This window comes from Camellia sinensis, chromosome 10, assembly GCF_055761805.1.
Source record: "Camellia sinensis isolate YWXY chromosome 10, ASM5576180v1, whole genome shotgun sequence".
Classification (NCBI taxonomy): Eukaryota; Viridiplantae; Streptophyta; class Magnoliopsida; order Ericales; family Theaceae; genus Camellia; species Camellia sinensis.
The window spans coordinates 105,503,390-105,575,478 of record NC_138970.1 but is presented as its reverse complement, the minus strand read 5'-3'; positions in this window follow the sequence as shown (position 1 = coordinate 105,575,478).

The following is a 72,089-nucleotide window of genomic DNA, read 5'->3' as shown; positions in this document are numbered from 1 at the left end:
CTTTGAGTCCTAAAGAGCATAGGATTTCCCCTTAGAAGGATGTTAGGACTGCATCATATAACTTGCTATGTGGACAAGGTGTCCATCATCTCGGCATGCTTAATTGTTACTTGCCTGCATGTTTATTTGTTTATTTTGTTTTAAAGTCGCAATTTGCATACTCATAGCATCATGAGGAGAGGTAGACCTCCAGTTGGCCGAGATCAGTCCAAGGACAGATTAGACAGACTAGAGAGGTTAGTTGAAGGTTTGGCCCGCGAGTTAAGGCAGACCAGACAGCAGTACGTTAGTGCTACTTCGACTCAGGCCGAGCAGACAAACGGCCGAAATGCAGTTCCGCCTCCAACTCCACCTCCTCCGGTACCACAAGTGCCCCCACAGCCAGCTTTATATGGGGACGGCACGATAGCCTTGATCAGGGAGTTCAAGAAAATGAAGCCACCAAGATTCCAAGGGCGTATAGAGCCGATGAAAGCCGAAGAGTGGGTTTTGGAAATGTAGAAGCTGTTCAAAATCTTTCCCAGCACCGACACCCCGAAGGTGACATTAGTAGCTTTTACAGTAGATGACGATGGCCGCAGATGGTGGATGATGGTTCGAGAAAGCAATCCAAACTTGACCTGGACCCAATTTTTGGAATTGTTTTACACCAAGCATTTTCCCTTAAGTGTTCGAAATCGCAAGGCTACCGAGTTTCAGACTTTGACGCAAGGCAGTAGAACAGTAGCTGAGTATGACCGTGCCTTTATCGAGTTGGCGAGGTATGCGCCCCACATGGTCAATGATGAATACATGAAGGCTAGGAAGTTTGAAAGTGGGCTGCGGGGACCGATACAAGACCGAGTTAACATGCACAACATGCCGACTTACGCCGGAGTACTGGACAAAGCTATTCTGGCCGAAGCTAACTTGAACAGATACCAGAGTTCGGGAGAGAGCCAGAGGAAGAGGCAGAGTTATGACAATTGCCGAGCACAGTTTGGTACCAAGAAGAAAGCGAATGTTGGCAGTTCAAGCAACCCAAGGCAGTAAAGTGGAACTAAGTAGACATGTTCAAGTTGTGGGAAGTCACATTTCGGGGTCTGTCGTCGGGCGTCTGGAGCCTGTTACGAATGTGGTGAAATAGGTCATTTTGTGAGGGACTGTCCTAAAACAAGGACTGACGACGGTAAGAAAGACGAGAATACCTCGGGTTCCGTACAGAAGGGTAACGTTGGGAAAGGACCGATGAGGCAAGGCAGAGTTTTTGCACTGGTACCAGGAGACACTCAGAATGCTGAGACAGTGGTGTCAGGTATAATCCCAATTTGTTCTCAAAATGCATATGTATTGATTAATTCGGGTTCTACGCATTCATTCATTTCTGCTAAGTTTGCCGAGAAGATTAATAGGAAACTAGAACCCCTTGATTATGTGTTATCTGTATCTACTCCATCTGGGAGATCTATGAATGTTGCATCCATCTATCGAGCATGTATTGTCGTGATTGAGAATGTTGAATTGTTAGCTGATTTAATGCCATTGGGCATAAGCCATTTTGATGTTATATTGGGGATGGATTGGTTAGTAGCAAATCACGCATCCATAAATTGTGTTTCTAAAAGTGTTATGTTAAAACCCTCAAACCTGGCCGAGGTCACGTTTCAGGGTAAAGGAGTAGTATCCCCACCTTACTTAATTTCATCCATGAAAGCCTATAGGTTGATCCAAAAAGGGTGTCAAGGTTATTTGTGTAGCATAATAAGTAATTTGAATGGAAGTGTTGAGTTAGCCGACGTCCCAGTTGTTAATGAATTCCCCGACGTCTTTCCAAATGATTTCCCTGGACACTTAGTTGATAGAGAGGTAGAGTTTACTGTTGACATCGTGCCGGGAACCCAGCCCATCTCTAAAACACCCTATAGGATGGCCCCCGCCGAGCTTAAGGAATTGAAACTTCAACGACAAGAGTTGCTAGATAAAGGTTTTATTAGGCCGAGCACTTCACCCTGGGGAGCACCCATCTTGTTTGTTAAGAACAAGGATGGTACACTTCATCTTTTTATTGATTACCGAGAACTGAATAAGGTAACCATCAAGAATAAGTACCCGTTGCCGAGGATAGACGATTTGTTTGATCAATTGCAAGGAGCGCGAGTCTTTTCCAAAATTGACCTTAGGTCGGGTTATCATCAACTTAAGGTTAAAGCCGAGGATGTTGAGAAGACCACTTTTCGGACGAGGTATGGCCACTACGAGTTTTTAGTGATGCCTTTTGAAGTGACCAATGCCCCTGCAGCATTTATGGATTTGATGAACAGAGTCTTTAAGCCGTATCTAGATGAGTTTGTGGTTGTCTTCATCGATGATATATTGATCTACTCCAAGAGTAAAGCCGAACACGAGGAGCATTTGAGACTTACCTTATAGACTTTGAGGGATCAGAAATTGTATGCTAAATTTAACAAGTGTGAGTTTTGGCTTACCACTATTTCATTCTTGGGTCATGTAATTGATGAAGAGGGTATTTCGGTCAATCCTAGTAAAATTGAAGTCATTGTGAATTGGCCGAGGCCAGTTAATGTGTCCGAGGTTCGTAGCTTTCTGGGATTGGCTGGTTATTACAGAAAGTTCGTAAAGGATTTCTCAAGGATTGCAATTCCGTTGACACAACTGACTAAGAAGGGAGTGGCTTACGAATGGACTAAGGATAGAGAAGCAGCCTTCCAGGAGTTAAAGACGAGGTTAGTCGCAGCACCAATTCTTGTACTACCATCAGGTAATGAAGAGTTTCATGTTTATAGTGATGCTTCACATAAGGGTCTAGGTTGTGTATTAATGCAAAACGGTAGGGTTATAGCATATGCATCTCGTCAGTTGAAGCCACATGAAAAGAACTACCCCACCCATGATTTAGAATTAGCAACCGTGGTATTTGGTTTGAAGGTTTGGCGCCACTACTTGTATGGAGCTTCTTGTCAGGTTTTTTACGGATCATAAGAGCTTAAAGTACTTGTTCACTCAGAAGGAATTGAATATGAGGCAGCGAAGATGGCTTGAGTTGTTGAAAGACTACGATATGCAGATTCAATATCATCCAGGTAAAGCTAACATCGTAGCCGACGCTTTGAGCAGAAAGGTGGTTGGAAATTTGGCATGTCTAACCACGATCTCAGTGGAGTCGACTATTGTTGAGGAAGTAAAAACAAGACAAATAGAAGATGAATTCTTCAAGAAGGTAGCCGATGAGATTGTCACAAAGCCGAGATCAGGGTACACCATAGAAAATCAAGTGCTCAAGTTTGAAGGAAGGTTGTGTGTGGCCGACATCCCAGAGTTGAAAAGGAAAATTTTACAGGAAGCTCATGGTTCCAAGTTTGCTGTTCACCCAGGGAACACCAAGATGTATCAGGATGTGAAGCAGACGTTTTGATGGTCGAATATGAAAGGAGAAATAGCCGAATTCGTGTCGCAGTGTTTGTATTGTCAACAAGTGAAAGCAGAACATCAAAGGCCAGCAGGACTTCTTCAACCTTTACCGATTCCTAAGTGGAAATGGGAGCACATCTCCATGGACTTTGTGGTTGGTTTGCCGAAGACACAAAAGCGTATGGATTCGATTTGGGTTATTGGGGATAGAGTAACTAAGTCAGCACACTTCTTGCCTGTTAAGACCACCTTCAACGCTGATAAACTCGCTTTGTTGTATGTGAACGAGATTGTTAGACTTCATGGAGTGCCGATGTCAATTGTGTCCGACTGAGACCCGAAGTTGGTTTCCAGATTTTGGCAGAGCCAACAAAGAGCTTTCGGAGCCGAGTTGAGGTTTAGCACAGCTTTTCACCCCCAGACTGATGGGCAAACAGAGAGAATGATTCAGACACTTGAAGATATGCTTAGACTTTGTGTATTGGACCTCCAAGGAAGTTAGGGAGTACATTTGCCTTTGGTGGAATTTACCTATAACAACAGTTATCAAGCTAGCATTGGCATTGCGCCGTATGAAGCGTTGTATGGAAGGAAGTGCAAGTCGCCGATATGTTGGACCGAGGTAGGAGACAAAGCCCTGCTTGGTCCCGAACTAATTCAAGTAACAACCGAGAAGATTAAGCTCGTTCAGCAAAGAATCAAAACCGCACAGAGTCGACAGAAGAGTTATGCTGATCAGAGTAGAAGAGAGTTGGAATTCGAAGTCGGGGACCATGTGTTCCTGAAGATTTCGCCGATGAAAGGGGTTACAAGATTTGGGAAAAAGGGGAAATTAGCACCCGGTTACATCGGACCTTTCGAAATTCTTGGGAAGGTTAACCTCGCTGACTACTGACTTGCTTTGCCGCCAGGATTGAGCCAAGTCCATAATGTATTTCATGTTTCGATGTTGAGGAAGTATATTCGAGATCCGCTACATGCGATCGACTATTTCGGAATTGTAATTAATGAAGATTTAGGCTACGAAGAGAAGACGATACGGATTGTCGATAGGCAGGTGAAACAGTTGAGAAGTAAGTTGATACCAATGGTGAAAGTTGAATGGAAGAAGCATTACGGTGAGGATGCTACATGGGAAATGGAAGAGGAAATGAAAGTCCGACATCCAGAATTGTTTTTGGAACAAGGTAACTCAAGTTTGGGGACCAAACTTCTTTAAGGGTGGTAGGATGTGACAAGCCTCATTTCAACTTAGTCATACTTGCATACATTTATGTATGATCTTGTTTTGATATGTGCATTTGCAAATCTTGTCTTATTTTGCTCGAATGTTGCTTGCATGCTTTGTTATTGCCTGGTGTGTTACCGAGGTTATCTTAAGCCTAGACACCTTCGAAACCTTTTCCACTTAGAACTGTCGTGGAATCCCTTCGGTTGACCTCCATCTCCACCTAGGCATATTGGCCGAGATGTCACCACCTAGGCCGAGGCGCGCGTCGCCTAGGCCGAGATGTGCATCATCTAGGCCGAGATGTTAATATCTAGGCATTCTAGATCTTTGATCCTTGCACTAGTGATTTTGTTCCTGGAATGGTATGACCTAGACCGAGGTGTGGCACATCTAGGCCAAGGTGTGGCACAGCTTATTCAAGTGTTTTCCTTCCAAGCCGATGTCCTTGCCACTTGCTTGCTAGAGTCTTGTTGTTAGCCGATGTCGTTACTTGCCGGAGTGCTCTTGCTGTTTCGCTTGTTGAATACACTTTGTCATGCTCCTGTCTAATCAGTCAGTCACCTTTCTGAGTAGAGCCAATCAGCCGATGCCACGTGTCCCAGCAGAGGGTTAAGTCAGTGGCTGTCGAGAGAAACATATCTTTTCGTATCAAATCTTGCTTTTAGAGAGAGAAACTCTAGGAAGAAGGAAGAGAAGTTTGAGCAAGAGAGAGTGAACTTCCAAGCTTGATCGTTGGAGCTTGAACCGTTAGATTCGAGTTTTGAGGTTAGAATCCTAGCCTACTCTTGTTGTTCTTATTAATCATCTAGCTGCGTTGCACGATCAAACCTGTTCTGCACATCGTACATTGATTTAAAGTTGGTTTTAGAAAGAGAAAATGGTTTTCATGTGTTCTTGAAGAAAAGCCTCGTTTGATCCGAAATTTTGCATTAAGGCTCATGTTTTTGTGTTTGTTTTGATAAGATCTTTGAATATGGGTACCCAGGTCCATGTTTTTGAATTCATAGCATGAAATCTCAGCTTTCGTAATAACAAGTTTTGATCTTTGCTTTCATCTTCCTCATGTTCATGTTCTTCATGTTCTTCATGCTCATGTTCTTCACGTTTATCAAGAGGGAAACCCAGATTTCCCCGATTTCACTTTTGAATGTGGCCGTCGGGCCACACCTCGGCAAGGAGGTGTGGGACCTCAGCCTAGACCTGGTAGTTGCCCAGAACGTCTTCCGGAAATAAGAAACGGTGTTTTCATTTGATTTGACTTAGTTTTTGAAGAATGCCGAGGTCAATTGCATGCATACTAGACTTGTTTTGAGTAATGCCTTCAATAAACTTTGCCATGTGTTTGTAGGACTTGGACTTGCCTTGACCCCGACGTTTGAAGAACCATGTGAGTGGTATTTTTAATAAAGCTATGTTATATGTTTTGATAAAGACTTTGCTTTGCTTTGTTCTGAAAGTATTTGTTAAGCACGAATAATTGTCCCTATTTTGTATATCAAGCATTATCTTGTTTTGATGATCTTCTCGGAAAGTCCCTTGTGCCGGAGGACTCTAAACTTTAGCAGCACATCTCGTCTTGAAAGTCCCTTGTGCTGGAGGACTCTAAACTTTCGCAGCACATCTCGTTTTGAAAGTCCCTTGTGCTGGAGGACTCTAAACTATCGCAGCACATCTTGTCTTGAAAGTCCCTTGTGCTGGAGGACTCTAAACTTTTGTAGCACCCTTGTTTGAGATGTCTCCCTTGTTTTGTCTTGTTTTGCCACTGACGGTTTACCGCGTGGATATGTTTGCCGGAATGTTATCATTTGTAATATGTCGATGCTAGTAAGTATTCCTTGAAGCTTTGAAGATTTGTTAGATGGACGAGGTCCATCCCCTGTTATCTAAAGTTTTGGCTTGTATTGTTTTGAAAGGACTTCGCCTATTATTCATGCGAACCCCTTTATTATTTATACCATTCACTGAGTATCCAAGCTCACCCTCTCTATATATATGTAGGTGATGAGCAAGAAGGCGATGACGCCTAGATGTGATTCGCGAGCTTGTTTTGGGATTTTTGTCATGCCGGTTTGACTTGTAATTATGTCGGCAGTCTTGAAAATCATGCTTCTCGACTTGTAATATTTGTATTTCGTACACGTCGGCTTGAGAAGCCTTTTGACAAAGATGTGTGTTTTGTATGTATGTTATGTCGGCAACGAGGATGTCGGCAATCTGGCAGACTATGTTCCTTGACCTGTAGTTCATACATTTTGTTTGTGTCGGCTTGTGAAGCCCTTTGTTAAAATGTAAGATGTAATTTGTATTTTGCTTCATTTGTGATTAAGTTGTAACCCATATGAAGATGGTTGCTATTTCATTTGACTTATGTACAGCTCTTATGGACTAATCTGATTTGTATGTATCGCTTCCGTACTTGTGAGCCCCATATATTTATACTCTGTGGTGTGTGAATTTTGAAAGCCGGCCTTCGGTAATCTCGGATTTCTGGCCATCACGGCACCAAACTACTAGGGGCGGCTTGGGGTCATGACAGAATGAGAGCAAAGCATGCCCCGCTGTGAAGTCCACTAACTCATCGATATGCAGCAGAGGAAAGTCGTCCTTCGGACTGGCTTTATTCAAATCCCTGAAATCCACGCATACTTGAATTCTACGATCCTTCTTCGGTACTGGAACTATGTTGGCCAGCCAAGTTGGGTACTCAGATACTAGTAGGAACCCTGCGTCAATTTGCTTGGTGACCTCTTCTTTGATCTTGATGGCCCAGCTGGGGCGGATCCTTCTGAGCTTCTGTTTGACAGGTCGGGCCTCGGGGTCAAGAAGGATCCGGTGCTGTACAATCTCAAGTTCGATTCCAGGTATGTCTTCGTAAGACCACGTGAAAACATCGTTGAAATCTTTTAATAAAGCGACTAAGCGCTCGCGCTCCTCCGAAGACAATGTGGACCTAATCTGGACCAGCCGCGAGTCCTTCTCAGTACCAACATTAACTGTAGTGATTTCTTCAACCAAGGGTTTAACAAATCTCTCCTGCTCTTGATCAATTAATCGTTGTAAAACCGGAGGAATTTCTTCCTCGTCGTTTTCATCAAAATTTTGAAAGTCCTGATTAATACAATAAATCAAAGGCACAGAAAAATACTCAAAAGCTACAGCCACTTCATTCTCACTAACCACTTCCAAGTCACCTGATTCCTCTGTTACAACAGACTCAAAGGAAAAAGAAAAAGACGATCCAAACAGGACTGTGGTATCCGAGTTGTCACCCCCAGGAATACTGGACTCAGACTCAGACGAGCTGGAACATGATTCCAACCCTACAGACTCGGTGGAATCAGATTCCAGCTCAATACCTAACCCGGTGCTGCTCGATAAGAAGCCTTCCTCGTACTGCCAGACGAGGGAAGGTGCAATGGATGCATCCAAAATGTTTGCAGATGGGCTCGCAGCCGTTACATTCCCGATCATGGATACCAAGAAGTTATCCCCTAAGCACTTCTGTACGATCGGAGGATCTGAAAGTAGACAAGCTAGTGCTACCCCCATTTCAATCTCGATGTTCTCAGAATCCACTTTCCCACATTGCTCAACTTCAGCTGATGGGTCTGTCTGCTCCCCGGCAACATCATCCCCGGATGACTGCAGGTCAAAGAAGATCTCAAACCGTGGCAAACGACGCTTCTCTGCGTTCAACCATGGCTCTGGGAAGCTGCAGAATGAAAAGTCTTCCCCCTCCCAAACGAAGCGTCCGTTCAGGGTACCCTGAATAGGTCGGTGCATCAACTCAAAATGCTTCCCCGCCTGCGTAGCTCTGGCTCTCCCAGCCATCTCCTTGCCTTTCCTCACCAGTCCTCTTTGGTGGGCACATAACCCAAACCAAAGGTATGTGGGTTGTGCAGCACTTCGGCCGATACTACAATGCCCTTCCAGCCACTTCGTCCTAGTCCCATCCCAGGGATGTGTTGGAGTTTGTTCATGAGGTATACTGACTGAGCGCTGACATACACCCTTCATCAACAACTAAGATGTTCTGTACGACCCGGGCCTCGGCTAGGGTGAATCCCGATAGGAACACATCCTCCGTGCCATGCTCAATTTCCAAAACCGGTGTAGGCACTTTTGGCGGCGGATGGATTGACGAATTCCCAAAAACTATAGCCACCCCCTTCTTGTGATGGTATTTCACCATCTGATGCAGTGTGGAAGAGACTGTCTTTGCCTGGTGTAGCCACGGTCGCCCTAGGAGTAGATTAAAGGTCGTGGGAACGTCGAAGACATGAAAGTCAATCTCGTGATGTCCTGGACCAACCTTGGTCTGAATCTACACAGTCCCCATCACTTCTCTGCTAGTATTGTCATAAGCCCTTATCACCTGGGCAGTTGGCACAAAGTCCACGGGCTTCAACCAGATTGCATATGCTGTCCTTGACGGGCATACGCTAATAGCGGATCTTGTATCGACGAGAACCACCGGTACCCACTTGTCTCTACACTCCACAGAGATGTAGAGCAGTTTGTTATGGTTTGCGCCCTCAGGCGGCAGTTCCTTGTCAGAAAAGGTCAACATCGGGGAAGCTCCTCCCGGAAAAACCAATCCTACCAGCTGCTCAGGCGTGGTATCTATTGAAAGTTTGGCCTTGTCCATAGCAGAAAGAACAGCTTGTCTATGGACTCGTGAAGCCATAAGTAGTCCCCAAATGGAGATGTCTACCGGTATCTTCTTCAGCTGTTTCAGCACAGCCTCCTCTTCGAGCAATTTATCCTTCTGCTTGTCTGCCTGCTTGTCCTTTCCGGACGCTTCTGGTTGATCTAAGTGTGGGGGCTTGAAATACCGCCCGCTCTTAGTCATGTGATCAACTTCGCCAATGTACCAAGTATCATCCGGCTGGTTACTCCCCCAGTCCTTATCTGTGTGGGCAAGACATAGATCATCATCTTCCTACCACATGCCATCGGCAGCCGACAGACACATGTCTGGCTCTGTCACAACCATTCCGGTGCCCACAACACCCTATGTTCCCTTGTCCGTAGCATGCTCTCCTCCTGTGCGCACAACATGTTCTTTCCCCACAGGGGCTTTGGCTTTCCTGACTCTCTTAGAATCCTTTATCCTTTCCCGCTCAGATTGCTTCAGTGCAGCTTGATGTTCAACATCTCCTATATTCAAATTGCCCGGATCCCGAGCGAAATTCTTAACATCGGCGCTCTCCAGCAATGCATCCAGATTCCCGGCGCCTTCCGGCCACAGTTGGTGTCCCCGTCCCTGATGGACCCTGTTCTAGCTGAGGTTGTTCAAAAACATCTGGCTGGTCGTCAAGTCACCCAGTAAACTCCGCTGCCCTATCCGAATCAAACCAGTTGACTGTCACGTCTCCCGAGTCTTGTTCGTTGAAGAATTGAAGGTTTGTGATGTCCTCCTCCAGATCTGCTAAGTCATCTAGGCCCTGATTGAGTCCATCCTCCTCGACTACACAAATCCCTGCCTCTACTGGTAATTCCACATTCGGCCTAGCCTGGCCTACTGATGTAATGTAACCGCTCGGGTTGTACATGAAGCTCGCAGACCTCTCAAGCTCTGTATTTGCACTCTCGTCTGCCTCCGCAATCGACCCACTTTTATCTTCGACAGCTACCACCACTGTTTCAGGTTGGGTTTGGGAGATGTCCAACACGCACAAGTCAGTGCTGTCAGGAATGAACACCTCCGGCTTGGGTAGGTGAGAAGGGGTGATATATATACTAGGGTCGTATGGCACAACCCCAGTTTGGATCATATTGATGTGTTTGGGAGGTGGAGCTTGGTTATGTGGTGGGAGAGGGTTGGTTGTGACATTCGGTTTCTCCGGAGGCACGATCACCCTGTTGTCGACGAGATCATGAATCTCGTGACGCAATCTATATCACTAGTCAGTGTCATGACCATGCTGTTGGTGGAACGCACAGTACTTCGCCGGGTTATGGGAGGGGGGAAGTTTTTCTGGCAATGGCCGCGACTCTAGGGGCTTCAAGTGCCCTTTTCTGATTAAAACCCCCAAAGCTTTGGACAGGGGCGTATATAAGTGGAGTGAAGGTTCTTTGGCCTTTGGGTGCGTATCTGGCTGTTTCTGAGCTACTACCGGACGCACCGGTGAATGGCGTAACTGCAAGGGCTCTTGGGGTATTGGTGGTGGTAACCGTACTCATATCTGAGGCTCTGGCAGCTGCGGCACTGCTTGTGCCTGCATTCGCACTGCGGTTGAAAGTTCTCTTGGGCTGTTCTCTCTCATTATCAATGAGGCCCTGCTTCATAGCGTCTTCGATCTACATCCCTATCTCATGTAAATCTGCAAAGGTGGGAAGGGGGAGAACGATCATCTTCTGCATCAGCTTGGGCTGGAGATTGCGCACAACCATCCGAATCTGATCTTTGTCAACAGGCCTGATGGTCATCATCGAGGCCTTGGCCCTCCATTGGGTTGCAAAATCGGAGAAGCTCTCCTTTGGTTCTTGCCTGGTGGTCTCGAGATCACGAGTTGTGACCTCGATCTGTGTATTGTAGTACCATTGAGCTATGAAGGCCTCGGCCATCTCCTCCCAGTTTCTCTTGACGGAATCTTCCAATTTTCCATACCAGATGGCCGCTACACCTGACAAGGTCTGGCTAAACAAAGAAAGCTTCTGCAATCTAGATAGGCCCATCGACCTCAGCATGTCCGAAAACGGCCGCAAAGGCACAATGGGATCCCCAGATCCGTCAAAGCGGTCAATATGTGGCATCTTAAACCGGTCTGGCAGCGTCACAGCCGCATCGGTATACCCATCCTCAATGTTCGGAATGGACTTCACACCTTGAGATTTCTTGAACAGCTTTTCAAGCTTGCTCACTTTTAATGTCGTGGGGTCTACCTCAAACTCAAAGGGGGAATCAGGTAGATTGATAGGCATGGGTGCCTTGGATAGTTGAGGTAGAATAGGGGGCGGAGGTGGCCCCATTGGGATGTTTGTATCCTCCTAGACATTTTGGACATTCGCCGTCTCCCCGGGTATTGGGACTCTTGGTGGGGGAGGAGCTTGGTGTAAAGCAGATGCTCCGGTTTGCTGTTGTAGCTTAGCAATTAACTCTGCCTGTTGAGCCATGACCTCAGCCTGTTGTTTGGCAAATTATGCTTGACGAACAGCATCCCACTGCATAGCTTTCACACTTTCTTGGAGTTGACGCATCATTTCCTCCGTTCCTGCCATACTGCCCTGATCTAACTGAACTGCCGGTATATCTGCCTCTGCAGTAGAATCGGAAATCTCAACCTGACTGCTCAAGGACCACTGACCTGGGAACCGCGGTACCGATACACTGTGCCTCACTGAGCTCCGTTTAGCAACCGGGGGTAAAGAGTAGAACACTGGTTGTCCGTCTATCAGATCCTCAGATCGATGGAGTCTGCGACCTCTAGTCCAGAGTGCTTGGGGAATATCTGCTCGGTCGGAAGCAATTGGGCTAAACTACCTAGCAAAAAGATAAGTAAAGCAATAATAAGGAAACAAACAACCAGAAAAACGGACAGTATAACGGCTTAAATAAACACTACACACAGTCGTTATGACAACACACAGTTGGCCTTTGTAAGCTGAATATACTATTCTCAACTACTGATTATTGTTTCCAAACCACTGCCCCAAATCTGAATTTGATACCCGCGGATATAACTGATTCTCAAAATACTGATGCCTGCAGGCCTGATACCCAGACTTGCAAACTGATACGTGCATTCCTGTAGAGGTACACTCTAAAAGCACATAGCAAGCAAATGAGAGCCAAAACACCACTATGTTGGGGTAGGGTTTCCCTATCCTATTTTGTCAGGAGCTAGGGTTTCACTACGCACGCAGCGGTTTCAAACAACCTGTAATCGGGTAAGCAACCTGTCCTAGCTTGGAATAGTCACTATGGATTCCGATATGCACTAGGTCGAATGGTCAAAGAGGGTGCCCCGATTAAAATCGAGGTTTGTGTTCCCATCGTGGCAGAGCTCATAACCGGTCATCTTTATGGCACACTTCTCAAAGCGAGCCTCCGGCAAATCGTTCAGGAATAGCAGATGGCAAACACGGTGTCCTAGGCGCGCCAATGCAAATGCAATGCAAAGAAACACATAAGTGTAATCAAAACAAGATATCATGAGTTCGAGTCAAGTTCTCTAAATCCCCAGCAGAGTTGCCTGAAACTGTAGACGCGCCCCGGGGGCCTCATGCTACAGTCCGGACTCATTTGTCACGGTTCTTAATATGATCTCACAATATGCGATGTAAGATTGATAAATCACCAAAGAGTCCAAATCCGGCAAATCGTTTTGGAAAATTGATTTTTAAGAAAGAAGTGCCAAACATGGACTGCTTTGCCAAATACAGAGTCACCACCTAAATATTTACTTTGAGGGAATTTAGGAAACCCTGACTCGTGCCTAAGCCCACGTGTCCGTCATCACCAAAGTTGCCTCGGCTCGGGAACTTGGGTACGATTGGGGAAGGTCATCTATGAGCACCCCCGCTTGCCCGATCAAAGATCGGCCTGTACTAAGAATGATATCTAGTTTTGAAAACATATGTGTTCTTATTCCGGTTATTACCCTAAAATTACTATGTGATGCGCACAACACACAAGTATAGACCGGATCGCCTAAGTTGGAACAAAACATATCGTGTTTGTTTATTTGAAAGTGGTTTGATGGTGCTACTCGTAAGTAGGCTAAGACGTGGATTTGCCACCCTCAAGTGGGCTTAAGAAAACATGATTTTGCCACTCTCAAGTGAGCTTAAAACATGCATTTTGATGAATTGTCCCAATTCAAGTAATCTAACCTTCACCCACAGGCATTCAGGCAGTTATATCACATAAATAGTTAGCCTCATGGCAAGCATGCTATCATGGTGACACTCACACTCATGCAAGATGCTAAAGCATAAACACTTATCTAGTACTCCGAGCCAAAACAAGAAACTAGTTAGAAATCATGCATAATCCTAGCTCATGTTAAGATGGCTAATGCAACACATGCAAAATGCAACTAGAATAGGCTCAGCTAATCTAAGAGTGGCATGTGAAATGCGACAATTCGATACACGTATTCAAGTTGGAATTGAAACACTATGCAATTAGTATGATGCGTCGAGCCCGGTGCGTGCAATATGAATGAATGTGTGCAAACATGCTAACATAAGTATGCTAATTAAAACATGACCTAAAACTAACCATCAAAAGCAGGTAAGTAAAAGAGAGAAAGACGTGGGGTTGGAAGACATTCACACACACATGCACACTTACTACAAACTCGCCCTCTCGACGGAGGGTCCAAATAAATAATACAAACCCAAATGATTAATCAACTATCCTAACTAATTAATTATTACAAACCCTTAATTAATCAACAAATTAATTACAAAACAATCTAAGTATGAAACTAAAGAGGCCGCCACAGCTCTGCCTCGGGAAGATTGAATGATGCATGCTTGATCGCCTTGCTCAGAAACCCGTTGCCATGCCACATGTTGCCTCTGTTTGCACTGTCTTGCATCTCTGAAAATTGTGAAAATCCTTGGAATGCTTCTGAAACACTCCATGAGCACTGTGGGAGATCATCGGCCAAGAGATGAAGTCACCGGCCATGGTAAAATGATCACCGACCAAATGTGGAGCTCTCGGTCAGGTTAAGTTAGTCGGCCGGCACTGAAGATGGCCGACCGGCCATATCTTTCTGCAGAATTTGTTTTTGCTGTAGCAGAGGACAGAGAGTGCATGGCAAGGCGTTTACAAGATAATGTGTGCATAACCACCCTCCCTATCATGCTATGAACACAAGGGAGTATAGTCCTTGACCCTCGGACCACCAATCACGCATTTCAATGCAAGATGGCCCAAGGTGCCAAGTGTGGAAATCAATGTGGAGTGAATGCAACAAAACACATGAATGCCTAGAACTCTATCATGCTTGATCAAGAGCGTCGGCGACCGAGGATTGAGGTACGTCTCGTTACTTCAAGTACAAACGTGCCTCATTCCTCATGTTTGGTTTGACACCCCAAACCAAACACAATACAATGCATGCATATCAAACATAATGTGACTCAAGTATGCACACAAAGCTTAAGGTAGCGAACATGCCAAATGTAATGCAACCTAAATTAACATGTGACAAGATGCAAACAAACGAACATGCAAGATGCAACCTAGATATACAAACATGCATGGCATGCAAAGGTGGACAAGCATGCGATATTGAACAACATGGTGATGCCATAAGTATGCAATACTACAATGCAAACTAGGTATACAAGTACACAAAGTGATAGACATGTAACAATGACACCCACCACAAGGATGCAACAACATGCAACGCGATAAGCATACAACAATACACAAATGCGTGATCCATGGACTTACACTAAAGATGGATAGACCTCAGCCATACCAAAACAGTGGCCAAAATGATGCAATGAGGGCATAAAACAAGCATACATGTATGCATGCACAATGGCCTATCACCTAAAGCATAAAAGGGAAGCTTTTGAGCATACTTAAAAGAGACAAACATGGACATTTGACAAACATGTTAAGCCCTGAAATCATGTTAAGAGAGGTGCCAAACCAATCAAATTACCCAAGTAAAGTATGCAAGAAGGTTCAAAACTTGAAACTAGCGAGGAGACTCAAACCATGACTATATCAACCAAGCCCCCAAAGGGCCAAAATGACTTAGGACAGTCCTAGGGGAGGCCAAAACAAGGCTGGAACATGCATGGAATAAGGCTAAAATATGCTAAAAAGATGGGCACAAAATATGAGGCATGTAAGGTCAACAAAGGGGTGTATGCTACACCTATCACAACCTTAGATGGCATGGATTATTCAAAGAAAAACAGAGTTAGGGCGTGCCAAGATAAGCCCCAAAACCCGCTTAGGCGGCACCTAAATGACCTAAACCTAGGGGTATGCACAAATGACCCAAACATGGAGCATAAGACACCCACTCTTCAAAGCATTGAAGGGATGGTAAATGCAAGCATACAAGTGTGAAACATGGACCAAAATAACATGATAAATGATGCCAAATCATTGAAATGGCCCAAGTAAAGCATGCTCACGACTCACACACCCAAAGTTAGCAAGCTAGAATGGATATTGGCTATACAAAGCATGGCAAACATGACCAAGACAACACCAAACAGAGTTTATACATGGTGAGACAAGGCTAAAAACTTCTCAAAGTTAAGTCAAAACATGTAAGCATGATGGTCTAAATGCATGATACATGCTTAGGTAAATAGGAGGATTGCAAGGCAAGTGTGTGGTGCATGCAAGAGACCAGCAAACCAACCCAAAACAGAGGTGTAGCAAGACCAAATAACACCAAATACCCTCTGAAATGGAGCTAAATAAAGCTAAGCAAACATGCTACCCTTATGAGCCCTTAATGCAAACAAATGAGACATAAGGAGAGAGGGGTGTCCCTCCCCTATACAAGACCTCAAAACCACTTGGATTTCAGTGGTGAGAAGGTTGAAACAAGAAAGGTTCCAAAGCCAAAAGGAAGAGGCACAAAATGAGGCCAAACAAGGCCTAAGCGGGGGTAGACAACCCCCAACACAAAAGTGACCTTAATGAAACATCTCAAGCATAAAAATACAGAACTTTTTTATGTAGGACACTAAGCTTAAAACAGCAAGCAAGTATTGCTAAAAACTTAAGCAAAAATGCGGAATAAAAGAGTAGTTTCTCACCCTTGAAGAACACTTCAGGAACACCAACTCCAGCACCTCCTTCTGATCAAAACCAACTCAAAAACTCTGAAATCAACTCCTTAGCACCTCAATAACTAAAGGATAGTGTAACACTAGGTGCCTTAGTGCAAAAATATGAACAAAAACACCCTTTAGAACACTATTACACACACAACTATATAGAGAGAGGAGATATATATGCTCTATATCAGATTGTTCAACCTCTGAAAGGGGAGGGGAGGCCCTCCTTTTATAGAAAATCAACTTCTAAGCTTCTTAGAGAAGCTAAGTGTAAGGATGAAATCCCTCCATACACGTGTACGGAGGGCAGAGTTTGTGCTTACCAGCTAGCACAGCTGGCATGCATAATGCCTGAAAAAGGCAAAGAAAAGGCCTCAGCCAGAAAATTTGGCCGATCGACGAAAACAATGGCCGACCGACTAACTAGAGTGCCGATCAACCAATACATTTGGCCGGTGCCAAGAAAACAAGGCCGGTGGCCTCAGGCCATGGCCGGTGGGTTGAGGGGATGGCTAACAGGCCACTTCCTACCCTTGGGTGCAAAAACCACAAGTCCTTGGTCCTCAACCAACCACAAAACAATCAAGTTGAGAGATCCTAAGGCAAGGCGCGCAGCCGAGACTTCCGAGAACTCAAAACGAACACGAACATGGATGATCATCGAGTGTTCAAACGATGACGTCCAAGTCTTGAGGATGGTCAAAAATGGGGTGTCTACAACCGGACTCTAACTCAGAAGAACTAGAATCTGATTCTGACTCCACAAACTCTGTGGAATCAGATTCTGGTTCACTACTTGGCCCAAAACTGCTAGACAAAAAGCCCTCCTCGTACTGCCAAACGAGGGAGGGTCCGATAGATGCATCCAGAATGCCAGAAAAAGGGCCCATAGCCGATTGATCCCCAATCATAGAAACAAAGAAATCATCCCTCGAGCACTCCGATGTGATCTGAGGGTTTGAGAGGAAGCAAGCCAGCGCTGCTCCCAGTTCAAGTTTTGTGCAATTAGACTCATCCTCTTCGCACTGTTCAGCCTCAGCTGGTGGGTTCGTCTGCTCTTCTACAACTTCATCCCCTTACAACTATAAGTCAAAAAAGATCTCAGAGCCAGGCAAATTCCGTTTTTCTGAATTCAGTCATGGCTCCGGAAAGCCGCAAAATGGGAAATCTTCCTCCTCCCGGACAAAGCGGTCGTTCAGGGTTCCTTGGATAGGCCTATGCACTAACTCATAGTGCTTCCCAGCTTGTTTAGCCTTGGCTCTTCTAGCCATCTCCTTTCCCTTCCTTACCCAATCCTTTTTGGTAGGCATGTAACCTAGACGAAAAGTATGAGGGTTGTGTGGCACTTCGGCCAATGCAGCAACGCCCTTCCGGCCACTCCTTCCCAATCCCATTCCAGGTACATGTTGAAGCTTATTCATGAGGTAAATAGATTGCGCACTGACATACAGTCCCTCATCAACAGCTAGAATATCTTGTACTACCCGAGCATCGGCCAAGGTAAACCCGAACAGGAAGACATCCTCCTCGCCGTGTGCAATTTCCAAGATCGGTGCAGTAACCTCCGACAGTGGATGTATGGAAGAGTTCCCAAAAATAATTGCTACCCTCTTCCCATAGGGGTACTTCAGCAGCTGGTGCAAGGTGGAAGAGACAGCCTTTACTTGGTACAGCCACGATCGTCCAAGGAGTAAGTTGAAGGTGGCTGGAACATCCAGAACATGAAATTCGATGTCCTGTTGGGCCGGGCCAACCTGAGTTCTGATCCGCATTGTCTCCATCACTTCTCGACTGGTATTATCATAAGCCCAAATCACCTGGGCTGTTGGTACGAAATCTGCGAGCTTTAACCTGATAGCATAAGCCATACGTGACAGACACACATTTATTGTAGATCCCGTATCAACTAAGACAGTTGGTATCCACTTCTCTTTACACTCCACCGAAATGTATAATGGCTTGTTGTGCTTGGAGCCCTCAGGCGATAATTCGTTATCTGTGAATGTCAAAGTTGGTGAAGTGCCACCCAGGAACACCAGTCCTACCAACTGCTCGGGGGTTGTATCAATAGAGAGCTTAGCCTTGTCCATTGCTGATAGGATGACTTGTCTATGCACCCGCGAGGCCATGAGCAGTCCCCAGATACAGATCTCTGCTTGAATCTTTTTCAGCTACTTTAGTACAGCTTCCTCCTCCAACAGTTTGTCTTTTTGCTTCTCAGCTTCCTTGTCTTTCCTTGATGCCTACGGTTGGTCCAGGTGTGGGGCTTGAAGTACCTCCCACTCCGAGTCATGTGGTTGACTTCTTCGGTATACCACGTATCATCCAGGAGATTTTGTGCCCAATCCTCATCAGACGCAAATCATCATCTTCCCACCCCATTCCCTCGGCAACCAACAAACAACTATCCGGTTCCGCTATAGTTGTTCCTATGTTCACAACTGAGTCTATCCCCGCAGGGGCTTTGGCTTTTCTAGCCCTCTAATCAGTCTCGATCCTTTCTTGTTCGAAACGCTTCAGCTCGGCCTCTTGTTCTGTATCTACTATACAAATGTTGCTCAATTCCCGAGCAAAATTCTTTGTACCGGTGCTCTCCGACAACTCCCCTTTGTCATCGACCGTTCCGGCCATTGCAGACATTCCTGTTTCTATCTGTCCCTGTTTCGGTTGAGCCCCCTCATTAATATCTGGCTCATCACTAAGCCACCCTGTATTACTCGTTGATCCATCCAGGTCAAACCAGTTGATGCGCACATCTCCCGGATCCTGTTCGTCAAAAAATTACAGATTAGTGATGTCCTCTTCAAGCTCTGCTAAATCATCCAGCCGCTGGCTTGGCCCGTCCTCCCGGACTACATTCACCTCAATCCCCATCGGCAGTTCCACCCTCGGCTTGGCCTGATCAGTTGGCGCAATAAAGCGACAAGGGTTGTATGCTTCCTCAATTAAACTCGCAGAGCCCTCAGGCACGCTTTCCTCTATCACAGACAATACCATGAGTTCAGGTTGGATATTGATGTGCTCATCATACAAAAGTCTGTGCTTTCTAGGATGAGCAGCACCGGCTTAGACAGGTGGAAGAGAGTGATGTAAATGCTAGGGTCGTATGGGACGACCATTGTTTGGATCAAGTTCACTTGCCTGGGTGGAGGAGGGGGTTGATTATGTGGTAGGAGGGGATTTGTAGTGACGTTTGGCTTCTCAGAAGGCGCTATCACTTTATTGTCAATGAGATCTTGAATCTCATGACGGAGTCTTAACCATTGGTCAATATCATGCCCATGCTGCTGATGGAAGGCACAATACTTCGCCGGGTTATGTGTAGGAGGGAGGGTATTTGGCAATGGACGTGGCTCCAAGGGTTTCAGATGCCCTTTTCAAATCAGGACCCTCAAGGCCGCAGATAGAGACATGTAAAGTTGGGTGAAAACCCTCTGGCCTCGGGGTGGATACTTTGCAGGTGGTGGGGTGGCTCCAAATGTGCCAGTAAAGGGTGTGGCTATTTTTGGTGTGGTGGCGACCATACCTACGTCAAAGGTCTTCGTAGCTGCATTGCTACTCGTAGCTGCATTCGAGCTGCGTCTAAAGGCCCTCTTAGGCTGCTCTTTCTCTTGGTCAATCAGACCCTGTTTCATAGCATCTTCTATCTATACCCCTATCTTGTGAAGATCCGCAAAGGTAGGGAGCGGTAAGACAATCATCTTCTGCAGTAGCTTTGGTTGCAAATTCCGCACGACCATCCTTATTTGGTCTTTCTCAGCTAGCCTGGTAGTCATCATGGAGGCCTTAGTCCTCTACCGAGTAACGAAATTAGAGAAACCCTCCTTCGGTTCTTGCCTAGTTGCCTCGAGATCACAAGTTGTGACCTCGATTTGAGTATTGTAAGAATATTGGGCAATGAAGGCCTCGGCCATTTCTTCCCAGTTCCTCTTCACTGAATCCTCCAGTTTAGCATACTACATGGCCGCAATACCCGACAGGGTCTGACCAAAAAGGGATAGCTTTTGTAGTCTAGTCAAGCCCATCGGCCGCAGAATGTCTGAAAATAGCCTCAAGTGGACCATAGGATCGCCCGAGCCGTCGAAACGGTCTATGTGAGCCATTTTAAATCTATCCGGCAATGTCACCGCCGAATCTATGTAGTTGTCCTCTATATCTGGGATCGAATTAACTCCCTGAGCTCGCTTGAATAACTTCTCGATCTTGGTTATTTTCAAAGCAGTTGGATCGACCTCAAACTCAAACGGTGTGTCTGTTGGGTAAGCTGGTGCTTTGGAAGTCTGAGGTGGGACTGACCCTGCTGGAATGTCTGTATTCTCCTGGACATTAGCTGCATCCCCAGGTATTGGAACCTTAGGTGGGGATGGGTGTGAAGCAGACACCGCTGCTTGTTGTGGTTGTTGATGTTGTTATTGTTGAAGCCTGGCAATTACTTTAGCTTCCTGGGCTACAACCTCTGTTTGAAGAGCGGTAACTTCCTCTTGGCGAGCAGCGTCCTGCTGTATGGCCTCGATGGTTTGTTGGAGTTGACGCGTCATTTCCTCCATACTGACCAAGGGGTGCTAACCTGTCTGACTCGGTATATACTCTGTTTCTGAGGTAGAAGCAGAAAACTGGACTTCACTGAGCACAGGTGACTGACAGACCGGTGAATTATACCAAGCTCTTCTTCATCTTGTAATCGGGGGGAGCAAAGCAAACACTGGTTGTCCTCTCACAAGATCCCCAAATCGATAAAGCCTCCTTACTCTGGTCCAGAATGCTTGGGGGGTAACTGCCTCGTCGGAAGCAATGGTGAAAATAGTACATTGTGAAAAGAAAAATAAAGCAAAAAGAAACAAAATTAGCAAACACATAGCACCTCGGCTTAGATAAGACAACAAACAGTTGAAATCATAGCTGGACAATCTGTACTCAAACACTGATTTCTGCCCCCAAATTTTCTGCCACAATACTGATACCCTTAAGCACTGATGTCCTCAGACTGATATCCAGACTTGCAACTGATACATACATTTCTATAGAGACACACCCTAACAGCACATATCAAGCAAGTGAGAGCCAAAACACCCCTATGGTGGGGTAGGGTTTCCCTGTCCTAGTTTCATCAGGAACTAGGGATTCACTACGCACGCATGCGGTTTAATACAATCCTGCATTTGGGTGAGCAACTTGTCCTTGTTTGGAACAGTCTCTATGGCTTCCAATATGCAACTAGGTCAATTGGTCGAAAAGGGTACCTCAGCAAGACCACCTAATATACCTCTCGCTCCTAACACCGAGAAGTGAAAGGAGGATCAAATCGTACGGCGGTAGTCCAAATCCAAGGTTTGTGTTCCCATCGTGGCAAAGCCCATAACCGGTCAGCCTTATGGAAAGCTTTTCCAAGCGAGCCTCCGGTAAACCGTTTAGGAATAACAGATGGCAAACACTATGACTTAGGTGCACTTACACAAATGCAATGCAAAGAAACACATAAATGTAGATAAAACAACATATCATGAGTTTCGAGTCAAGTTCTCTAAATCCCCAGCAGAGTCGCCAGAAATTGCAGACTAGACTTTTTTCGCGCGTCCCCCCTTTCGGAGAGGTACGAATTGGTCTCCAACAGTTCGGACTCTTGTCACGGTTCTGAATCTAATCTCACAAAGTGCAATGCACGACTGATAAACACCAAAGAGTCCAATCCGGCAAATCATTTTGGAAAGTCATATTTTAAATCAAAAATGCCAAAACTGGACTGCTTTGCCAGATTACAGAGTCGCCACCTAAATATTTTATTTTTGAAAAATTTAGGAAACCCTAACTTGTGCCAAAGGCCACGTGTCTGTCATCACCAAAGTTGCCTCAGCTCGGGAACTTGGGTACGAGAGGGGAAGGTCATGAAATGAGCACCCCCGCTCGCCCGATCAAAGATCGGCCTCTACTACCATGATATGCAAGAATTGGAACATTTCGACTCATGTGTATTTTCAAAAATGGTTTGAAAGTGCCACTCGCAAGTGGGCTAAAGCGTGGATTTGCCACCTCAGGTGGGCTTAAAACATGATTGGCCACTTCGCAAAGTTGGCTTAAAACTCACAATCATCGAATCGTCCAATTCAAGCAACAAAGCCTTCACCCACAGGCATTTATGCAGTTAATCACTTAAGCAAATAGCCTCATGACAAGAATGCTATCATGGCAACACTCACACTCATGCAAGTATGCTAAAGCGTGACACTCACAGTGTACTCCAAGCCAAACAAAAGCTAGTTAGAAATATGCATGATCCTAACTATACAAAATGCCTAATGCAACATATGCAATATGCAATTTAATGGGTTCGGCTATCTAAGATGGCATATGAATGCAATTTGATAACATGCTTTGAAACACGTATTCAAAGAAGTATTGAAATACGATACAGTTTGAATGATGCGCCGAGCCTCGGTGCATGCATGACAAATGAATAATGCAAACATGCAAGGCATAAGGTATGCTAATCAAAACAGCCCTAAACTAACCATCGAAAGCGGTTTAAGTAAAAGGGAGAAAGAAGTAGGGTAGGAAGACATGCACACACACACACGCACGCTTATTACAACAATACGCCCTCTTGAAGGAGGGTCCGAGAATAAATAAGCTAAGCTACTCTAAGCTAAGCTAATTATTACAAAACAAAACTAATTAACTATGTTAAGCTAATTAATTATTACAAATTGAATTGAATAACTAGCTGCACTAAGCTAATTAAAATATTACAAAACAGATTAAACTAATTAAATACAACACATGTATTAATTAACTACAACTAGCTAATAAAGCAATGAAGTGGCCTCGCGGGCAAGAGAGATATGCATGCTCGATTGGCTTTCTTCCGAAAATCCACCGCCTTGCCTTTTGATGCCTCTGTTTGCACTTTTCTTTGATCTCTGAACCTCACAACATTTAACAGACTGCCTTTTCTCTAAAATAGGAACACTTTGAACAACTTTTTAACTGGTGGCTGGTCGGCTACCATAGGTGGCTGTCGACCACTACCACTGGCCGGTCGGCCACTAATTGTGGCTGTCGGCCACCACTGGTGGCCGGTCAGCCACCATTTCCCTGGAATTCTCCTTTTTACTGCAATGGAGAGCAAACAGAGGCAAAGCAGTGTATTCTTCACGGAGTGTGTGTACTGCCACCCTCCTTATCATGTCTCAAGCTCAAAGGAGTATGGCACTTGGCTCTCAAGCCACCAATCAAACATTTTCGTGCATGATGGCCAAAGAGTCAAGCTTGTACAAGCTCAATGAATGCGTACATAAGACTCAGAGGGTCACCAGCCTATCATGCTTGATCAAAGGTGATGACGACCAAGAAATATGACCCGTTTCATCACTTTGAGTGTGAAACGTCCCACATTTCTTGTGTTTGAATTAACGTTCGATCCAAACACATGCAATGCAACAAATGCTTATCTTGCTCAAATTTTACTTAATTCAATTGTGTTTACACACTTTACATTACCGATTAAGCCTTTAACCGATTAAGTCCAATGTGAAAGTCCTCTAATGAGAGAGGGGTCAACCAAAGGATGGTTTAAGACATGAGAGAGATCATGCCTTTGGCTAGGAGGAACCCTCAAAAAAAGGGTTAAAGCCATTAAGCACAAGCTCTATCTCAAGCTTAAACACAACATAAGGTTAACCAACCCTCAAAACAAATGAAAAAAATAAAGAAATAAGGGAGGTTGCAAACTTTTTTAGTGCTGAAATGGCATGCTAAAGGCCTTAAATCATGCAAGCAACACATGCAAGACATGTTTAAAAGCTAAAAGCATTACACTAGTGAAGAACATTACACTAGAGGCATGCAATATCAAACTTGAATGTCCAAACCAGCTCTGGGTAGAGCTTAAACATCCCAAAACAGTGGTTAAATCATGCTGGAATTGAAGCACAAAAAGCTACAAAATCATGCGCACATGTTGGCTCGCAAGCAAGACACAAAGCACAACTCTCAAAAGCAATGAAAGAGTGAAGTATGTGAGAGTGTGACAGAGGTATATGCACTAAAATTACATGCTAAATGATGCTATATCATGCAATCAACACATGCACAACATGTTAGAGGCCTCAAAACACAAAGCTAATGAAGACCATTTGCACTATAGCCATGCAAGACAAATCTCATATGATCAAAGCAGCCCAAAACAGAGCTAAAGCATGCTAAATTAGTAGCAAAAACAAGCTAAGATGAAGTCACAAAAGAGTAGAAAAACATGCTCACATGCTAGGCTATCTACACATGCAAACAAGACACAAGGAGGGGAGGCCACCCCCTCCTATTTTGGACCTCAAAACACACTTTGTACTAGCGAAATTCCCCAAGAATTCAGTGGTTAAAAGGCCAAAAAAAGTTACTTTAAAAGGCTTTGAAAGATGGCACAACACTTAGCAAACAAGCTACAAAACAGGGTGGACCACCTCTAACTCCAAAAAGGCCTTAAACCACCATTTTTAAACCTTAAAAATAGAGGTTTTTGTAGTTGAAAACTAGGCCAAAAACAGCATGCAAAGGTGGCCAAACAACTCACTAAAATAAAAGAGGCAAGCCTTTACCTTTGAAGCACAACACTAAAATAGGTGCAATTCTAAGCCAAGACCAAGCTTAAGACCTCAAACCAAGCTTTAAGGAACCTCAGCCCCAAGCTCAAGGTGTTCGGTTAAGGGTGCTAGTGCAAATATGTAGAGAAAACTCACTTTTAAGCGCTAAATAGAAAGAGAGAGAGGATTCTAGAGAGAGAGAGTGAAATTTTGCTCACAAATTTTTTGAACCCGCAAAATGGGAGAGAGACCCCCCATTATGTAGAAGAACAAGTGAAAAGCTTGGCTTCATCCCTCCATATGAAGGATACATTCAGTGATCAACAGCTGGTACAGCTAGCACATAAAATTTCTGAAAAAGGTGAAAATTGGCCATCGGCCATCAATAGTGGCCGACCGGCCACACACATAGCCGATCAGCCATCAGCGTGGCCGATCGGCTGCCACTGATGGCCGGCAGGCACAAGCCATGGCCGATGGACACTGAGGATGGCCGACAAGCCACCCTCTCCTCCAGATTCAAAGCAACAAGTTCTTGGTCCACCATGAAGCACAAAACATACAAGTTGAGAGGCTCCAAAGCAAGGCTCTCAACCGAGACCTTCAGAGACTCAGAACGAACACGAGCATGCACAATCATCAGGTGTTCAAACGATGACGTCCAAGTCTTGAGGACGGTCAAAAATGGGGTGCCTACACTTAGGCGCACTACCACGGGTTTGTTTGCACAACCAACCCCTCATTTTCATGGGAAAATCAAAGAAGTAGCAAGCTTTGGTTCATAAACCGTCAATAGATGCAATTTCATTGCATGATGGCTTGTGAAACCAAGCCTGCAAGTTCAATAAATGCAAAACAAGACACAAGCCTCCTCCCTTTCATGAATGATGAAGGAAAGAAGTTGACCTTGGAGACTTGAAACATTTCATCACTAACATGTATGAAATGGTTCAAGCTTCCATATGTTCAATTAATGTCTGATTGAACACAATCAAATATTATCTTGCTCACTTTTAGTCCCAACTTTTAGTTACTCATTTTAATTTACCAACCATCCTTTAACCAATTAAGTCCATTGGTGAGTTAAAGTCCTCTAAAAGAGAAGGAAGTGTCAAACAAGGGGTAGTTTAAGGCAAGAGAGATGTGTCATGACGTTGATAATGAACCCCCAAAAGAGGATTAAACCATTAAGCATGGACCCCAATCTCAAGTTTATACAATCCCAAGGTTGAAACAACCCTCAAAGAAAACAAAGAGTAAAGAAATGAGGGAGGTTGCAGAGATTATGCTTGCTAAAATTAAGTGAGAAAAGGACTAAACAATGCAATCAACTCAAACAAGTGGTGTCTAAAGGCCTAAAACACCAAGTTTGTGAGGACACTTACACTAGAAGCATGCAAAACAAGACTCAAATGACTTAACCAACCCAAAAAAGAGTTAAAATAGTCTAAATCAGAGGTTAAAACATGCTGGAGTTAAACTACAAATAGCTAGAAAAATAAGCTAACACATAGAGCTATCTAGGCTAGCAAAGAAGACACAACGAGGGGAGGCTAACCCCTCCAAATTTGTACTTCAAAACATGATTTTGGCCACTGAAATAGCTCTGAAAATCAGCGTTTAAAAGCTTGGAAAAATATAGTCAAAGGGTGGGAAACACAAGGGCAAAGGCCTCCAAAACAAGGTACAAAGAAGAGCTATCAACCCCTCAACCTTTAATGGCCTTAAACCCAAACTTCAACCCAAAAAACACAAAGTTTTAACAGCCCAAAACAATGGAAAAACAATAGGAATAGAAACAAATAAAACAAAGCTACAAGCAAAGTCTTATACCTTTGAAGAGAAGAGCAACTCCAAGGAACAAAACCAAGAAAACAACACCATCTAGAGCTCAAACCAAGCTCAATAATACCTCAGCTCAAAGATGGTGAGATTTGGTTAAGGTGTATAGGCAAAGGTCAAGGATTTGTAGTCAAAAGTGTAGAGAATTTGTAGAGAGGAAAATTTTAAAGTTCAAAATTTTCTAACCGTGCTACAAGAGAGAGGGGGTCCCTCTATATAGAAAACATGAAATTCCCTCAAGGAGATCCAGCCCTACATGTGGGGATAGATGCATGCATCTGTGCAAACAGCTGGCACAGCTAGCATAAAATATCTGCAAAATACACTGGTGGCCGGAAAGCCACATCAGTGGTCGGTAGCCCAAAAATGATGGACGGCAGCATCTAGGGATGGCTGGCAGGCCACCAGAGGTTGCAGGCTAGAAAGACCAAGGCATGGTCTAAAAATGTGACAAAAAGGGTGTAGGGTTTGAAAGGCTCAAAGTTGTGGCGTTTCGCTGAGGACTTCGAGCACTGGACAAACATTTAGACCCATCATCGGGTGTGCATGCGAGGACATCCAAGTCGTAAGGCCCGTAAAAAATGAGGTGTCTACAATATGTTGCATGTGAATTATTTCTTGGAAATGTTGTTTTGTATGCTGATTTAATACCTTTAGACATAAGACATTTTGATGTTGTTTTGGCTATGGATTGGCTATCTAAATACCATACTACCATTGATTGTTCTTTAAAATGAGTGATATACCGACCTCCCAGACAGAATGAATTTTATTTCGAAGGAAAAGGGGTAGTTCCTGTCATGACCTGAACCTGCCCCCATGGGTTAAGGACATAACTGGCCAGTAATCCTGAGATTACCTACGGCCTCAAACCAAATCAGACATAACTCATCAAAGTAAAGGGGCCAAACGGAAGCAAAATTTAAAATTTCGTCCATAGAGCTGTGCTTACGTGGCACATCATAACAAACCATACATATACATATTAATAACTCACATCAGAAAATGCAGTAACATAAAGTTCTATACAGACAGGATCATTCGAGTCTAGGTCAGCCAATCAAAACTATATACAAACGTAACCCAAAGTCCTCGCCGACATGACAAAATAACACAAGATAGCAAAAGGGCGAAGACGTGTCTCGTGCATGAGACGCAAGGGCTCACTCTTCAAAACCTTGGTTGTTCCACACAGACTTCACTGAGGCTGGGTTTGGACCTCTCTTGGCTCACCTACAAACACATGAATGAGTGTGAGCAAAAGCCCAGTGAATAATATCAAATAAAGAAGATGCATTAGAACAACATACATCAAATGGCCTTGGGCCCAATTCATATCTCTTTCTAGTATATATACATTTATCAAGTGACTGTAGACACCCCATTTTTTACCGTCTTCAAGACTTGGACGCCACCGCTTGAACACTCGGTGATCATCCATGTTCGTGTTTGTTTTGAGTTCCCAGAGGTCTTGGCTACGCGCCTTGCCTCAGGATCTCTCGCCTTGCTTGTTCTGTGCTTGGTTTTACACCAAAGACTTGTTCATTTTTTTTGCACCTGAGGGTAGAGAGTAGCTTGCTAGCTACCCCTGATACCCACCAGCCATGGCTTGAGGCCACCGGCCATGTTTTGAGACTACCGGCCATTGGTGAAAGAGTCAATTGGCTGGTCGGCACTTTTTGTGGCCGACCGACCATCTGTTTGACCGATGGCTTCCTTTTCTGGCCGATACCACCTTTTTGCCTTTTTTAGACATAATGCATGCCAGCTGTGCCAGCTGGAATGCACGGACCCTGCCCCCCATGCATGGGTGTGGCTGTTTTGAACCTTTGCACCCTTTGCTCAAGCTTCTTAAGGAAGCTTGACCCTTTGTCATAGCTTCCTCAAGAAGCTTGCACCCTTAGCTTAGCTTCCTTTGGAAGCCTTGACCCTTTTGAATAGCTTCCCTTGGAAGCTTAGTCTTTGCATTGTCTATATAAGAGACCCCTCTTCTCCTTTGATGGGTTCAGCAAAAACTAGAGCAAAATACATATATATATATATCTGATATACATCTTCTCTCTCTATATCTCCCTTTCTCTCTTCATTTGTGTGTGTTTGAGGGCCTAAAAGGGTGATTTGTTCTTACTTTTGCACTAAAACACACACCATTACACCATACTTCGACTTTGGGAGGTGTTGTGGGTTTATTCTTGAGGTTTTGAGCTGGTTTTGATCAGAAGAAGGTGGCTGGACTTGCTATTCTTGAGGTGTTCTTCAAGGGTAACACTTTTGTTTTAGATTCCCCAATCTTGCACTAGCTTTTGACGTGCTTTTCATATTGATTTGAGCTTCATGTATAACTGAAAAAAGTCTTGTATTTGCATGCTTAAGATACTTCATTAGGGTCATTTTGTTGTTTGGGGTCAATCTCTCCCTCTTAGGCCTTGTTTGGCCCTTTTTGTACTCTTTTTGCTAAGCTTTGGGGACTTTTGTGTATTGGCCTTCTCACCACTGAAATCCAATGGATTTTCAGTGGTGAAGAAGGGGTTTTGAAGTCTTGCATAGGGGAGGGACACCCCTCTCCCTTTGTCTCTCTTTCTTTTGCATTTTTGGCTCATAAGGGTAGCATGCATGATTAGTTGTTCTTGGCTTCATTTCAGAGTTTTTTTGGGTGTTGTTGGGTCATATTATGCCTCTGTTTTTGGTCGGATTAATGGCCCCTTTCATGTTTAATATACTTGCTTTGCATTCCTCTCTTTGGCCTAGAAGTGCATCATGCATTTAACCTACCATGCTCTCATGTTTTGGCCTAACTTTGTGAAGTTCTTGGCCATGTCTTACCATGCTTAAGGTTTGTTGGGAGTTTATTTGATCATATTTACCATGTTTGGTATAGCCCCTTTGTATTTTGGCTTGTGAGCCTTGAGGGTGTGAGTCATGAGCATGTTTTAGTTGGGTTGTTTCAATAATTTGGAGTCATTTCACGTGCCATTTCAGTCCCTAATCCATGTTCCTATGCATGTATCCATCACCCTTTTCATGCCTTGAAGAGATGCCCTTTTGTGCCTTGAAATGAGCATTGTGCATGCTTATGTATTTAAGTTTTTGGGGCTGCCATATCAAGTGGGTTTTGGGGCATATTTTGATGCATAAAAGCTCTGTTTTGGATTTCTTAGTCCATGTGTAGACGCGCCCGCGGAGGGGGACCTCGCTACTACAGTTCGGACTCGATTTGTATCACAGTTCTTAATCTGAACCAAAGAGTCCAAATCTGGCAAATCGTTTTGAGAAACAGATTTTTGAAAAAGTAGTGCCAAACATGGACTGCTTTGCTAGATACAGAGTCGCCACCTAAATATTTTTTATGGGAGAATTTAGGAAACCCTGACTCGGTGCCGAAGGCCACATGTCCGTAATCACCGGAGTTGCCTCGGCTCGGGAGCTTGGGTACGATCGGGGAAGGTCAGCTATGAGCACCCCCTTTCGTCCGGTCCGAAGACCGGCCTCTACTAACCGTGATATCCGTTTTTGAAAACTTTATGTGTTCTTAAACCAATTGTTAGCCTAGAATTACTATGTTATGCGCGCAGCAAACAAGTATAGACTAGATTGTCTAATTTGGAAGTAAGCATTGCATATCCGTTTGTTTTGGAAAATGTTTTGGATTTGCTACTCGCAAGTAGGCTAAAACATGGATTTCAATGAGTTCTTCCAACTCAAACAATCCAACCTTCACCCACAGGCATCCAAGCAGTTTATAACACATAAGCATCTAGCCACATGTTAAGCATGCTGTCATGGCAACATTCACACTCATGCGATATGCTAAAGCGGAAATACTTACATCGTACTCCGTGCCAAAACAAAGAACTCGTTAGCAAACATGCATGATCCAAGTCCATGTTAAGTGCCTAATGCATCGCATACAAAGTGTTGCTAGAATAGGCTCGGCTATCCTAAACATGGCATGTGAGAATGCACAACTATCACATATTCAGTTTAGAATTTGAAGTACAAATGCAGTTAGCGTGATGTACCGAGCCTAATGCATGCAATACAAATGCATGGATGCACACATGCATAGCATAAGGCATGCTAAATTAAACGTGCCCTAATCTACCATCGTAAGCAGGTAAATAAAAGGGAAGAAAGAAGTGGGGTTGGAAGACATACACACCACCCACACACACTTATTACAGATTTACCCTCACTCAGAGGGCCCAAATAAATATTACAGATTAATTAACTACGCAAGCTAATTAATAATTACAAATTAATTAATTTAATTAACAAATTAAATTAAGCTAAAGAAAAACAGTAAACTGCCTCGGGGCGAGGGCCAGATGCGACACATGCTCGGGACTGGCTCGGAATCGCACTGCCATGCATAGTTTGCCTCTGCTTTCCCTGCTTTGCTCCTCTGAAAACTGCCAAAGTCTCAGGGATGCCTCTCAGGACACTGGGGGATATCATCGGCTGAGCAGAATTTCCACCGGCAGTAGCATTTAGTCACCGGCACAAAATAGATCAACCGGCCATCTATTGACTGCCGGTCGGCACTAAATACTGCCGGCCGGTAATAAATTCCTACAGAACCTGCAACTCACAGCAGTAGAGGGCAAAATCTTTCATGGCAATGCAATTCAAGCAATTTATGCACCTATCACATTCCTTATCATGTTATTGACTCAAAGGAGGATGTGCCCCGATTCTCGGACCACCAATCACGCATTTCCATGCATGATGGCCCAAAGAACCAAGTATGCAACTTTGATTTCAAATGCATGCAAACCAAATCAAACGAAAGTCCTAATCCCTATCACCAAATCAAGGGACAAGGAATGCATGCAAAATGCAATGGAACCTAAGCATACAAGCTAAGGATGCAACATGGCATGGGGGCAAGCTTATGCAAGCATACAAGCATACATATGGCAATGCAAATAGATGGAAAGATGGACTTATGCATGAATTAGGCAGCTCCAAATAGGCCTAAAACAGTAGCCAAAATGCTATAATGAAGGACCAAATATACATGCACACATGCACCTAATTGAAGGCCAACACTTAAGCACAAATTGAACAACCCTCAAACACATTTGAAAGGGAGAATCATGGGCTAATTAACATGCAACATAAGCATTGAAATCATGCTAAAACATGGTGCCAAACCAAGCAATATATCAAGCCAAATATGCAACAAATAGCCCAAGTGTTGAAAGCAAACCAATGGGGCATTGAACTACACTTAGTAAGACCAAACATGGCATGAGCTTATCAACCAAAAACAGAGTTTTGGGGCATCAATACAAGGCCTAAGGACCACTTAGATGGCATCTAAATGACCCAAAAACAAAGGCATGCATAAACACCAAAACATGGAGCATTGCTACACAAGCTTCCAAAGCATCAAAGAGGCATGCAAGGCAATCAAGCAAGCATGAAAATGGGACTGAAATAGCATGTAGGGTGGCCCCAAATCACCAAAACAATGCAAAGGTGCCATGCTATACATGCACATGCTCAAGGCCAACAAGCCCAAATACAAAGGAGCTATATGATGCATGCCAAATTCGACCCAAGCAACCTAGGACAGACCTAGAACATGGCAACATAAGCACATAATCTTCACAAGACTAAGCCTAAAACATGCTCCCACAAAGGCTAACAACCTAAGGCACATTAAGGCATAAACAAGGCATTACATGGCAACTATGCTAAGCATGCATGGAGTACCAAAACCAACTTGAAATCATGTTATATTATGGATATATAAACATGAAAAACAACCTAAATATGCTCAACACACACTCAAGCATAATGCTCTCTCAAGAGGCCAAAACATGCCCTTTTCAAGGACAACAAGGAGAGGGGGTGGCCCTCTCCTTCTTGGGACTTCAAGGCATCATCTTCACCACTGAAATCCCTCAAGATTTCAGTGGTGAAGAGACCCCAACACCAAAATCCCGGAGCTAGCACAAAATGGCCCAAAATGAGGCCTTTCAAGGCCTAAGGGGGGTCAACCACCCTCAAACAACAAAACACTCTTAATAAACAATAAAAAGGGCCTAAAAAAAGAACTTTTTTATGTTATACAATAAGCACAAAAACAGCTCTAAGATAGGTAGAAAATCAATGCAAAAAAGGGGAATAAAGGTGTAAGTTTCTTACCCTTGATGATCCCTTCGCAAATGGTGCTCCAATGGCCTCCTTTAGCTTGGATTCAACACCAAAACTTCAAAGCCAGTCCCTTAGAACCTCAAGAGCCAAAGGAAGGTGAAACACTAGGTGTTTGTGTGCAATAGTAAGACACAAAACACCTAGTGCACAAAAGAGAGGGAAAGAGATATATGGATTGTCTCTAACTCAAACCCTAAAACCAGAGCTTAACAATGGCTGTTTTTGCTCTCAAAATATCTCAACTTTCTAACCTCTCAAGCCAAGAGAGCCTCTCCTCTCTATATGGCACTTCTTGTCTTGTAAAGCTTACAAGACAAGCTTCATAAGAGGGAGATCCCTCCATACACGTGTATGGAGGGGAGCAAAAGCAAGACAGCTGTCTTAAAATATCTGCAAAAGCAGATGCACAGTAATCGGCCGGCCAAAAATGCCATCTTGGCCAAAAAGAGTGCCGGCCGGCACTAAAAAGTGCTGACCGGCAACAAATAGTGTCGGCCGGCAATATACATTGCCGGTGGCCTCTAGCCACTGCCGGTGGTGGGTGGGGATGGTCTACAAGCCCTATCCTACCTCTCCAAGGCAAAACACAAGTGTTTGGTGCAAAACCAGACACTAAACGGTCGAGTTCGGAGATCCTGAGGCAAGGCACGCGAGCCGAGGCCTCCGGGAACTCCAAACGAACACAAACATGGATGATCACCCAGTGTTCAAACGGTGACGTCCAAGTCTTGAGGACCGTCAAAAATGGGGTGTCTACACCATACCATGTTTGCTTGGGGTAGGTGTTGAGCAATGCTCTCTTTTGTAGCCTTGAATACCTTCTATTTTGCATCCATTCCCTAGCATGTCTTGGTGTCATCTTTTGCATGCTTTTCAGAGTTTAACATGAGTGTTTGATGTCTAATCATATTGCCTTTAAGTATGCTTAGAGTTGTCTCCTTCCATGCTTAGATGATAGGCCTTGGTGTGTGCATGCTTGCATGCATAAGTTGTGCCGTCTTTGACCCTTTTGGCCACTATTTTAGGGTGTGGCTGAGGCCTCCTATTTCAGTCTAAGTCCATTCTTGTACATAGTTGTATGTTTGACTTGTTGCCTCTCCTTGCATGCTTGCATTGTACCATGTTTGCATCACATGTTAAATTGCATTGTATTGCCTCTTGGATGATTAGCACATTGCATGCTTGCATAATAGATTGCATTGCATTTGGCATGTTTTGCATCTTAGCCTCATGTTGCATTCTTGAGCCATGTTTGTATACATGCATTGCATTGCTTGGTTTGGGGTGTCAAACCAAGCATGAGGATTAAGGGTGTTCGTACTCCATGTGATGTAACGCGTCTTAATACTCAGTCACTGACGCCTTTGATCTCAATATGATAGGGTGTTGGCATTCATCTCTTTTGTTGCATGCATTTTACATTGAATGGAAAACTTCGCCTCTTAGGCCATCATGCATCGAAATGCATAATTGATGGCCCGAGGGCCGAGGGTCATACTCCCTTGAGTCCATTGCATGATGGGAAGTGTAGCCATGCTCACATTTTGCTTGAAAATTCCATGCCATACACTGCAGGAAGAAATAGCCGGCCGGCTACTTGGAGTGCCGACCGACCAAATACAATTAGCCGGTGGCTCAACCAATGGTCGATGACCGTTCCCTTCGGCCGGTGGTGTTCCCACTTGGTCAGTGATGCTCCCCGGTGTTCAGAGAAGCATCCTTGGGACTTGTACAAATTTTCAGAGGAGAAGGGCAATGTAAACAGAGTCAACAGTGCTATGGCAGCGAGTTTCCGAGCAGAACGAGTCAAGCATGCATCATTCGCGCATTCCAAGGCAGAGCTGCGATAGTCTCTTTAGCTTCACATTTAAATTATTTTTGTGATTAATTTGTTAATTAATTAAGAGGGTCTGTAATAATTAATTAGCTAGGATAGTTGATTCATTATTCGGACTGTATTATTCTTTCGTTCCCCCCGAGTCAGGGCGTATTTGTAATAAGTGTGGGTGCGTGTGTGCATGTCTTCCAACCCCACGTCTTTCTTCCCTTTTATTTACTAGCTTTCGATGGTATCTGATCCAGCTTTGACAGTGATTTGGGGAATAATGATCAGTGTTTGAGAACAGCATGTTCAGCTTATCGACAGGGTGTTGTCATGCCCAACCATGTGTTATGTTTATTTAAGCTGTTATGCTGTCTGTTTGTCTGGTAGCTTGTTTCCTTATTATCGCTTTATTTATCTTTTTGCTAGGTAGTGTAGCACGATTGCTTCTAACCCAGTAGATATTCCCCAATCAACCGGGATTAGAGGTCGCCGACTCCATCGATCTGAGGATCTGGTAGACAGACAACCAGTGTACGACTCATTACCCCCGATTCCTAGACGGAGGGCAGCCAGGCAGAGAATATCAGTTCAGCGATCAGTACAAAGGGCTTTATCTTCCCCACCTGAATACAGTAGAGATCAGGGTTCTGTTTCTCTCGCAGATAGGGAATATATACCAAAAATTCAATCAGATCAGAGCAGTATGGCAAGCTTAGAGGAGACGGTGCGCCAGCTCCAAGAGAGCATGAAAACGATGCAGCAAGACATTGTCCGACAGGCGGAGTTCGCCAAGCAACAGGCCACGGTTATGACTGAACAAGCAGAGTTAATCGGGAGGCTACAACAGCAAGCCGGAGCATCTGTTTCGTATCAAGCTCCTCCCCCGCCAGGAGTTCCAATACTCGGGGAGACAGCTAATGTTCAGAATGTTACGGACATTCCCACAGGGCCACCTCCGCCCCCAATCCTACCCCAGATCCTACCCCAGTTATCCAAAACACCCACCAACCTACTGGACTCTCCTTTTGAGTTCGAGACAGATCCCACCGCATTGAAGTTAAGTAAGCTTGAAAAGCTGTTCAAGAGATCCCAGGGAGTCAAGACCATCCCTGATATTGAAGATGGGTACACGACGCAGCTGTGACGCTGCCGGACCGATTCAAGATGCCGCACATCGACCGGTTTGATGGATCCGAGGATCCTATGGTACACCTGCATTTGTTTTCAGACATCTTAAGGCTGATGGACCTCACCAAACTGCAGAAGTTGTCTCTATTCGGCCGGACCCTGTCGGGTGTGGCGGCCATTTGGTACACCAAATTAGAAGATGATGTCAAGAGAAACTAGGACGAGATTGCTAAGGCCTTCATTGCGCAATACTCATATAACATGCAAATCGAGATTACGACCTATGATCTTGAGACAACGAGGCAGGAGCCTAAAGAGAGCTTTTCGGAGTTCGTGACCAGATGGAGGGCTAAGGCCTCAATGATGACCCTAAGGCCCACAGATAAAGATCAAATTCGGATGATTGTGCGCAATCTCCAGCCTAAGCTGATGCAGAAAAAGATCGTGCTTCCCTTCCCTACCTTTGCTGATCTGCATGAGATGGGAGTACAGATTGAGGATGCCTTGAAGCAAAGCTTAATTGATAATGATCGGGAGCAACCCAGAAGAACTTTCAATCGTAACACCAATGCAGGCCCAAGCGGCGTTACAACTGCAAGAGCCTCAGAAGTGAGCATGGTCACCACCATTCCCCCTCCCCCTCTAAGACCCATGGCAGCTACGCCTTTCTCCGGTGCGTCCGGAAGCAATACACAGACAGCCAGATACCCACCCAAAAACCAAAGAACCTTCGCTCCACTATAATTGCCCCTGTCCAAGGCTCTGGGGGTTTTAATCAGAAAAGGGCACTTTAAGCCCCTAGAGCCGCGGCCATTGCCGGAAAGACTTCCCCTACCCACAACCTAGCCAAATATTGCACATTTCACCAACAGCACGGTCATGACACCGACCAGTGCTTCCGACTACGTCATGAGGTTCAAGATCTCATCGATAACGGGGTGATTTTGCCTCCCGAGAAACCTAATGTTACACCAAACCCTCTCCCACCACACAACCAAGCTCCACCTCCTAAAAGAATCAAATTTATCCAGACTGGGGTCGTGTCTTACGATCCTAGCATATATATCACTCCTTCCCACCTACCTAAACCGGAGGTGTTCCTCCCTGATTGCACTGACTTGTGCAAGTTGGACATCTCCAGAACCCAACCAGAGCCAATGGTGATGACCATTGAAGATGGGATAGGGATGATTTCAGAGGAGAATGGGATTGTTGAGCCAGAATCTGAGGAATCTGGGAGTTCTGCTGAGGAAGCCTACAATCCGAGTGATTATATTCTATCCGTAGGCCAGGTTTGACCCATTGTAGAATTGCCGGAGAGGGCAGAGCTGTGTATGATCCGAGGGGATGGATTTGAGCAGGGGACGGATGTAGACGTCCCCGAATGCCCCGGGAGGTGGTTCATCCCCCGGGATGTAGACGTCCCCACATCTGGAGTAAACTGAGTGCCGCCCGCAGGTCGTTCATCCCCTGATCACATATTCGCACTATCCCCTAAGTTCACTGATCCAGTGGCAATAGACTTTGCTGAGCTGGTGGGAGGACAACCCCGTTGTCAAACAGATCGTGTACTTCGTGGCGAAGACGAAAGCAGTCGTCGGTAGTATGGCCGGTTTGCTGATGATGTGACTGGTGACTGTCGGATCTGATGAACAAATGAACCCTGTCTGACCCTCTTTTGCCTTACCTCAGCGAAGGAACACTGATTTGCCCTTGAACTGAATTTTCGACCTGACAAAGTCTATCAACATGGATTCGATGTACCCGGGGGATATCGAAGCCTTCTGAAGCTATGGTTCCAGGACTACCCTAGCAAAAGGGAAAAAAGAGAGCATCGCAACCTGATTTCACGATAACCCATATGAACAGAGCTGAATGATTGTGCCTCTACAGAATTCTGCCCGTAAACTGATACCCTCAGGTAAACTGAATCCCAAAATACTGAACTGGTGCCCGCAGGCCTAATGCCCAAACTTGCAAACTGATACATGCATTCCTGTAGAGACGCACTCTAAAAGCACATAACAAATAAGTGAGAGCCAAAACACCCCTATGTTGGGCTAGGGTTTCCCTGTCCTATTTTGTCAGGAGCTAGGGTTTCACTACGCACGCAGCGGTTTCAAACAACTTATATCGGGTAAGCAACCTGTCCTAGTTTGGAATGGTCACTATGGATTCCGAATATGCACTAAGTCGAATGGTCAAAAGGGTGCCCCGGTAAAACCGGGGTTTGTGTTCCCATACTGGCAGAGCCCACAACCAGTCAGCCTTATGGTCATGCCTTGACAAGACACGCCTCCAGCAAACCGTTCAGGAATAGCAGATGGCAAACACGGTGTCCTAGGCGCACCAATGCAAATGCAATGCAAAGAGACACACAAGTGTAGTAAAAAACAGATATCATGAGTTCGAGTCAAGTTCTCTAAATCCCCAGCAGAGTCGCCAGAAACTGTAGACGTCCCCGAACGCCCCGGGAGGGTGAATCCCGTTCTGTTCATTTGGGGTCACTATAGCTCAGGACTCTCAAATTGTCATGGTTCTAAATCTGAACCAAAGAGTCCAAATCCGGCAAATCATTTTGAGAAAACAGATTTTTGAAAGAAGTGCCAAACATGGACTGCTTTGCCAGATACAGAGTCGCCACCTAAATATTTTATTTTGGGAAATTTAGGAAACCCTGACTCGTTGCCTAAGGCCACGTGTCCGTCATCACCAAAGTTGCCTCGGCTCGGGAACTTGGATACGATTGGGGAAGGTCACTTTGTGAGCACCCCCGCTCGCCCGATCAAAGATCGGCCTCTACTAACCATGATATCTATTTTTGAGAACATTATGTGTTCTTATTCCGGTTATTAGCCAAGATTTACTATGTGATGCGCACAGCATACAAGTATAGACTGGATCGCCTGAATTGAAACAAAACAATTCATGTTTGTTTATTTGAAAAATGATTTGATGGTGCTACTCGCAAGTAGGCTTAAAATGCAGATTTTGCCACCCTCGAGTGGGCTTAGAAAAGATGGCTTTGCCACTATCTAGTGGGCTTAAAACTCACAGTCGATGATTTGTTCCAATCCAAATAACCTAACCTTCACCCACAGGCATTCAGGCAGTTATATCACATAAGCAAATAGCCTCATGGTAAGCATGCTATTCATGGCAGCACTCACACGCATGCAAGGATGCTAAAGCATAAAACTCACTGAGTACTCCAAGCCAAAACAGAAACTTATTAGAAATCCATGCATGATCCTAATTATACAGAAATGCCTAATGCAACACATGCAAAATGCAACTATAGCAGGCTCAGCTATTCTAAACATGGTATATGAGATGCAACAGCTAACAAGTATTCAACTTTGAATTTGAAATACAAATGCAGTTAGTATGATGCGCCGAGCCCGGTGCATGCAAAACAGATGAATGAATGCTATTATACTGTATGCTAATTGAAATATGACCTAATCTAACCATCATAAGCTGGTAAGTAAAAGGGAAGAAAGACGTGGGGTTGGAAGACATACATCACACACACGCACACTTATTACAATTATGCCCTCGCACAGAGGGTCCGAATAAATAATACAGTCCCAAATAAAAGAATAGTACAGTCCAAATATTACAGTCCAAATAATGTACAAATTCCTAATTAATTAACAAATTAACTAAGAAAGCTGTAAACTGGCATGCAAGCCAGGGGCTGCCTTGACTCTGACGCGTGATGTATGTTTGGGCTGCCTTTCGCTAAAATCCACTGGGATGCCCCAATTAGCCTCTGTTTGCACCTGTTCTTGAAATGTGTGCCAAGCCTCGGAAGACTGCTGATTCTTGATTTGCTGCAACAGAGAGCAGGAAAGGGGCATAGCAATGTATTTTCACAAATGTATGCATGCCTCGATCCTCGTGCCACCAATGACGCATCTCGATGCATGATGGCCGAGGAGTCGGATTGCGCAATTCAATATAGGATGAATGCACATGAAAACATAACTAAAACCTAACTCCATCATGGATAATCCGGAGTGTCGGTGATTCGGGAATTGAGGCACGTTCCGTCACTCGGAGTACGAAATGCATCTCATTTCCCGTGCCCGGGCTAACTCCTATCCCGAACACGATGCAATATGCATGACATGTATGAAATGCAACTAAGATACAATCCTAACATACACAATGTCATGGAATGGCATACACGCTGCACGAGGTAATATACAACCGAGCATACACAATGCTATGGATGAAATGGCATACGCAATGCAATAATGGGCTTACACCAACATGAGAGAGCCTCGGCCACACTCACATAGGAGGCCATAAGATGAAAACAAGACAACTCGAAATGCGTGCACGCGTGCACGCAAACCGAGGACCGACCCTCAGGCACCGAAATGCCACTCTAATAAGACATGGCAAAGACATGGAATATGATATGCAAATATGCAAAAATCAGTAGCAAAATGAGGGGCAAAACAGCCTCGAAACAAGGCGAAATGACACCCGATGCATGGAATTTCTCCCGAAATGCAAAGCTAGGTACATGAAATGGCTTACAGCTATACAAAGCATGCATAATTGGTACATGGAATCAAAAGACAGAAGCAAGGAAGCCTCAAAATAAGCATTTTTTCAGTTCAAAGCATGGCCAAACAGCAAACAGAAATAGGGCAAAACTAGCATGCAAAAATGGCCCTAAATGTTAGATTAAGAAACAACTCACAGCTGCTGGCCCCAAACAGATTAGGACCCTTCAACAATGTTGAAGAGGGGCCAAAAATATGGCATTTTACAGTTGATGGCCAGACCCAAAACAGCATGCATACAAGCCAAAAATATTATGCAAAATATGGCCAAAAAAGAGAGATATAACACAAAGTATATAAAGGATGTCTCAAACGGTAAAATACCCTCAATGAAACATGAAGAGGAGGCCAAAATAAAGCTATTTTAAGTTCTGAAAATTGCCCAAAAATAGAAGCACAATAGGCTAATAAATCATGCAAAAATGGGGACCAAAGAGGGGTATAATGACAAGTGACACATGGAGGTCCCAAATAGTGATGAGCCCTTCAACAATGTTGAAGAAACACTCAAAATAAGCCCCTTTATAGTTTACGACATGCCTAAAAACAGATTGTACCTAGGCCAAAAATATTACACAAGAAAATGGCATATAAGAGGCATAATGAAGTAAGTGCACCAAGGAGGCCTCAAACGACAAAAGTCCCTTAATGAAACATGAAATAGAGCTCAAAAAAGCACTACTTTCAGTTATGGCTGGAGCTCAGATATACACGAAAGAGAGGCTAAGAAATGTTGCAAAAAAAGAGCTAGAAAGAGGGAAATGGTAACTCACCCTTGTAGACCAATCTTTAGCAACTTCTTGGACCAAATTTGCTGTCTCCTAGCCTCTGAGAAGACCTCCAAGCTGTTGGAAATGGAAGTGGTGGTGTGGTGCTAGGTGATGGTGTGTAAAAATGGTTAAGGACTTGAAGGTTTAAGCTTGAAAATAGAGATGGAGAGGGATATAATGCAAGGCTCTTGGGGGGAAATTTTGTTAACCCTAAACCAGAAGCTGGAGCTGCTGATATATAGGCAAAAATGGGGGGGGGGGGAAATGGAGGGAAAAAATGGAGGGAAAACAATCCAAGTTTCCCTCCAAAAAGGCCAAAAAGTGGGATATAAAGGCAAGTGGTAGCTGCTGGACCCAAATGGCCGAGAGCCCTTAACAAAGTTGAAGAGGGGCTCAAAACAAGACACTTTGTAGTTTATGACCAAGTCCGAAACAGCTCACAAGTAAGCCTAAAATACCGCGCAAAAATAGGCCTAAAAGAGCGTTAAAGAAGCAAGTGATAGGAGGAGATCTCAAACAGCAAAAGGTCCTTAATAAAACATGAAAAGGACCTCAAAATATGATTATCTCAAGTTTGGGTCGGAGCCCAAAAATGCAAAATGAAGGTTTGGGAGCCAAAACACGCAGTTCGGGGCCCCGAAAGTGGGCTGTTAGGCACCGGAAGTGGTGTCCGACCACGAAGTTGGTCTCTCGGACCACAGTGTCCCTCAAAAGGGAGCAAATAATATGTATGCCAAAAACTGAGGCAAACGGAGGTGGTTAAGCGATCCCGAACCGAGGCACACTGCCAACGGCTCCGAAAAACGGGAAACCGGGCTCCAAACGGGCAAAATGGCCTACGACCACGAAGTGTAGCCTACGGCCACTGAGAGATGGTCTACAAGACCTCTCCCTCCCTTCAGGAAGAGAAACAGAGAAAACCAAACCTGGTTCGCAAACCGAGGCATGGCACAAAAGAGTCCGAAAGTCCGGAGGCAAGGCTCGCAGCCGAGACTCTGAAACTTCTGAACGAGCACAATATGCAACATCACCGAGCGCTCAATTGGTGATGTCTGAGTCTTAAGGTCGGTCAAAAATGGGGTGTCTACAGTTGCCCCTCTTTGACAGAACTCGAAAGTCACACGTGACGGGAGTGAATGTCAAAGCCCAGAGACGACCCATTTTTGACAAGGCCGAAGACTTAGACAAACAGGTAAGATAAATGGAGATGCGCCCGCAGGCATGCCCGCAGGCAGGGGGGGCAAAATGCAACTGGTAATGCAAGACGCCGAAGGTGACTCAATGATCATGCAAATGCAGCAAGCTGTAATGAAGCACATATTCACAATAGATGCAACAGTTTTAAGCAAAATGCAAAGCAACAACTACATTTCATGCAGTTAAGAATGTAAGAAAATTATGCAATTCTCACTACATCTCACGCGGAGAAGGCTAAAAGCGACTACTGAGAATACCCGGAGTCTTACACACAACATCTCTCTGCGTATCACACATAGGAGAGGAAGAAGGTAAACCTCTCAGCGTATCACACGTAAGAGAGGAAAGGTAAACTTCTCAGCGTATCACACGCAAGAGAAGAAAGGCAAATTTCTCAGCGTATCACACGCAAGAGAAAACCTCTCAGCATATCACATGCAAGAGAGGAAAGGCAAATTTCTCAACGTATCACACACAAGAGAAAACCTCTCAGCATATCACATGCAAGGGAGGAAAGATAAATTTCTCAACGTATCACACGCAAGAGAAAACCTCTCAGCATATCACATGCAAGAGAGAAAAGGGAAATTTCTCAGCGTATCACACGTAAGGGAAAACCTCTCAGCATATCACATGCAAGAGAGAAAAGATAAATTTCTCAGCGTATCAGACGCAAGAGAAAACCTCTCAGCATATCACATGCAAGGGAGGAAAGATAAATTTCTCAGCGTATCACACGCAAGAGAAAACCTCTCAGCATATCACATGCAAGGGAGGAAAGATAAATTTCTCAGCGTATCACACGCAAGAGAAAACCTCTCAGCATATCACATGCAAGAGAGAAAAGGTAAATTTCTCAGCATATCACACGTAAAAGAAAACCTCTCAGCATATCACATGCAAGAGAGAAAAGATAAATTTCTGAACGTATCGCACGCAAGAGAAAACCTCTCAGCATATCACATGCAAGAGAGAAAAGGTAAATTTCTCAGCGTATCACACGCAAGAGAAAACCTCTCAGCATATCACATGCAAGAGAGAAACGGTAAATTTCTCAGCGTATCACACGCAAGAGAAAACCTCTCAGCATATCACATGCAAGAGAGGAAAGGGAAATTTCTCAACGTATCACACGCAAGAGAAAACCTCTCAGCATATCACACGCAAGAGAGGAAAGGTATGAATGAACACCGAAACTCGTCCGAATGTTCGAAACCGAAGATGTCCTAATGCACTGCATGCGAGAGGAGAAAAGATGACAATTGCAAGTGAAAAGGTGCATAACGATGCAGGTGAAGTGTACATAACAATACAAGTAATGAGCATAACAATGCTAGATGGATGTGCATAACAATGCAAGTAATGAGCATAACAATGCTAGATAAATGTGCATAACAATGCAACGAACGAGCATAACAATGCTAGATAGATGTGCATAACAATGCCACGAATGAGAATAACAATACCAGTGGAACGTGCGTGACAACACCCGTTTGAAACAAAAATACCGAATAAGGGAATACAAGCCTTAAGTAGACCAAGTTCCAAACGCAACCTCCGATTTACCTCTCGGAGGGGTCACGATACATTCCAAAAAGGATACACCTCGTGCATGCCGACTGACGATGAGCTACACATCGAAGACATGAGTTGAAAATTCCGCAGAAACATTTTGAGCTGAAAAGAGTGGGTTCTTCTTGCACTTTCTTGATTGTACTTCCAAACCGCAGTTACTACCTTTCCTTCCTGGCCATGTTCACAACTTTCCCTATTCTCCAACGGGGTGACAGACTAGGTTGATTCAGTATCCAGAATCGAGGCGCAGTCACATGCTATCTCAATCTATGGGGCTGCCATACAGATTTCAAGCCGAGGATAGACCCCTGGGTATTTAAACCAGACTTTAGTCTCAGAAATTCCGAACCTTTGCGTTCTAGGCAATAGCCGTCCGAACTCTAGTTTCTACCGTCGCAGTTGGTCTCCTAGGAACTCATTGCAAACACAGCCAAGATGCATCTGGCAGGGGCTGGTTTTCTGAGGGAGCACTTCGATTGCCATTCTGGCATTGAAGTAGGCTTGAGTTTGGGAGTAGAGGCACACTCATACTTCGGAGCATTGACAAGGCCTGAAGAGGTACACACGGAATGTAGTCCTGGAACTTACTGAAGTTGAAACAAACTCAGATACCCGACATTTTCCTCTTTTGCTTTTGCTTTTGCTTTGCAGTCCGGAACCATATATAGCTTCAGATAGGTCCTGGTTCTACTGTTCTCACATGACCTGGGTTGAATCCTGCGATTTTATGAAAGAACAAATTCTGTTTTGTATAAATGTGGAGAATGGCACGGCACTCGGAGCACAAAACGATTTTATTTTTGAAATTCAGAGATGAGCTTTCGACCAAGTATTGAGCCTATGACTGAATACAACAAAACGACTCAACAAGGAAATAAAAGGCACACAACCTGGACACATCGAGTAACACTCGAAACGACTCAAAACAAGAATCGAGATAAAACAAAAAGACACGATACTCAGACGTGCACAGGGAGCCTGTTTCACCGGGTAGTGTTTCCCACCCTTTTTCATTTGTGGTTCTCACATCACTCGGCCCTCAAGCTCTGTTTTTCTAAAAAAAAAAAGCCCTCTTCTCACTTTTCCTCTCATCGCACATCTCTCTATTCTTCAATCTCTCATTTTTCATCCCTCCCCTGGGTGGTTGATGGATAAACAGCAAATTGTGGGCTCGTGCCCCTAGCATTCTGCTAGATTCTCTTTCTTCCGCTCACAGCTAGTGAATGCCTCCCACGGAAAGGTTGCGCTACAACTGGGTGTGTAGCAAATTTGGAGCTAACATCAGTTGATGATGCTTTGCTGGGGAGTTTGGATGTGATAAGATCTGTCCAGATGATGGAGTGGAATATCTTGCCCCATTCTAGTTCGTGCTTCGCACTTGGCTTGATACCTCGTTGGTTGGAGGATGTGAGAGCTTTCTGCCATTTGTTGTGCCCTTTTCTGGCGAATATGGTGCCCTTTCCGACAAGTAGAGTGCCCTTTCCGGCAAGTATTTTGACAAAGGGGAAAAGACAGAACACCTGACTCAACTGTGCCCCTAGTTCATCATTTTGACCATTTTTTGTTTTAGTTTTCTCCTAAAATTTTTTGACCAAGATGAGAGTTAGATTAACATGCTTGTTCAATTTTCTTATTTAAAATCATGCAAGTCAGGCCATTAGCACTGAAAATTTTCCTCTTTTGAGTCCAAGAAATGGTCCAGTTTTGAAAATGGAATACTTTTCGAGAAGAATAGTCAACCCCAGTAAAAATTCTCAAAAACTATTTCTGCAAACGACCACTGCTCAACGAGCACGGAACCTACTCTCGAGATGCACAACCTCGGACCCATAGCAATGGAAAATTGCCCCTTGTCTGAAGGACACTGCATGGCAACGGAAAGTTGCCCCTTGTTTGAAATGACACTGCGGCGTTTTGAATGGCAACGGAAAGTTGCCCCTTGTTTGGATAGCACCGCAGCGCATTGTAGTCAGTCCTTAGAGCGACGAACACAACCAGACTCTCAAATACAGAGAAGACAAAGATGACCGAAACCATCGCATGGACACAATCGAATTGTTTTACGGCTGGACTTCAGAATGAAGTTGCCTACGTATCCCAAACATGGGAATCAAGCCTTACGTAGTTCGGGGTTAAGGTACGCTCGGGTATTTAACCTCTCCTTTTTATGCTCTAACTTTTGCCAAGGCGCCCGTCGCGGGTTTTCGACCTTGCGAGCTTTGTTCTTCTTTCTTTCTCTTTTCAATTCTTTTCTTCTCTTTTTTTTTTTTGTGATATTCTTTTCTTTTCTTTTTTTTTTGCATTTTTTTCTTTTTCTTTTTTTTTGCTTTTCTTCTTTTTTTTTTTTTTTTTTTTTCTCTTTTCATCTTTTTTTTTCTTTTTGCTTTTTGTATATAACTTTTCTTGCTCTAACTTTTGCCTGGGTCGCCCTTTTCCGGGTTTTCAGCCCAGCGAGCCTCTCAAAGGGTAAAAGTGTAACAAGTCCATGCCAAATGGTTTTAGGATCTCGAAGCCATCCGTATCCAGGAGAGTGGCTGTTGATTTGCAAGAGGACTCATCTTCAGCTCTTCGAGCACATCTGACATCTTTGCCCCTAGTTCGAAGGGTACTTCTCTTCTAGCTTTGCAAGCTTCTTCTGATCTTCTTGATCCGACTTTCCTGGCCTCTCGTTCGAGGACTACTTCAAATCTGGCCACACAGGCCTCACATTGTAGTTGACCGTTGAACATTCTGAATGGGTTCAAGGTTCGAGAACAAATGGATTGAATCTTGAGGCTGAGAGCGATCTTAGGCTGCACAATCTCAAGAGCGATTCTACACAAGTCTTCACAGGACCGCGCAAAACATTTTGTTTTTGAAAATTTTTAAGAAAGCGACAAATCGCTCGCGCTGAAGATAGTGTGAAACCAGTCTGGATCAAGCCGGGGTCTTTCTCAGTACTTACGCTAACAAGCATGATTTCATTCATTAAGGGCTTAGCACGCCTCTCTTTCTCTCAAATGATCAAAGTTTTGCAAATCCCGAGGAATTCCTTCCTCTTCGTTTTCACCGCAGTGTTCAAAAAAGTTTTTGAAAAACTTAGGTCAATACAATGATTTCAAGGCACAGAAAAGACAGAGTTCTTTAGTCAAATACTGCCGTCTCATTCAGAACTTCCGGCATAACTGGCACAAGGCAGAACCAAATGCGAGAGCGTGAAGATCGCTGTTGTTTTATTCAAAAATCTGTTGGCACAACTGGCTCCCTGGCTGAAACAGACTCAAAACAAAACGAAAAGACAAACATAAAACAAAATGGTGACGCCCAAGGTAACACCCCCCGGAATCACCCGACTCCTATACAACAGGACTGACTCGATACGACAAGACAGACCTCAACTGACTCAGCATGAAAAGACCGACTCAAAACAAAAGGACAGACTCAAAACAAAACAACAAGATTTACTCAATACCCAAGTCAGAAAGCACAAAAGCTAGCATTCGCAAATGCTCAAAACAGTGCATGCCACACGCCACATCAAGAGTAAACTGAGTGCCGCCCGCAGGTGGTTCATCCCCTTATCACATATTCGCACTATCCCCTAAGTTCACTGATCCAGTGGTGATAGACTTTGCTGAGCTGGTGGGAGGACAACCCCGTTGTCAAACAGATCCTGTACTTTGTGGCGAAGACGAAAGTAGTCGTCGGTAGTATGGCCGGTTTGCTGATGATGTGACTGGTGACTGTCGGATCTGATGAACAAATGAACCCTGTCTGACCCTCTTTTGCCTTACCTCAGCGAAGGAACACTGATTTGCCCTTGAACTGAATTTTCGACCTGACAAAGTCTATTAACACGGATCCGATGTACCCGGGGGATATCGGAGCCTTCTGAAGCTATGGTTCCAAGACTGCCCTAGCAAAAGGGAAAACAGAGAGCATCGCAGCCTGATTTCACGATAACCCATATGAACAGAGCTGAATGATTGTGCCTCTACAGAATTCTGCCCGTAAACTGATACCCTCAGGTAAACTGAATCCCAAAATATTGAACTGGTGCCCGCAGTCCTGATGCCCAAACTTGCAAACTGATACATGCATTCCTGTAGAGACGCACTCTAAAAGCACATAACAAATAAGTGAGAGCCAAAACACCCCTATGTTGGGCTAGGGTTTCCCTGTCCTATTTTGTCAGGAGCTAGGGTCGCACTACGCACGCAGCGGTTTCAAACAACTTATATCGGGTAAGCAACTGGTCCTAGTTTGGAATGGTCACTATGGATTCCGAATATGCACTAAGTCGAATGGTCAAAAGGGTGCCCCGGTAAAATCGGGGTTTGTGTTCCCATACTGGCAGAGCCCACAACCGGTCAGCCTGATGGTCATGCCTTGACAAGACAAGCCTCCGGCAAACCGTTCAGGAATAGCAGATGGCAAACACGGTGTCCTAGGCGCACCAATGCAAATGCAATACAAAGAGACACACAAGTGTAGTCAAAAACAGATATCATGAGTTCGAGTCAAGTTCTCTAAATCCCCAGCAGAGTCGCCAGAAACTGTAGACGTGCTCGAACGCCCCGGGAGGGTGAGTCCCGTTCTCTTCACTTGGGGTCACTACAGCTCAGGACTCTCAAATTGTCATGGTTCTAAATCTGAACCAAAGAGTCCAAATCCGGCAAATCGTTTTGAGAAAACAGATTTTTGAAAGAAGTGTCAAACATGGACTGCTTTGCCAGATACAGAGTCGCCACCTAAATATTTTATTTTGGGAAATTTAGGAAACCCTGACTCGTTGCCTAAGGCCACGTGTCCGTCATCACCAAAGTTGCCTCGGCTCGGGAACTTGGGTACGATTGGGGAAGGTCACTTCGTGAGCACCCCCGCTCGCCCGATCAAAGATTGGCCTTTACTAACCATGATATCTATTTTAGAAAACATTATGTGTTCTTATTCCGGTTATTATCCTAGATTTACTATGTGATGCGCACAGCATACAAGTATAGACTGGATCGCCTGAATTGGAACAAAACATTTCATGTTTGTTTATTTGAAAAATGATTTGATGGTGCTACTCGCAAGTAGGCTTAAAATGCAGATTTCGCCACCCTCGAGTGGGCTTAGAAAAGATGGTTTTGCCACTATCTAGTGGGCTTAAAACTCACAGTCGATGATTTGTTCCAATCCAAATAACCCAACCTTCACCCACAGGCATTCAGGCAGTTATATCACATAAGCAAATAGCCTCATGGTAAGCATGCTATTCATGGCAGCACTCACACGCATGCAAGGATGCTAAAGCATAAAACTCACCGAGTACTCCAAGCCAAAACAGAAACTTATTAGAAATCCATGCATGATCCTAATTATACAGAAATGCCTAATGCAACACATGCAAAATGCAACTATGGCAGGCTCGGCTATTCTAAACATGGTATATGAGATGCAACAGCTAACAAGTATTCAACTTTGAATTTGAAATACAAATGCAGTTAGTATGATGCGCCGAGCCCGGTGCATGCAAAACAGATGAATGAATGCAAACATGCTATTATACTGTATGCTAATTGAAATATGACCTAATCTAACCATCATAAGCTGGTAAATAAAATGGAAGAAAGACGTGGGGTTGGAAGACATACATCACACACACGCACACTTATTAAAATTATGCCCTCGCACAGAGGGTCCGAATAAATAATACAGTCCCAAATAAAAGAATAGTACAGTCCAAATATTACAGTCCAAATAATGTACAAATTCCTAATTAATTAACAAATTAACTAAGAAAGCTGTAAACTGGCATGCAAGCCAGGGGCTGCCTTGACTTTGACGCATGATGTATGTTTGGGCTGCCTTGCGCGGAAATCCACTGGGATGCCCCAATTAGCCTCTGTTTGCACCTATTCTTGAAATGCGTGCCAAGCCTCGGAAGACCGCTGATTCTTGATTTGCTGCAACAGAGAGCAGGAAAGGGGCATAGCAATGTATTTTCACAAATGTATGCATGCCTCGATCCTCGTGCCACCGATCACGCATCTCGATGCATGATGGCCGAGGAGTCGGATTGCACAATTCAATATAGGATGAATGCACATGAAAACATAACTAAAACCTAACTCCATCATGGATAATCCGGAGTGTCGGTGACTGGGGAATTGAGGCACGTTCCGTCACTCGGAGTACGAAATGCACCTCGTTTCCCGTGCCCGGGCTAACTCCTATCCCGAACACGATGCAATATGCATGACATGTATGAAATGCAACTAAGATACAATCCTAACATACACAATGTCATGGAATGGCATACACGCTGCACGAGGTAATATACAACCGAGCATACACAATGCTATGGATGAAATGGCATACGCAATGCAATAATGGGCTTACACCAACATGAGAGAGCCTCGGCCACACTCACATAGGAGGCCATAAGATGAAAACAAGACAACTCGAAATGCGTGCACGCGTGCACGCAAACCGAGGACCGACCCTCAGGCACCGAAATGCCACTCTAATAAGACATGGCAAAGACATGGAATATGATATGCAAATATGCAAAAATCAGTAGCAAAATGAGGGGCAAAACAGCCCCGAAACAAGGCGAAATGACACCCGATGCATGGAATTTCTCCCGAAATGCAAAGCTAGGTACATGAAATGGCTTACAGCTATACAAAGCATGCATAATTGGTACATGGAATGAAAAGACAGAAGCAAGGCAGCCTCAAAATAAGCATTTTTACAGTTTAAAGCATGGCCAAAAAGCAAACAGAAATAGGGAAAAACTAGCATGCAAAATTGGCCCTAAATGTGAGATTAAGAAACAACTCACAGCTGCTGGCCCCAAACAGATTAGGACCCTTCAACAATATTGAAGAGGGGCCAAAAATATGGCATTTTACAGTTGATGGCCAGACCCAAAACAGCATGCATACAAGCCAAAAATATTATGCAAAATATGGCCAAAAAAGAGAGATATAACACAAAGTATATAAAGGATGTCTCAAACGGTGAAATACCCTCAATGAAACATGAAGAGGAAGCCAAAATAAGGCTGTTTTCAGTTCTGAAAATTGCCCAAAAATAGAAGCACAATAGGCTAATAAATCATGCAAAAATGGGGACCAAAGAGGGGTATAATGACAAGTGACACATGGAGGTCCCAAACAGTGATGAGCCCTTCAACAATGTTGAAGAAAGGCTCAAAATAAGGCCCTATTACAGTTTACAACATGCCTCAAAACAGATTGTACCTAGGCCAAAACTATTACACAAGAAAATGGCATATAAGACGGGATAATGAAGTAAGTGCACCAAGGAGGCCTCAAACGACAAAAGTCCCTTAATGAAACATGAAATAGAGCTCAAACAAACACTACTTTCAGTTATGCCCGGAGCTCAGATATACAAGAAAGAGAGGCTAAGAAATGTTGCAAAAAAAGAGCTAGAAAGAGGGAAATGGTAACTAACCCTTGTAGACCAATCTTTAGCAACTTCTTGGACCAAATTTGCTGCCTCCTACCTGCTGAGAAGACCTCCAAGATGCTGGAAATGGAAGTGGTGGTGTGGTGCTAGGTGATGGTGTGTAAAAATGGTTAAGGACTTGAAGGTTTAAGCTTAAAAATAGAGATGGAGAGGGACATAATGCAAGGCTCTTGGGGGGGAATTTTGTTAACCCTAAACCAGAAGCTGGAGCTGCTGACATATAGGCAAAAATGGGGGGGGGGAAATGGAGGGAAAACAATCCAAGTTTCCCTCCAAAAAGGCCAAAAAGTGGGATATAAAGGCAAGTGGTAGCTTCTGGATCTAAATGGCCGAGAGCCCTTCAACAAATTTGAAGAGGGGCTCAAAAAAAGACACTTTGTAGTTTATGACCAAGTCCGAAACAGCTCACAAGTAAGCCTAAAATACCGCGCAAAAATAGGCCTAAAAGAGCGTTAAAGAAGCAAGTGATAGGAGCAGATCTCAAACAGCAAAAGGTCCTTAATCAAACATGAAAAGGACCTCAAAATATGATTATCTCAAGTTCGGGTCTTAGCCCAAAAATGCAAAATGAAGGTTCGGGAGCCAAAACACGCAGTTCAGGGCCCCGAAAGTGGGCTGTTAGGCACCGGAAGTGGTGTCCGACCACGAAGTTAGTCTCTCGGACCACAGTGTCCCTCAAAAGGGAGCAAATAATATGTATGCCAAAAACTGAGGCAAACGGAGGTGGTTAAGCGGTCCCGAACCGAGGCACACGGCCAACGGCTCTGAAAAACCGGAAACCGGGCTCCAAACGGGCAAAATGGCCTACGACCACGAAGTGTAGCCTACGGCCACTGAGAGATGGTCTACGAGACCTCTCCCTCCCTTCAGGAAGAGAAACAGAGAAAACCAAACCTGGTTCGCAAACCGAGGCAAGGCACAAAAGAGTCCGAAAGTCCGGAGGCAAGGCTCGAAGTCGAGACTCTGAAACTTCTAAACGAGCACAATATGCAACATCACCGAGCGCTCAATCGGTGACGTCTGAGTCTTAAGGTCGGTCAAAAATGGGGTGTCTACAACGGATAATTTGACGGCTATGGAAGAGGACCTTGCCAACTTCCAGTTTTTCATTGACCAAGACCCAGGGGACGCAACAGTCAACTAGTTTGATTATGAGGAATCGGCAGAGGCTACCGGGTGGTTGGATGATCAACCAGATGTTGTGGAAGAATTCCAACCAGAACAAGGCCCAGCAGGGGCGAGAATGTCAGTGATGGCCGGAAGGGCCGAAGAGCAGAGTACATCACCGGAGAGCACCGGTGTCTAGAATTTTGCTCAGGATTAGAGCATCTTGAACACAGGAATTATTGAACAGCCAACTATATTGACACAGTCGGAACAGGAAAGGTTTGAGGATTCTGAGAGAATTAGGAAAGCTAAGGCCCATGCGGGAACTGAAAGTGCTGTGTGTACGAGGACGGAGAACGTTACGAGCGTGCGGACGGAAAGTACTGTGCATGTGATCATACCGGAGCCGGACAGGTGTCTGCCGGCTGCCGATGGAATGTGGTGGGAAGACAACGATCTATGTCTTGCCCACACGGATGAGGATTGGGGAAGTAACCGGCCGGACGATACCTGGTACATCGGCGAGGTCGATCATATGACAAGGAGTGGATGGTATTTTAAGCCTCCACATCTAGATCAGCCAGAGGCGTCTGGGAAGGATAAGGAAGCTGAAAAACAGAAGGAGAAGTTACTTGAAGATGAGGCTGTGCTCAAACAGCTTAAAAAGATACAAGCAGTCATCTCTATTTGGGGACTGCTTATGGCATTGCGAGTGCATCGACAAGCTGTCTTATCGGCCATGGACAAGGCCAAGCTCTCAATAGACACCACGCCCGAATAGCTGGTGGGATTAGTTTTTCCGGGAGGAGCTACCCCGATGATAACTTTCTCCGACAAGGAATTGCCACCTGAGAGTGCTAATCACAACAAGCCACTCTACATCTCTGTGGAGTGTAGAAATAAATAGATACCGGTGGTTCTTATTGACACAGGGTCCGCCATCAATGTGTGTCCAGCAAGGACTGCCTATGCAATCGGTTTAAAGACCGCGGATTTTGTGCCGACAACCCAGGTGATTCGGGCATACGACAACACAAGCAGAGAAGTCATGGGGACAGTGAAAATTCAGACCAAGGTTGGGCCGGGGCAGCATGAAATTAACTTTCACGTCCTAGAGGTTCCCGCCACTTTCAACCTACTCTTGGGGCGGCCGTGGCTGCATCAAGTGAAGGAAGTTTCTTCTACCTTACATCAGATGGTGAAATACCCCCATGAAAAGGAGTAGCCATTGCTTTTGGAAATTCATCGATCCATCCACCGCCAGAGGTGTCTACACCAGTCCTAGAAATTGAGCACGGTATGGAGGATGTGTTCTTATCTGGTTTCACTCTGGCTGAGGCCCAGGTCGTGCAAAACATCTTGGCTGTTAATGAAGGGGTGTATGCCAGTGCTCAGTCAATATACCTCATGAATAAGCTCGAACACATCCCTGGGATGGGATTGGGAAAGAGTGGCCGGAAGGGCGTCGCAGCATTGGCCGAAGTGCCACACAACCCATATACCTTTGGCTTGGGTTATCTGCCCACCAAAGACGCTTGGATAAGGAAAGGCAAGGAGATGGCTGGAAGAGCCAGAGCGAAGTAGACGGGGAAGCCTTTTGAATTAATGCATCGGCCCATCCAGGGTATCCTAAACAGACGCTTCGTCCGGGAGGGGGAGGACTTTCCATTTTGTGGCTTTCCAGAGCCATGGTTGAATGCGGAGAGGAAGCGCGTGCCGGGGCTTGAGATCTTCTTCGACCTGCAGTTATCCGGGGGTGACGTTGCCGAAGAGCCGACAGACCCATTAGCTGAGGCTAAGCAAAGCAAGGAAGTGGAGTCTGAGGACTTTGAAATTGAAATGGGGGTAGCACCGGCTTGTCTACTTTCAGATCCTCCGATCGAACAGAAGTGCTTGGGGGATAACTTCTCGGTGTCCATGATTGGGAATGAAACTGCTGTGGGCCTACCAGCAAACATTTTGGATGCATCTATCGCACCATCTCTCATTTGGCAGTTTGAAGAGGGATTTTTGTCCAGCAGCACCGGGTCAGCTAGTGAGCTGGAATCTGATTCCACCGAGTCTTGTGAGTCAGAATCAGGTTCCAGCTCGACTGAGTCTGAGTTCGGTATTCTTGGGGGTGACAACCCGGATGCCACAGTCCTATTAATGTGCTTAATGAGAATGATGTAGATGTGGTTTCTAAGTACTTTTCTGTACCTTTGATTTATTGCTTGAATCAGGACTTTCAAAATTTTAATAAAAAAGACGAGGAAGAAATTCTCCCGGTTTTGCAACACTTAATTGAACAAGGGCAGGAAAGATTTGTTAAACCTTTAGTTGATGAAATCACTACTGTGAATGTCGGTACTGAGAAGGACCCGCGGTTGGTCCAGATCGGGTCCACGTTGTCTTCAGAGGAATGTGAGCACTTAGTTGCTTTATTAAAAGATTTCAAAGATGTTTTCGCGTGGTCCTACGAAGACATGCCTGGAATCGACCCTGAGATCGTACAGCACCGGATCCCTCTTGACCCTGAGGCCCGACCCATCAAACAGAAACTCAGAAGGATCTGCCTCGACTGGGCCATCAAGATTAAAGAAGAGGTCACCAAGCAAATTGACGCAGGTTTCCTACTGGTATCCGAATACCCGACTTGGTTGGCCAACATTGTTCCAGTGCCGAAGAAGGATGGCACGATCCGGGTATGCGTGGATTTCAGGGACTTGAACAGAGCCAGTCCGAAGGACGACTTTCCCTTGCCCCATATTGATGAGTTGGTGGACTTCACAGTGGGGCATGCTTTGCTTTCGTTCATGGATGGTTTCTCAGGCTATGATCAGATAGTGATGGCACCTGAAGACCGGGAAAAGACTGCATTCACCACCCCGTGGGGGACTTATTGCTACAAAGTGATGCCATTTGGGTTGAAGAATGCTAGAGCTACATATCAACGGGCTGCGACCACAATATTACATGACATGATCCACAAAGAGGTTGAGGTGTACGTGGACGATATGATTGTCAAATCCAAAGAAAGAGAGGGCCACTACACCGCCTTGCAAAAGTTCTTTCTAAGGATCAGAGAATTTTGGTTGCGGCTAAATCCTTAGAAGTGTACGTTTGGTGTTACAGCGGGAAAGATGTTGGGGTTTCTGATTACACAGAGAGGTATCGAAGTCGACCCTTCCAAAATCAAGGCCATCTTAGAAAATGCCACCATCGAGGACTGAAAAGGAGGTGCGAGGCTTTCTGGGTAAAGTGCAATTCATAAGGCTGTTTATCTCAAAATTAACCTTGACTTGTGAACCACTTTTTGGTCTCCTGAAGAAAGGAACGAAGTTCCAGTGGGACGGTTGATGCCAAGCTGCTTTTGAACAAATCAAAGAATACTTACAGAACCCACCTGTGTTGTCACCACCAGAGCCGGGGAAACCGTTGATATTGTACCTTTCAGTAACTGAGACTACAATGGGCTGCATGCTCGTGCAAGAATCAGAGGACAAGGTGGAGAGGGCCATCTATTACCTGAGCAAGAAGATGCTAGAGTATGAGACCCGTTACACACCGTTGGAAAAGGCTTGCTTAGCCTTGGTATGGGCTACCAGGAAGCTACGGCACTACCTGTTAGCTCATTTCGTAATGTTGGTTTCACGACTGGATCCCATCAAATATCTTTTCGAGAAACCAGCGCTTACGGGTAGGCTGGCTCGTTAGTTGTTGTTGCTTTCCGAATTCGATCTGAAATATGTGACGCGCAAGTCAATTAAAGGAAGAGCAGTGGCAGAATTCTTAGCCGATCACCCAGTGGGAGGGGGTGAAGCAGTTGAGTACATATTCCCAGATGAGGCCATTTTGCATATCGACGATGAAACTTGGACGATGTACTTTGACGGAGCGTCAAACCAGCACGGGTATGGGATAGGGGTGTTGCTGATAGCACCCGACAATTCCCGTATCCCTCTAGCCTTCAAACTCCGATTCAAAGTCTCAAACAACGAAGCAGAATAAGAGGCGTGCATTGCCGGTTTAGAAGTAGCCCTGGAACTAAGGGCAAAACAGTTGGACGTCATCAAGGACTCGAACCTTGTTGTGTCTCAAGCAAAAGGAGATTGGAAAGTCAAAGAAGAAAATATGATAATGTACCACCAGACCTTGGACTTGTTGATTCCTCAGTTTGAGAAGTTAAACTTTGCTCATCTAGTAAGGGAGAACAACAAGTTCGCAGATTCATTAGCAACTCTATCTTCTATGATGGACATCCTGTTTGGAGTCCAGATGCGTCCAATCATTATTGACCAGAAATTTGCGCCAGCCTACGAGTCAATTGCTGCTATAGATGAGGTTCAGGACGAGAACCCCTGGTATTACGACATTTGGAACTTCTTGGAGAAGGAGACGTATCCACTAGGGGCAAATGCCAAAGATAAAAGGGCAATCAGAAGAATAGCCGTTCAATTCATCATCTGTGGGGGTAAGCTATATAAGAGAGGTCATCTGGGAATGCATAAGCTGTGCGTTGAAGCCGAAGAATCGAAGCGCCTGATGGAGGCCATTCATGGGAGGGAATGTGGTGCATATATGAACGGGGTAATGCTAGCCCGGAAGATCCTAAGACAGGGTTACTACTGGTCCACCATGGAGGAAGATTGTATCGGCTTTGTTCGGCGATGCCACAAATGTCAGATCCATGCAAACCGCATGAACATTCCATCGTCGAAGCTGTACAATATGACCTCGCCATGGCCATTTTCGGTTTGGGGAATCGATGTGATCGGGGCTGTCACTCCGAAGGGGTCAAACGGGCATGAGTTCATCCTGGTCGTGATAGATTACTTTCAAAAGTGGGTTGAGGCCCAATCCTATGCGGTGTTGAAGACTTCACATGTTGCGAAGTTCATCAGAAACAACATCATTTGTCACTATGGGGTCCCAAATAAGATAATTTCAGATAACGGTTCTCACTTCAAGAAGGAAGTGATTGACTTGTTGGAGAAATACAATGTGGCTTTTCACAAGTCATCCACATACCGGCCTCAGACCAATGGAGCGGTTGAGGCCGCCAACAAGAATGTCAAGCGCATTTTACAGAAGATGGTGGAAACCTATCGGGACTGGCCAGATAAGCTGCCGTTCGCTCTGTGGGGCTACTGGACTTCAATTAGAACTTCTACCGGGGTGACTCCGTACTCATTGGTTTATGGGATGGAGGCTGTTCTACCTATTGAAATTGAGGTTCCGTCTTTGAGAGTGCTGGCTGAGTGTCAGATAGTCGAGGCAGATTGGCAGCAGAACAGATTTGAAGAACTCATGCTCTTTGATGAGAGAAGACTGAAAGCACTGTACCATGTTCAAGGTTATCAACGTAGAATTGCCCGGGCTTTCAACAAGAAAGTTAAGTCCAAGAATCTAAAAGAAGGAGATTTGGTGCTCAAGGACAACCGAGCTCCCATCCATGACCCAAGGGGCAAGTTCAGGCCCAATTGGACTGGTCCCTACATCATTAAGTCGATCTGGTTAGGTAGGGCTATAGTTCTGATGGATCTAGATGGCCTACAGTTCTCACAACCGATCAACGTGGACAAGTTGAAGAAATATTACCCCTGAGAGGCTCGCTAGGCCGAAAACCCGAAAGGGCGACCTAGGCAAAAGTTAGAGCACAAAAAATTAGAAATTATAAAAACTAAGCTCGCAAGGCTGAAAACCCGCAAAGGGCGACCTTAGCAAAAGTTAGAGCGCAAAAGGAGAGTCAAAATACTTGAGTGAACCCGAGCCTGAACTACGTAAGGCTTGATTCCCATCTTTGGGATACGTAGGCAACTTCTTCCTGAAGTTCAGCCATAAACAATTCCCCGATCAACTTTGTCCATTTGATCACCTCGGCCATCTTTATCTATTCAGCATTTAAGAGTTCGGTAATGATCTTTGGTGCAGTGCTTTTCAGACTAGGGGCAACTTTCCGTTGCCAAGAAATGCTGCAGTACTACTCAGACTAGGGGCAACTTTCCAGTTGCTGGAATCCGGGGTTGTGCATCTCAGTGACAGATCTCAGGCGTGTCCAGTTCCGATCCATATCGAAAATGGTTTTGAACAGTTTTGATAAAAGCTGACATTGTTCAAATTAATCTTTTTACAACTTAGACCATTTTTGGACCAAAACGGAAAATTTTCAGTACCCACAACCTTCAATTTCATTGATTTCAATATAGAGTTCTCCTGCTCTTGCATACAAATTGAAGTTGCTTTTTTTATTACATTCATAAAGAAAACTTGAAAGTACTACTGAAGCAATAAATCTGGGGCATAGATAGGTCAGGTGTTCCTGCACCCCCTCTCAAAGCTGGTCGAAGCCTCTGATGCCAAGCTGGGCCCAATCTGCGCCTCTTCATTTAGCCAATCTATGCACTCATCAGACAAAGTGCAACTGAAAGTGGGAGCAGGGGCCAGGAGCTCTCTAGTCCTCCACGCTGCGGCCTGCCGAGCAAGCTACGCACCTCGGGCTGGGAATGCAGCTGGATACTCTATCCCCTCTGCCGGGCAAGTCTGATCATGGCCGAACTGGCGCTGGAACCGGAATGGGAAATAGAACACACAGTGAGTAAAGCCAATCAACTGAATCCCAGTCTGCCGGGACATGCTACAGCCCATTACCAATAGGTTGAGCCAAGGGCACCGCCAAGCAATGCGGTCTGCGGTCAAGCTACACATCCAATCAAACCACCAGCCCTCATCAAGGGCATCGACTAGACGTTGTTGGAAGAAGTAATCGCGAGCTGAGTATGCTGAGCAAGAGTCCACGACCTGCAGCTTATCCATCAACCATACCTGGGAAGGGATGAAAAATGAGAGAATAAAGAATAGAGAGACGTACGAGGAGAGAAAAGTGAGAAAAGGGTGTTCTAAGAAAAATCGAGCTTGAGGGCCGAGTGATGTAAGCAATACACATGTGAGATTAGGTGGGAACATTACCTGTAGCAGTAGTGGACTCCCCGCAAATCTGGTCGTCTCTCAGCGATAAAAGGCGTCTAAGCCCATCAATGTCTCAGCCAGAGTCATGGCAACGCAGCTCTTGCCCTCCTTCAAGCCTTGGGCAACCTCGATCAACCGGACGCCAGATCCTCCGGAGCCTGACACAAACAAAAAATGAGATAGCATGCACAAACAGAGGGCGTGTCGCCGGAAGCCTTGCCAATGATGGTCGTCGCGGTCACCGGCGTCGTTAAACTGGCAAATCAAACTCGGAATATCCAGCATTCCGTCACAAATCAGAGACCGAGCGTCGTACATAGTGAGTCCACACATTCACCCTAAGGTTTGAGCATGGCCAAAGTCAAGCTGGGGTAAGATCTCCTCGTTGCGCTCGGATTCCATTAAAGCTTGGAAATCTTCGAAGGTAGGACATACCTCTTGCCCGTTAAAGCTAAAGACATGCGTCACCGGATTCCAAAACCTCGCCGCGGCGTGAAGAAACGAAAAGTGCAGCGGGGTGCGACTCAGAGTGAATAGTGCATTTATGTCGAAGCCCCGGAAATTTAGCTTTTACGAGCCGTCCAAGTTGGTAATCCAGGCTATGAGATTTTGGGCAAGAAACTCTTCCATTTGGAGCAAATCAGTGTGGAATTGAGAAAAAACTACGAAGCTGAAGCCTTTTGTAGGGGATAAGGTTGAGTGGAGGACAGATGTCAGCATTCTTCTAGTCTCTGCCATTTGTGGCCGGCCGGCCAAATATAGTGCCGATCGACCACCACTTTTGGCCAACTGATCAGATATGCTGGCTGATGGCCATTTCATGAGGCCGAAGGATTTCCCTGTTGGCCGGTGGTCTTCCTTCTTGTCCCCTGAGTTGTTTATATGGTTGAACATGTTGAGAAATTGGGGAATGCCACCACTTCCGATGCCCTCCGATGATGATTTTTGCGACGTCACGCCTATTTGCTTATCGAGTTGTTGTAAATTTGCTTATCGAGTTGTATGTCACATTCCTTAAATCTTTGCATTTGCTTAATCGAGTTGTATTTACACCTGGTCATCTTATCGAATTTCTTTGTTTTTCTTATCAAGTTGTAAGTCGGTTCACTACCTGATTATCACGATGCAAATGCTCAATTTTCAAACCAAGTTTAATTTCGTTCACATTGTTATGTGATACCATGCGATGCGATGCATAGAAAGCACAAATGTAACACCTTTTTGAACAAAATAGCTGTTTCATTTCCCTCATGTGTTTTGCAAAAATACACACTTTTGAAAAAGTAAAACCTGTCTGAGGCAGTGCAATATGCTTAAACTACCAGAAAAAAGGAAGTAAAGCAAAAGAAGAGCAGGGCAGCAAAGTATCGGAATTAATACCGGTAAACCTCCCCTTGCGATCAATACACCTCCCGTGCCCTTGTCCGGGTCAACTATGTGGTGTGGCACCTTCATTACTCAAGACAGTGCAAGGAAGTGCACTTTCGGAACATTAGTAGGCCTTCGAGTTGACCTCAAGCCGTATCTTCTATGAGCGATGCTCGGTGCGTGCGAGGAACGTCCCTTCCCGTATCCTTTTCGTATCTTGTGAATTCCACAAATCGCTTCAATTATACTGTGTTGCAGTGCTTTGCATTTCAATTTCATGAATAACATGTCTTTACCATGCTTCAAGGCCCCTTCCAGTTCCTTTCTATACACATTGCATGCGTTGTCGCGTTATGCTTTACTTACATGTGTTCAAGTTCCTTTCTGTACACATTGCATGCGTTCTCGCGTTATGCTTTACTTACATGTGTTCAAGTTCCTTTTTATACACATTGCATGCGTTGTCGCGTTATGCTTTACTTACATGTGTTCAAGTTCCTTTTCATACACATTGCATGCGTTGTCACGTTATGCTTTACTTACATGTGTTCAAGTTCCTTTTTATACACATTGCATGCGTTTCTACGTGTGCTTTACTTACATGTGTTTATGCATCTTACAGGAGGCTACACATTGCTTGCATTAACCCGTATGCTTTACTTGTATGTGTTCATTCCTACCATACACATTGTTCAAGTTCTTTTTATACACATTGCATGCATACTCGCGTTGCTTTACTTACATGTGTTCAAGTTCTTCTTATATACATTGCATGCGTTATCGCGTTATGCTTTACCTACATGTGTTCAAGTTCTTCTTATACACATTGCATGCGTTGTCGCGTTATGCTTTACTTACATGTGTTTACCTTCATGGCATTGTTATGCTTGTTTCAAATCGTATTTGTCATGCGTTCTATTCGACTTGCGTTGTCATGCACTTTCAATTGCATTGTTATGCATATTGCTAATGATATTGTACCTGTTAAGTTTTCTTTCTCTTTCAGGCACGATATTGTATGTACGGTTCATTTGAAGCTGGTGCAACCAGACGAGCCGCACAGGTATTGTATTCTCCGCATGAAACGTAGCGAGAATTACATAATTCTCTTACATCCTTTCTGCATTATAATGTAGTTGGATTTGTGTTTGATTGCTTAAAACTGTTGCATGATATGCTTCGTTACATCTTTCTTTGCATGATCATAAGTTATGTTCGGCTGCTTGCATTGTCAGTTGCATTTTGCCCCTGCCCTCGGGCGCATATCTTATCTGTAGCTTGTATGTTTGTCTAAGTCTTCAGCCTTGTCAAAAATGGGTCGTCTCTGGGCTTTGACACTCACTCCCGTCACTGTTATGACTTTCGAGTTCTGTCAAAGAGGGGCAACTGTAGACACCCTATTTTTGACCGTCCTCAAGACTTGGACGTCACCGCTTGAACACTCGGTGATCATCCATGTTCGTGTTTGTTTTGAGTTCCCGGAGGTCTTGGCTATGCGCCTTGCCTCAAGATCTCTCGACTTGCTTGTTCTGTGCTTGGTTTTACACCAAGGACTTGTTCGTTTTTTTTTTACACCTGAGGGTAGAGAGTAGCTTGCTAGCTACCCCTGATACCCACCGGCCATGGCTTAAGGCCACCGACCGTGTTTTGAGGCTACTGGCCATTGGTGAAATAGTCAATTGGCCGGTCGGCACTTTGTGTGGCCGGCTGACCATCTGTTTGACCGATGGCCTCCTTTTCTGGCCGATACCACCTTTTTGTCTTTTTTAGGCATAATGCATGCCAGCTGTGCCAGCTGGAATGCACGGGTGTGGCTGTTTTCAACCTTTGCACCCTTTGGTCCAAGCTTCCTAGAGAAGATTGCACCCCTTGCTCAAGCTTCATGAGGAAGCTTGACCCTTTGTCATAACTTCCTCAAGAAGCTTGCACCCTTAGCTTAGCTTCCCTTGGAAGCCTTGACCCTTTTTGAATAGCTTCCCTTGGAAGCTTAGTCTTTGCATTGTCTATATAAGAGACCCCTCTTCTCCTTTGATGGGTTCAGCAAAAACCAGAGCAAAATACATATATATATTTGATATACATCTTCTCTCTCTATATCTCCCTCTCTCTCTTCATTTGTGTGTGTTTGAGGGCCTAAAAGGGTGATTTGTTCTTACTTTTGCACTAAAACACACACCATTACACCATACTTCGACTTTGGGAGGTGTTGAGGGTTTATTCTGAGGTTTTGAGCTGGTTTTGATCAGAAGAAGGTGGCTGGACTTGCTGTTCTTGAGGTGTTCTTCAAGGGTAACACTTTTGCTTTAGATTCCCCAATATTGCACTAGCTTTTGACATACTTTGAATATTGATTTGTGCTTCGTGTATAACTGAAAAAAGTCTTGTATTTGCATGCTTAAGATGCTTCATTAAAGTCATTTTGTTGTTTGGGGTCGATCTCCCCCTCTTAGGCCTTGTTTGGCCCTTTTTGTACTCTTTTTGCTAAGCTTTGGGGACTTTTGTGTATTGGCCTTCTCACCACTGAGATCTAGTGGATTTTCAGTGATGAAAAAGGGGTTTTGAGGTCTTGCATAGGGGAGGGACACCCCTCTCCCTTTGTCTCTCTTTCTTTTGCATTTTTGGCTCATAAGGGTAGCATGCATGATTAGTTGTTCTTGGCTTCATTTCAGAGTTTTTTTGGGTGTTGTTGGGCCATATTATGCCTCTGTTTTTGGTCGGATTAATGGCCTCTTTCATGTTTAATATACTTGCTTTGCATTCCTCTCTTTGGCCTAGAAGTGCATCACGCATTTAACCTACCATGCTCTCATGTTTTGGCCTAACTTTGTGAAGTTCTTAGCCATGTCTTACCATCCTTAAGGTCTGTTGGGAGTTTATTTGATCATATTTACCTTGTTTGGTATAGCCCCTTTGTATTTTGGCTTGTGAGCCTTCAGGATGTGAGTCATGAGCATGTTTTAGTTGGGTTGTTTCAATGATTTGGAGTCATTTCACATCCCATTTCAGTCCCTAATCCATGTTCCTATGCATGTATCCATCACCCTTTTCATGCCTTGAAGAGATGCCCTTTTGTGCCTTGAAATGAGCATTGTGCATGCTTATGTATTTAAGTTTTTGGGGCTGCCATATCAAGTGGGTTTTGGGGCATATTTTGATGCATAAAAACTCTGTTTTGGATTGCTTAGTCCATGCCATGTTTTCTTGGGGTAGGTGTTGAGCAATGCTCTCTTTTGTGGCCTTGAATACCTTCTATTTTGCATCCATTCCCTAGCGTGTCTTGGTGTCATCTTTTGCATGCTTTTCAGAGTTTAACATGAGTGTTTGATGTCCAAGCATATTGCTTTTAAGTATGCTTAGAGTGGTCTCCTTCCATGCTTAGATGATAGGCCTTGGTGTGTGCATGCTTGCATGCATAAGTTGTGCCGTCTTTGACCCTTTTGGCCACTGTTTTAGGGTGTGGCTGAGGCCTCCTATTTCAGTCTAAGTCCATTCTTGTACATAGTTGTATGTTTGACTTGTTGCCTCTCGTTGCATGCTTGCATTGTACCATGTTTGCATCATATGTTAAATTGCATTGTATTGCCTCTTGCATGATTAGCACATTGCATGCTTGCATAATAGATTGCATTGCATTTGGCATGTTTTGCATCTTAGCCTCATGTTGCATTCTTGAGCCATGTTTGTATACATGCATTGCATTGTTTGGTTTGGGGTGTCAAACCATGCATAAGGATTGAGGGTGTTCGTACTTCAAGTGATGTAACGCGTCTCAATCCTCGGTTGCCGACACCCTTGATCTCAATATGATAGGGTGTTGGCATTCATCTCTTTTGTTGCATGCATTTTACATTGAATGGAAAACTTGGCCTCTTAGGCCATCATGCATCAAAATGCATAATTGATGGCCCGAGGGCCGAGGGTCATACTCCCTTGAGTCCATTGCATGATGGGAAGTGTAGCCATGCTCACATTTGCTTGAAAATTCCATGCCATACACTGCTTGCCCTCTGTTGCTGTCAACTGCAGGATACTGCAGGAAGAAATAGCCGGCCGGCTACTTGGAGTGCCGACCGACCAAATACAATTAGCCGGCGGCTCAACCAATGGTCGATGACCATTCCCTTTGGCCGGTGGTGTTCCCACTTGGTCAGTGATGCTCCCCGGTGTTCAGAGAAGCATCCTTGGGACTTGTACAAATTTTCAGTGGAGAAGGGCCGTGTAAACAGAGGCAACAGTGCTATGGCAGCGAGTTTCCGAGCGGGACGAGTCAAGCATGCATCATTCGCGCATTCCGATGCAGAGCTGCGGCAGTCTCTTTAGCTTCACATTTAAATTATTTTTGTGATTAATTTGTTAATTAATTAAGAGGGTCTGTAATAATTAATTAGCTAGGATAGTTGATTCATTATTCGGACTGTATTATTCTTTCAGTCCCCCCGAGTGAAGGCGTATTTGTAATAAGTGTGGGTGCGTGTGTGCATGTCTTCCAACCCCACGTCTTTCTTCCCTTTTATTTACTAGCTTTCGATGGTTAGTATTAGGACATATTTAAATTAGCATACCTTATGTTATGCATGCGTGCATTCATACATTTGTCTTGCATGCACCGGGCTCGGCACATCATACTAATGGCATTCGTGTTTCAATTCCAAATTGAATACGTGTTGGTTGTAGCATTTCGCATGTCATTTTAGAATAGCCGAGCCTGTTGTATTCGCATTCCTGCATGTGTTGCATTAGGCATTTCTGTATTGTTAGGATCATGCATGGATTTCTAACATAGCTTTTGTTTTGGCTTGGAGTACTCTGTAAGCTTTTACGCTTTAGCATCCTTGCATGCGTGTGAATGTTGCCACGGCAGCATGATTACCATGAGGCTATTTGCTTATGTGATATAACTGCTTGAATGCATGTGGATGGAGGTTGAATTACTTGAATTGGAATAATGCATTAAAACCATGAGTTTTAAACCCACTTGATAGTGGCCAAAGCCATCTTTTCTAAAGCCCACTTGAGGGTGGCAAAACCTGCATTTTAGCCTACTTACGAGTAGCAAACTACTTTCAAAAAAACAAACATGAAATGTTTTATTCTAACTCAGGCGATTCAGTCTATACGTGTATGCTGTGCGCATCACATAGTAAATCTAGGCTAATAACCGGAATAAGAACGCATAATGTTTTCAAAACAAGATATCACGATTAGTAGAGGCCGATCTTCGGATTGGGCGAGAGGGGGTGCTCATAGTTGACCTTCCCCAATCGTACCCAAGTTCCCGAGCCGAGGCAACTCTGTTGATGACAGACACGTGGCCTTAGGCAAACGAGTCAGGGTTTCCTAAATTCCCCCATTAAAAAATATTTAGGTGGCGACTCTGTATCTGGCAAAGCAGTCCATGTTTGGCACTTCTTTCTAAAAATCAGTTTTCCAAAACAATTTGTCGGATTTGGACTCTTTGGTTCAGATTAAGAACCGTGATGATTTGAGAGTCCGAACTGCAGTGAGCCTAAAACGTACAGAACGGGACTCATCCTCCCGGGGCGTTCGGGGACGTCTACAATGACTGCGGTTCCAAATACATCGGACGGCCTCGGGCCCAATCCATTCATGCCAGACTGGCCTCTGGCCCATTCATTCTTTCATTCGTGTCAACTGGCCTCTGGCCCATTCATTCTATCATTCAGATCATACTGGCCTCTGGCCCATTCATTCTATCATTCAGATCATACTGGCCTCTGTCCCATTCATTCTAGTCATACGGCCTTTGGCCCATTCATTCGTGTCATACGGCCTTTGGCCCATTTATTCGTGTCATACGGCCTTCGGCCCAATAGTTCGTATCCGACGGCCTTCGGCCCACTCGTTCACATCCGACTATCATTCATGTCAGACCATCATTTGTGTCAAACTGTCATTCGTGTCAAACTATCATTCGTGTCAAATTGTCATTCGGGTCAAACTATCATTCGTGTCAAATTGTCATTCGTGTCAAACTATCATTCGTGTCAAATTGTTATTCGTGTCAAACTATCATTCGTGTCAAACTGTCATCCGTGTCAAACTATCATTCACAATTCAACATGGATTACACACTTTGCGCTCAAACATGGAAATTCATAGCAATTTCCTACATGCATGTGTTCTATGACTTCCAATTCTACATGATCAACTCAATTTCATTTCAATTCTTACTCTAGATTACTCAACTAGCTTGGATACACAAATTTACAAACTTAAGTCATGTAATAAGAGTTGATTACTCACCTAGGAGCTTTAAACACTCGAGTTCTTTGAGTTTTAACCTTCAATTATCAAGCCTCTTGCTCAAATCTTCAATGGCTCTCCCTCTCTCTCTCTCTCTCTCTAGCCGACCCTCTCTCCCTTCCTTAGAGTATTCTCAGCCAAAATGACTAAAAGAGAGGAATTGAGTGTAAATGACCTCTTTAAATAAGGTCCCTCAATCACATTTTATTAATATAAAATAATTTGAGCACTACCCCATTAATTAGTCTATTTAATTTGATCTGAATCAGTTTTCGATTAAATTTCACCGTAGGCTCTAAAAATTACGCCAATCACAATGGCACAGTCAATTTCGGTTTCTACGGCTGATAAGGCCTTCAATTTAATTTCCAAAGCAGATAATCAAACAGATATTCCTACGGTGAACAAATAGAAATTCAAAACCGCATATATTCACATAATTGGCACACAAAATCATATCAGACACATAATCAAATTCACAATAAGGACCAATTAGCATAACACGGAACATGGTTATCACAGTTCCACCACTATTTACTGTGAAAGCCCGAAAACTAATGAGTAAGGGTTGTTAAGGGTATTTGTGTTGCGTAGTAACTGAACAAACTATGGATATTACTCTAGACAATATAACAGCGGTGAGAGATTTTCCTGATGTGTTTCCGGATGAATTGCCTGGACAACTTGTTGATAGAGAAATTGAATTCACAATTGATGTAATACCGGGTACACAACCAATTTCTAAAACTCCCTACCATATGAAAGAATTGAAAATTTAGTTGCAGGAATTGCTTGATAAGGGGTTTATTCGTCCTAGTACTTCGCTGTGGGGTGCGCCGGTTCTTTTTGTAAAGAAGAAAGCTAGGACCCTCAGATTGTGTATTGATTACCAAGAACTCAACAAGGTAATAATGAAGAATAAATATCCATTGCCACATATTTATAACTTATTTGACTAGTTGCAGGGGACCCAGGTTTTTTCAAAAATTGACTTGAGATCAGGATATTATCAGTCGAAAGTGAGTGCTGAAGATATTGAAAAGACTGCCTTTCGAACTAGGTATGGACACTATGAGTTTTTGGTTATACCTTTCGGAGTCACTAATGCACCCACAACATTTATGGATTTGATGAATAGAGTTTTCAAACCTTTTTTAGATGATTTGTCATTGTATTCATTGATGACATTTTGATTTATTCGAAACGTAAAGATGAACATGAATGGCATTTGAGAATGACTCTCCAGACACTTAGAGAAAAATAACTGTATGGGAAATTTAAGAAGTGTGAGTTTTGGCTTCATGAAATAACATTTTTGGGGCATGTTATTAACAGAGATGGCATTTCAGTTGATCCTCAAAAAACAGAAACAATTATTGATTAGCCTACTCCGACCAGTGAAAAAGAAGTTCGTAGTTTAATGTGACTGGCATGTTATTATCGGAGGTTTGTTATAAACCTCTCAAAAATTGCAATGCCATTGACCCAATTGACTCGTAAGGGAGCACCGTTTGAATGGACAAACTAAAGGAAATCTGCATTTCAAGAATTAAAGACAAGATCAACTGCAACTCCAATCCTGACTGTACCCTTAGGTATGGAAGGATTCGTAATTTATAGCGATGCATCTTATAACAGTTTAGGTTGTGTCTTAATGAAGAGTGGCATAGTGATTGCTTATGCTTCCCTACAATTGAGACCACATGAGAAAAATTACCCGACACATGACCTAGAACTTGCTGCAACGGTATTTGCATTGAAGATATGGCGTCACTACTTTTGTAGGGCTAAATGTCAAGTGTACACTGATCGTAAGAGCCTGAAGTACTTTTTCACACAAAATGAATTGAATATACGACAGAGACATTGGCTTGAATTGATCAAAGACTATGATTTACAGATTCACTACCATCTAGGCAAGGCCAATACCGCAACAGATGCACAGTAATCACGAGATTACCCACGGCCTCGAACCAAACCAAATAAAACTCATCAGAGAAAAGGGGCCAAACGGATGCAAAATTTAAAACTTTGTCCATAGAGCTGTGCTTATATGCACACCATAACATTCCAAACATTTGTATGTTAATAACTCACATCAAAATATTTATTAACACAAAACACTGTACATACAGGATCATACAAGTTTAAGTCAGTCGAACCCAAGACTTATATACAAAAGTAGTTCAATGCTTTCGCCAGCATAACTAAAACGATGAACAAAGGACAAAGGCCGAGGCAGTCTCTTGCGTGAGACGTTTGGGCTGATTCCTCAAAACTTGGACTGTTCCTCACAATTTCACCGAGGTTGGTTCTGGACGTCCCTTGGCTCACCTACATGTACATGAATGAGCGTGAGCGAAAGCCCAGTGAATAATATCGAATAAGGAAGATACATAAGCAATCTTTGAAACAATTACAGTAAACGGCCTTCGGCCCAATCACTCGTATCAATCGGCCTTCGGCCCAATCATTTATGTCAATCGGCCTTTGGCCCAATCATCAATGTCAATCGGCCTTCGGCCCAATCATTTATGTCAATCGGCCTTTCGTCCAATCATTCATGTCAATCGGCCTTCGGCCCAATCATTTATGTCAATCGCCCTTCGGCCCAATCATCAATGTCAATCGGCCTTTGGCCCAATCATTCATGTCAATCGCCCTTCGGCCCAATCATTCATATCAATCGTTGTCCACCATTCAAATTAATGAGCTTTCAAAAATTACATATAAGTAAACAATTGGACAATAACATATCTCATATATCTTGTTAAGACATTTCTCACAGTGATCGGTTGGTTGGTTTGCCCTGGAGCTCGACCCTACATATTCCATGAACACAAAAGGATCACAAACAATTCAATCCGTTCTAAATTCACATTTTCCTCTTGAGGCTCCATTCTTATCTCTTTAACTCAATTACAATGCTCAATGTATGCTTAAGAGTACTTAGAAGTGAAAGAGAACAGAAAACGAAACACAAAATGTCTTTTCAAAATTTCATAAAACAGGGTCCCCGCTCGAGCGTGGAGTTCCCCGCTCGAGCGGACCCATTAGGTCTGCAAAAGTGCTGGTTGTATCATTTTTACGCTCGAGCGTGAACTCGGACACTCGAGCGGAAGTTCATCCTACATAGCTCCCCGCTCGAGCGGACACCATGCCTGCAAGAAAATACTGGGAGCTCGAAATCCCCGCTAGAGCGGCGGTTTCCCCGCTCGAGCGGACATCCAAAATTCTGGGTTTTCCAGAATGGTTCTTGAGCTCGAATTCAATACTCTAACCAACATTTCTTGCATGCGATGGCTCAAATTACACATATACATATACCAACATGATACCAACACCAAATTACAACACAATGAAGCCCAATTCCTTGAATTACTTACATGCATGCCTCAAATTAACCCAAACTCATCACCAACACATCAAATTCAAACATGCAAAGCTCATACCTCCATGATCTACTCTTGCATGTGGGAAATATTCATTCATGTCAACTTAATTGGTGAAGAGATGATCAAATACATGGATTTCAAACAAGATTCAACATAGATTATACAAATTGTTTCAAATATGGAAATTCATAGTAATTTCCTACATGCATGCATCTATTGACTTTAAATTCAACACATACAAGTCAATCTCCTCATAAACAATTTAATTCATGTTCTTGACCAATAATCAAACTTGAATTCACAATTTACAACATTAAACTCATGAATTCATTTACCTAGAGCCTCAAGTCTTCCAATCTATGGTCAAATCTAGAGTTGGCCTTCAAATATTCAAGCTTCAATGATCAACTTCAATTGTGGGCTCTCCCTCTCTCTCTAAGCCGACCCTCTCCCCTTTCCTTAGAGTTAAATCAGTGAAGTTGATTAAAAGAGAGGGGTTGGGTGTACATGCCCTTTTATGTATAAGCCCACTAACCAATATAACCAATATTTAAATAATTTGAGCACTATGCCAACGATTTAATCTAATTAATTCGATCCGAATCAGTTTTCAATCAAATTTCACCGTAGGCTCTAAAAATTACGCTAATCACAATGGCGCAATCAATTTCAGGTTCTGTGGCCGATAGGGCCTTCAATTTAATTTCCAAAGCAGACAATCAAACAGATATTCGTACAGTGAACAAATAGAAATTCAAAGCCATATATTTTCACATAATGGCACACAAAATCACACTAAACACATAATCATATTCATATTAAGGACCAATTAGCAGAAAATGGAACAGGGTTATCACAGTCTTCCCCCCTTTAGGAAGTTTGGTCCCTCAAACTTATTTTACCTTCGTCGGGAAACAAATGTGGATAGCGTATTCGCATTTCCTCCTCTTTTTCCCATGTAGCATCTGTCCCATAGTGTTCTTTCCATTCCACTTTCACCATTGGGATGGACTTGCTTCTCAACTGTTTCACTTACCGGTCGACGATTCGCTTCGGCCATTCGGCGTACTCCATATTTTCATCAATAACTACCCGGTGATAACCAATCACATGAAACGGATCTCGGAGGTAACCCCTCAACATTGACACATGAAATACATTATGGATTTGTTCAAATCCCAGTGGCAAAGCAATTCTATAAGCAATTGGACCAAGCCTTTCCAGAATCTGAAACGGCCCAATGTAACGGGGTGACAACTTGCCCTTCTTTCCAAACTTGACTTGGCCTTTCATCGGAGATACACGGATGAACACATGGTCACCAACCTCATACTCAAGAGGTCTTCTCTGAACATCTGCATAATTCTTTTGTCGGTCTTGAGCTGTTTTGAGCTTTTGCCGAATGATCTTGATTTTCTCAAAAGTGTTGTGACAACCCTCACTACTGATTAGTGCTAATCTATGATTAGGCATGTTA